Source organism: Ostrea edulis, chromosome 8 (genome assembly GCF_947568905.1).
Source record: "Ostrea edulis chromosome 8, xbOstEdul1.1, whole genome shotgun sequence".
Lineage (NCBI taxonomy): Eukaryota > Metazoa > Mollusca > Bivalvia > Ostreida > Ostreidae > Ostrea > Ostrea edulis.
In genome coordinates, this window is record NC_079171.1 from 49,074,112 (window position 1) to 49,146,200 (window position 72,089).

The following is a 72,089-nucleotide window of genomic DNA, read 5'->3' on the forward strand; positions in this document are numbered from 1 at the left end:
CATCGATTATGATCAATTGTTGGAAGTGTACTAGTGATTTTTTTTTAGCAAGACAGGCATTAAAAAAACCAATCCGAATTAATGGAATAAATCAGTTCATAAAAGTTCAAGAACCTACTATTCCTTTACATATATCCGTTTGCCTGATCAAGATATAGGGCTCATGGCGAGTGTGACCGGTTGACAGAGGATTCTTACTCCTCCTAGGCACCTGATCCAACCCCTGGTGTTTCCAGGGATCCGTGTTTGCCCAACTATCTATTTTCTATTGCTTATAGGAGGTATGAGATTGATCAATGTTCGTTATATTCGCCTTTAATGTTTACAATATTAATATCACAATAGCAATTTGTCCACTTTGTCATTATTCCATTATCAATATCACAGTGAATCAATGAACATGTTTGTCTAAATCTTTATTCTGTATTCCTTGTGGGAGTCACATGTATGAAATTATCACTGTTCGTTACCTTTACCTTTCATGCATTTGTTAATGAAGTTTTAACAGATTAAATTTGTATTCTAAACCTAATTATGTAAATATGATTTCATTTCCTTCTTACCCTTTGACTCTTTTTCTATTTTTGAGTGAGTATCTATTTCAGTGGATGTGTGCGTAAATGGTAGATCAAATACCCTGTACCCCCTAGCCTGGTGTATTTGTGAAAACCACGACTGTTATTAGAATAGATGGCGTATATCTTTAACAACAAAGTTCTGTGAAGATTTAAATCACAGAAAAGCAAGAAAAAAAAAAAGAATTTAATGCCAAACTGATTGAATGAAAAGACATTAATATTTCTTGTCTGGGTATACATTGGAATAGATAAAAAACAAAATCATGAATTGCAGGGATAAAGCGTGTTGTCCACACATGTTTCGCTTTCCACAAGAACACGCTGCAATTCATTCCAAGGTGAAGCATTTCATGTTTCAATAAGGGAACGTTTTGGACAGGTAGGATGTTAATTTTACCTCCAGTTCCTTCGGATTTCCTTAAGAAGATCTTTATTTTCTAATACATGTAATATCGGTATAGTAATAAACATTGGTGTAGGGATGCAAACAAAGTAAATTTGGTCAAAGAATGCTGATCGGCGCCAATTCGGATCCACAAAATACCTTGGTTGATATAAAAACCACCATGTGCATAGAATGATAGAGTATTATTTGACTATTATAAAATCTTACTTGTAGTAGCAAACACGGTAGCTCAATGGTACAGCGTTTGCTTCGTAATCGCATGAGTTTGAAGCCCGCTCGTACCATGGCCGCGTCAAACTAAAGACCTATACATACACGGTGATGAATCACATGACTTTGACATGACCTAATACCCGATTCTATATCGCGTAGAAGTACCATTTTAATATAGATTTGTTCCAGAGAAAGTCCTTCAAATGTTGATACAATGCATGCCATCTGACAATTCGTTATTGATAATGGTGTTATTTTCTTGTTTTCATTATTCCTTGTATTGACTTAAGTCGCCATTTTCCCGAGTAATAAATCGTGACATAGTTACGTGATTTGGCACCGTGACATAAGTAGTGATTGCTTCTTCGCCAAACGCTCGGCATTTCGAGGTGAGAGTTGTAGGTTTTTCGAATCTGACTTTAAAAACAGAGGCCCTGTGTCGCGGCAGCCGTTGACACGTCCATCAATAACGTGCTGTCATACATTACACAGAGGAGGTTGAACAATGCAAAATACTGAATATACAACATGTAAAGGAATAAATCTGTTTACTAGAATTTATAGAGTGCAAATAGATTTATTCAACAAATGAACACTCACCGCTACGGCCTTAAGCAGTAGGCATGGTGACGTTTCAATATGAGGTAAAATATTTCAACAGGATGCAAAACAATCAATCAAACATGCGCTACTTTAGCACATAATTATTATCTAGTATATATTTAGTTTAGCTTAACCTTGTCAAAATGTAATCTGTTTATCCAAAGCTGGCACACAGAATAAGAAAATTCCGAAGTTATCCGAATGCGTACGGACAACCCTCAAACATCTTGCAACACGACTTTAGATTTGTGTTTCCCTATTTATTCAAGATGTCTAATTACACTAAAATTTTATTTAATAGCTCGTTTGAAGCATGATTTCACCATTGACAAAGTGATTTAAAAAAATCTCAATTATTAGGTCTCTCCACTTTTCTGGGGAAAGTACTGTTGTTGTTCTGTTTCTTGGTATTATTTCCTTGTTGTCAAGCACTTGTGTGACCTTAATACTTATCAAAACACTTTATCATATAGTACTTCTTGAGAAACAATCACATATCACCCAACGTGATTGAACTTTCACCTTTTACGGATTTATTGGACCTTAACGTAAAAAATCCCTGTTTACTCGTCTTTAACCGTAAATCCGATGACTATTAAACATTTCCTGAACTGTAATGGTCATTTAGCAGAATTGATGGGTATCTTAAACAGAAGGATTCAATGAACTTTATCAGAGTTATTGCCCCTTGCATTTTACGATTATTACGGAAAACAATTCGAGAACAATTGTTCATACAGGCACAGAACCAACTAGAACTGGATCAGTGATCTTTGACCTTGCAAATTGAATCAAGGTCAAACTTCGAGGTCTTCAAAATATGAAACAGTAACATTTTTATATTCTCTACCCTTGAAACATAATGTGCGTAGGTATTGACATCTTCATTTATTTCAATATAATTGATTACAATTCTGAACTTTCTGTGAATGATATTAACTAGCGTCAAAAAACTTGTTAGCGCTACTCCTTCTAAACCGAAATGCATAGACACAAACCTTCCATGATGAATTCAAATTAAACATCCTTGCAGAGAAAGGTTAATCAATGGTATTCGAGTACCCTTTATTGTAGTTATTGCCCCTGAAATTCTTTAATATCATCATTTAAGCCTAAAGCTTTTGCTTTGATATAGATAAAGACATGGGACCACTTACATTAAGCCCAATGACCCATGACCTTTAAATCAAGGTCAAGATCATCAAGAAAATGAAATCTTATCAATTTTTAAAGTAATCGGTCTTTTAGAATATTTTCAAATACAATAAATATTATTTGGCCCTTCCATGACCTTTAGATCCTATTCGACACATTTTCTGCCCCTATACTGCTTTATAATGTTCAACTTTACTATATTTGATGCTATGTAAGATAATCAGGGATGGTTTCAACTTTCGCTCTTAAATCGTTGACCTCGATTTTAGGTCAAGGTCAAATGTCAAGGTAATCGGTAGTTTTCGAGGCTCTTTGTAGATTTTAAAAAAGAAATTCTGAGGTTACCAGTTTAAAAGAAATCAAGCCTCCTTAACAAAATACTACATTTCAATTTTTAGAGTTTCTTACATCACTAAAAGATTCTAATCTTTTTTTTAAACTTTAAAAGGTGAAAAGCCTTCTAATTGTTCTCGAGGAATTTCGATCAGTAGTTTGTGTATGGTTTTCTTGTGATTTCTTCCGGAATGATAAAAATGGTGTTTTGTTTTCAAATAAGATATTTTAGAGCCCAAATGTCATTGATTGTTTGATATTAAGGTTCAAAAATATGTTTTACACTTGTATCTTAGAAATGTTTCTTTTTTCAAATATCTTGTTCAGAAACGACCTTACCCAGAAGAAAAACAAATGAAAAAAATAAATCAATATGAAAAGTAGTGTACACTATATAATAACATCCAAGTTGGAAGCATGTATGTATTTGCAGTGTCGATATTTCCCATAACATAAAACTCATTTAAGGAATGAAACTTTTGATTCTTTATTTGATGCATGTATCAAACGAAAAATTGGACTAAAAACTTCATCGATGCGCGTAGCGCCTTGATGAAAAAAGTTTCCCGTCCAATTTTTCGTTTGATACATGCATCAAATAAAGAATTATTTCTTTTTTTTTAATTATATAATTAAGACAGAAAATTAAATAGTTTCATCAAAAAGCTTTAATTAATCTTTTTGAAATGACGCGTAGGAATACCTATACGTAACAATGAAAACAACAACAAAACAACAAAACTGGCTGTGCGTTCGCATTGAGTGAGGTAGTCTCTGTGCAGAATTAAACGGATCATACGCCAGAACTATTTTAGTATATTTTAAACAAAAACTGAGTTCATAACAAATCACTTGTCGCGGTAGACAAAACCTGTCAGTGGTGCATACAACATAGACTAGCAACGGAATCGAAAATCGTGCCTTTGTTCAGGAATAAGTGTTTACATGTATTCAACAAGCGATTATATAAAATAGTACGTGCATTTAGAACCTTTTTTGGCAGTGAATTCTAATTCCATCTGTTAATATCTTAATTTCTTGACATTTTAGCCAGAATTGTGAGCTTTTTGCTGCTGAAATGATATTTAGATGATAGCTATGGTGCATAGAGAACCATTTGTCAAATTTCTTTATCTAAATATATGTTGACCACAACATTCTTTTGTATATATTTTGCAAAACATTTTTTGATTACCAAGTAATACACGCCGATCAAAAAATAGAAATAAAAAAAAAAAAAACGTAATGAAGCAAATGATCGTTTCATTGTAATACTTATTTTCCATAGCATACATAAGCTGAAACGGATTTACATTGGTCGGATAACTTAGTAAGCCGGTGTGTTTTATCGCGCTAATACATCAGTGTTTCAAACATGCCAATTTGAACAAATTTTAGGTAAATTTAATGTTTGCACAGAAATAGAGATTGTCCTTTTCTGTAAGCTGAATAACGAAGTGGATATTGGTTTAACTGAATATATTAATCTTTTGTTACAAACAAGTTTTCGAAGAGTTGCATAGTTTTGTTATTGCTTTTGTTTATGCTTGATATTGATGCACAAGAAGTTGTTGGAATTATTACAAGCAGTGCTGCTTAGCAACACAAAGAATGCTAATCATATGCTTAACGTTATTAAAAAAATTAAAAAGTGTGCCTTTGACATCAAATTACTGAATGACAATAACCGTGCGAGGACCGACTTATCTGTTGACTGAGTTTTAACAAAGCTTGCTTTATGATCTATAATGAATCCCTTAATATTCCTGCTTATGAAAATACGCTATTTTTATCCTTTAAAACAGATTGGGCCTTTTAATTTAAATAATTGGTCTTAAAAGTATCAGATTTACAAAAGATTTGAATGTGGATAGGTAGAATGGACATAAATGTTTACGAATTCGTTTTATACCTGTCATTGCTATATTTACTAATGTTTCGTCATTACGAAATAAAAATCTATCAGGTGGTTTGATTCCAAATCCTATATTCATATATGAGGCAACCTGAAATATGCGTTATCCTTGTTTTTAACAGGGGACATAATGTATAAAAAAAAATAACCTTATGGTTGCTGATTATGCACGTTATGTAGACAAAGTCGTACTTCTTTTAAGCTCAGAATAGGTCCTCAGTTCCTTTGGTTTGTTGTAAGAATCGACTGAATGGGACGGTCCTTCGCATGAAACCGCAAAATCTCAAGTTCCGTGTCACAGCATATGTGACAAAATGAATATCCCTTCTGCTCAAAGGCCAGAAGTTAGGAGCATGGGCCTAATTTTGGCAGCCTTCCATCATGTATATTGACGTCTCCATGTGAATGAAAGCTTATCGAACAGAATGTTAAACAGTATACATGTACAACCAACCAGTCGTTCGCTCAGTGGTAGAGCATTCGCTTCGTGATCGAATATCAATTCTCCAAACCTAAAACGTCAAACATAGATTGTGATCTGCCTTACGTCAAACATTCGGTATGTAGATGCTCTCAGATGTGTCCTTAAGAAACCGATCGACGTGCCGTGTCGAAAAGGACATTAGTAGGTTAGTTTGGCCTCTCACTGCTACGAATGTAAGCATTAAGTATAGGTTTAGAACTGTGGTACTTCACGTACAGTTGGTGATGCTTCAATATGAGTAATAAATCAAGACGGGGCATAAAGCAAATAAAATAAAATTGAAAACGGGGACAGACACGGGTCCTTCAAATGTTGGATATGATAAGAAGTGAAATGCTTTAAACATGTATTTCACGTTGGTATATTTTAAGTACATTTGTTGAATTTTCAGTCATTCAATAGGCATTTCCTCTATACGTTTTATGGAATATGAATGATGGACAGAGAGTTTGAAACTTCGGTCCATAAACCAATTATCAGACGAAAACATATACAAGTATGATCTGTATACTTTAAAGGATTTTAATATACAAATTGGTGGATTTATATTTTTGCACTAGGACAAGACGTGAAGAGTCCTAGAGGTGAACTGTGAAGAGAAAAACAACAACCAAAAACTAAAAGGTATGTGCATACGACATATCAAGCGTTGGAATATTTGATTTTATTAGTTGTCCTATTGCAATTCGTTGTCGTCGTCCGTCGTGCGTTAACAATAGAACATTTTAAACTTCTTGATAACTACCAATGCAATTATTTTCAAATTTGGTATGGAGCATCTATGGGACAAGGAAGGCAAACATTGTAAATTACAGGACTCCGGCACCCCTGGGGCCTTAAGGGCGGGACAAAAAACTGCCTAAAATAATGTTTGCATAAATTATGCATTTAAACGTGCAATTCTTAAACGTTTTACGAACTATATGTTGCTAGCGCTGAATTTAGATCTGTTGTAAGGAAGTGATAACGTTCACATCACTTTGAGCCTAGTACCAGCATAAAGGAGTTGATAAATTACAAAAGACACGAACAAATAGACTGTCTAATTTTCGGGACGACCTGTCACGACCTGATACACGTAAAACGCAATATACCTGAAAAACGCAAAAACCGATACGATAGGATTCACAAACTATAGAACAAGAAAAAAATTGCAAGAATAACGTTACGGGTAAATGCAACGGCGTGAAGTCTCCCCCTCCACGAACATTATATCTATGTCTTCTATGCGCCTATTGTGATTGGCACATTTAAAATTTCTCTCGCTTAATATATCAACCTTGTGTTTAATCAGTGTCGCATTTTGATATTTCTGAACGAAAGGATGCAGTCAAGGCTGGATGTATGGGGGCTGCCTTGGGATCCTTGGTGAATCAAGGAAAAAACGGAGGGGTACCCTCGAATTATTGAGGTTTGGCAAAGTAAATCTTACATGCTTTTTGGACATGTCTATATCATATTGGGGAGGGAGTGGTAGTGTGTTCCTGTCGTTGGATTCGTCATTGCTAGTTACGAATAATACTGGAAGTATGTGAAAAAGTATAAGATTTTCAGTAATTTTATTGCTAAGATATATAATTTGTTTTGCAAATAAGCTTTGAGCCATGCACAATGTATTAAATGTTGTATACTAAGGAAAAAGGAGATAATGCATGAAATTATAAGATAATTCTTTATCATGCTCAATGTCACAACCTTAACTTTCTGACTTTATATTCCCTAACTGTTCTGAATCTACCCCATGAAACGAGATTGTATTTTACATAAGTAAATCACGAGTTTATATTTCATTGCATTTAATAAACGATACATTAGCTATGATTGCATGTATAGATGTCGGACGTGAGATGTTCCTGGGAGAGCATTAAGAAAAATGTTAACAGTACCCCGACCATGGTGTTTTCCGTCATTGGTGATTCAGACAGCTTTGTTCCAAGACCCTGGGCCAAAACAGTGTTCCAGACAGCATTGATTGAGGCAGCTAAAAGCGGAGGGGGTAAATAATACAATTTCGTGTAGTAAAAGTTTCATTTCATGATTAATGATGAACAATTAAGAAAATTAAGATTCTTGATTCACTGTGAAGTTATTTTAATGCGTTCTAAACAATAGGCCACATATACGTCCTTAAAGAGCACTTGAAAGTGAACGTGTTATCGGCTATTCGGTTTTTATCGGACATTCAGTTGAAAGTGGTTTCTGACTGATAAGTTAATTTGCTTAAAATCATTTTGATTGTCGTTCATTTGGGACATGGCAACCGGTTTGCGTTAAACCGTGAATATCAAAATTCAAGAAAAATGCGCGGATGTATTATATAGTGTTGATGTAGAAGAATAGGAAGTTTACAAAAGTAGAATTTACCAATTTTGTGAGGCATTTAGGTCACAGTTTTTATTGTAAGCAAATGCAACCCGACATTTTCTGCAATGCATCAACCATTACTTACTGTCAAATACATAACATATGGTCAGTGTAATTGAAAAAAAAACCTTTGTTAATCTATAAGCAACATCTTTGATTTTAATTCGTTATCAGAAACCCGTTGATTGTTGTCAATGTTATTGGAAACTCCAGTTTTGGTTGTCGGTAATTAGGTTAGTTTTAATGTAGAGGAAAGGAAGAATCACATGAATCACTCAGCATTGACCATTTAATGCAATATATATGGAATGAAAAAGGGTATAAAGACTTCTCTTCTAATAAAAAGTGCAATTAATTGCCTTTTTTGTTTTTATAAACAAGTTGTATGATCTCTTCAACGGATACAAAAATATGTGGCGTTTTTCATATTTTATCTTATAACAGAGACATAGAATACTCTGCCGGCGCGAAGCTGCCTATACGCAAATATGCAACTGCGTGCACATTATTTGAGAGAGAGAGAGAGAGAGAGAGAGAGAGAGAGAGAGAGAGAGAGAGAGAGAGAGAGAGAGAGAGAGAGAGATAGAGAGAGAGAGAGAGAGAAACTTTGTCGTTAAGATATTAGTGCCTAAACTAACTGCATTATATAATTCCGGTTTAAGATTTAATCAGCATCATACTGTCCATTCAATCATCTTCAAATCATTAACATCATGCTGTATATCATTTTAATGTACATAATATAGTGTATGTACATGTAGTATATAGATTAGGATATTATTTATTCTTGGCACACTGATTTTGACTACAGATAACTCCGTTTAACTGATTCTTTCAGAAAAATAATAAATTGTCTTGACTGTATGATATGACGAATTATACAAATATTTTGAAAAAAGGTACCTGTAAACAAATTAAAGCTGCAAAATTACATATATTTTAATTTGTAGTTACATATATGAAATTTGGAAGTTTAAATTGACCAAAATAAATTCTTAAATGTTGTGCAAATATATTAGTAATACAATTTATGTTTTAGTGAACTAAAAGAAAATAAGAAATTTAAATGCTGCTTACCTTATAAAAGGCACCCAAAACTGTCAGGAGTGTGACAAATGACATTTAAACATTTAGCATTTATTTTGATGCCTAAATAATAAACTTATTTTCCTATTTTACAAACGTTCCAGATCCAGCGGAAGAAGGAATTGTGAAATAGCTATGGTATATCAAATATCATAGCTACTGAAATCAAATTTATAAATGTCAGGAGTGTAATACTTATAACACAATCCCATCATGTTCATTCAAAATAATGTATTAGTCTGTAAAATCATACAGTGTGTTTTATTTGAACACAAACACAATGTTTGTAGTTTTTCTTAAAGCAATAGAAGCTGTAACCGATGGTATTTTTTTCAACTATTCAATTATGCACCAAATAAGTTGGATACTACGCAGCAGTCTCTATCAAGTTAATTCATTATCAAATATATATTTTTAAACGTCTATATGAAATTAAGAAGCACAATGACCATTTCCACCCTGGGAATTAAGATAAATTAGATATTATTATATGTTTGTTGAGTTTTTATTGTTGGACATTACAATTGTTCATTGTCTTGAAAATGTCAGGAGTGTGACAGATGGGTATATAAGACAACAGGGATCGAATATACTGCAGTATGTTTTACTAAAACAAAGATCAGTTGTAGCATAGTTCCCTTATTTTTTTTTTTCTAATTCTGCTTAACATAGGCTAATGTTCAGATAGTTTTCTTTTTATAAAGAACTGGTTTTTTTTTAAATATATCAACTTTGTTTATGGTTGACAATAATATTATACATGTACACTATATATGACTTTATAAAATTCAAAAGAAAATCATTAATCTTTAAGAAAATCAAATACTTAAGATTACTTAATTAGACAATGAAGTTTTTCATAATCGGGTCAGGAGTGTGACAACTTTGATTAGAAAAAGACTATTTTCAAAAGCATAAACTTGACTAGAGCACATTTCTATTCATCTGACTTTTACAACGAATAATTTGTTTTAAAGACTGATTTTGAGAGAAATGTAATTTCAGATAAAATTAGGTGTTTCTTCTAATAAAACTGACATTTATTTAGGCAGCATTGGACGAAAATTTCATAAAAATTAGACTGCAATTTTTCACATGACAACTTTTCACACAAATATCAACTTTTTTCAAAGAAATATAGCAAGTCTTAACATTTAAAAAAATGACAGCTAGAGTTTTTGTTATATTGTTGTTTATTGTTTTATATATATATGACTACCAAAACATGTCAGGGGTGTTATAAAACATAGGGGTTATTTTCAAATTGATATATATGAAAAGTAATCGTTCCCCTTATCAACTTGCTTTTTTTCTTCATTTGTAAACCAGACATACACAATTTATAATCAGGCTTTTTACTCAAATATTTTAAGATTTTAGATATGAAATAAAAAAAAAAAAAAACAATTATAACTGAAAACCTTAAAACATGTCCAAAATTTAGGGGTGTTGTAATTTTTTTTAAAACTAAACAGTTGAATTTATATGTAATGCTAGGTACCAAAATGTTTCTCAAAACAAAGACAATTTGCAAACACTGTTACTGGGGACGAAACATGGGTTCACTATTTCGAACCAGTAAGAAAAAATGGAAACAAAATATGACTAACTAAATACGGTATAAGGCCTGTGGTTGCCAAAGGGACCATAAACACAAAGAACATTCTTTATTACATATTCTTCTCATGTGATGGTATAGCCGTACAAATTCCGGTGTCAAAGGCCAAAAGTGTTACAGGTCGGTATTACCGAGATGTTATATTAAAAAACTCAAGAAACGTTATCATAAACGATGCCCGGTCTCATGATTTACGCATGTTCGTCTACTTCATGATAATGCTCCATCGCATACATCTGAGCTTGTGAAGCACATTTTGAAGTCGGAGACCAAGGTTACCGTCTTGCCACACCCATCATACTCTCCAGATCTACCCATATGCGACTTTTTCCAAAACTTAAAATGTTCTTATCTAGTCGTCGTTACAATTCTCAACAACCCTTGGCTCAACCATGAGTCAGTGCTTCAGAGGTCTACCTAAATCAACGTACCGTGACGCATTTCAGAAATGGATTCAGAGATTGAAATTATTTAGTTCAAACCTCGGATAATACTTTGAAGGGATGTAATGTTAATGTCACTATTTGAGTCGAATGCTTTTGAGATATCGTGCAATACAAATTACATATCGAACAGCCTTTGTATATGTGGTGTGAAATCCAAAGAATGCAATGAAAATGAGAAATGTGTCGAAAGAGACAAATACCAAACAATCGGGAAAGAACCAGTGCAATAGCATATTCACAAATGACCTGTGAATAAATGTGCTAAGTGGATGACAAAAAGCCTTTTCTGCATAAGTTGCAGAGTAAATTGCATCGGTACCAAATTACATGTTGTGCCTGGTCGAAAAACATGTCCTTAGTTGATAGAGAATGTTTGTACCGTCAAGTTAAGGTTTGATCACGAAGTACAAAGGGGTGTGTATTTAGCCCTGTTCATCCATCTCGTGACAAAAAACATAATCGTCATATTTTCCCAAACGAGGTCATCATATTTTTCCCATACAAAGTCTTTAACCTTTTTATTATAAATTTTCAATTTCATCTAGAAACTAACAATAATTAACATTTGTTATTGGTTTAACTGAGTAAAAGATGAAAAACACGAACAGTTTGAAAATTAACCCCGTAGTAATCTATGGGCGTGATAAAAAGAACGGTTTGTGTATGGGTTGTGACGTAATGTTTGCGGGCCGGAATGTTTCCGAGCATATATCGTGTAATAGATACCCGCAAACTTTTAAAGAAAAAAGACGAGATGCAATTGAAAGTATATAATAATGATATATTTTTTTCCGGATCTCTTAGTATTGTAGAATGTGAAAGCTTTTAAGGTGAAATAAAGGGTCTGCATATATGTTACAGAGTCTTGGATATTGTACCGAGGTCATGATGATGGAGTCTCCGATATTATACGAGATGCTTATAGTAATTATGGGGTCATGGAATTTGGTGGCAAATCTATGAAGAAGGATGGTGATAGTGCTACAAACATCAAGACATCAATCAATCATGTTGAGCGACATGTGAAACTCATCAGCATTGCGGCGAATCAGGTAATAAATACGGAAAGGTAAATTGAAAGTGAATAGGGACAAGTTTGTCTTTATACCTCACCTAAACTAAATATTTCTTCACCCAGGGCAGTTATGTTGATATAGGAGTCCCTGCCACCTTTTGATATTGTTAAACCTTCATTAAACATTTCAGACGATTAAAAATATATCGCCACTGGAATTCAATGAAGCTCAGAGGGAAGGAGATGATTTTTTGCTGAAGTTTGAAAAGTTTGTCTCTGAACAAGAAGTATCATTTTTCAGTGAAGACATGCATTTCAGTGAGTAACGTATACATTCGTTTTAAGATGTATGTTAAAAATCATCATGTGAAATAATGATATAACATCTCAATATATTACTTAAAAATTGAGAATATTATTTATTTGATTTATGAATGCATTTTCCATCAAGATAATTTATTAATTATCTCAAAATCACAATCAAGGGAGATAAATCTTTAAGTTGCATAGACTGGTATGAACATATTTTATCCCATGAATAATCATAAAAAAATATATTTTCATTGAAACTTAGATAATGTATTTACTATTCTATGGGATGAGGCTTCGATATACATGTACACTGCATATCTAGTTATTTTGATATGAATATTGCCTCTGAAATTTACATACGATAGTCTGAAATAGTATCTATTAAAGTCCAACTCAACTGCTCACTCTCAACAAATTAAGCAAGTATTCTGATTATGAAATAAAGTGTAACTTGATAAATTCACCAATTTACTCTACATATATGCAATTGACCTATGCAATCAATGAGGTTTAAGCAAAACTATCATTCTGTACCTAGCCTTTCTTTCAGGAATATTATTAAATTTGCAAATATATTTAGACTGGATATATTAATTGACATTTACGAATTATGATAATTGGTAATGAAGTACTTACGAGAAAAGAAAGAAGTCTTTGTTGAAGGTCTTAGTCCAAGTTTTCAATATCAAGTTACTATTAAGTATGTTCTCTCTCACAACCAGAAAAAGAGTGCTCAATTTTCAAGGTAAAACCCAATGACCAAAGCGATAAAAAGTAACCGAAAGCAACTTCACGGAACACAACCAATGAAGTTTATGAACATTACCTGGCCTTTGATATCTGCCTTAGGGTAATAACTACTAAACGTGTTCACCGATATGTACATATATATACATATATATATTCAGGAATGCCAGTTCCAATTGCAATCATTGTATGTGAAGGCGATATCGAAACCATTGCACACGTATCTGAAGCACTGGAACAGAAACTTCCGGTGATCATAATTAAAGGCTCAGGAAAAGCTGCAGATTTGATAGTGGACTACATGGAGAAGTACGAATATTGTTCTGCCTCGTTATTAAGAAGAACAAATTTCATATTCATGTTCCCCAAACAAAGTTTGAAAACATATTGTTTTTACTCTGTTTCTTATTATTAGGGTCTTCCGTCTTCAGCGGAAGATCCTTCTATTATTCTATTGTTGATTTTTCACTTTTCTTCTTCTTATTATTAGGATCTTCCGTCTTCAGCGGAAGACCCTTCTATTATTCTATTGTTGATTTTTCACTTTTCTTATTATTATTATGTCACCGAACACAAAGTGTCGGATACATATTGTTTTTGCTCCGTTTCTTATTATTCTTATTATGTTTCCGAACACAAAGTGTCGGAGACATATTGTTTTTGCTCCGTTTCTAATTATGTCTCCGAACACAAAGTGTCGGAGACATATTGTTTTTGCTCCGTTTCTTATTATTCTTATTAGGGTCTTCCGTCTTCAGCGGAAGACCCTTCTATTATTCTATTGTTGATTTTTCACTTTTCTTATTAGGGTCTTCCGTCTTCAGCGGAAGACCCTTCTATTATTCTATTGTTGATTTTTCACTTTTCTTTTTATTATTATTATTATTATTCTTTTTTTTTCTCCTTACCGATTTTGTGCAGAAGATTTCTCGGAGATGGCTGGATCGATTTGCTTCAAATTTTCAGGGTTGATGCGTTGCCATTAGAAGTTTATACCGCCATTTCAATTTTTGAAAAATCGCTTCCGGTTGGAAGTTATTCCCCTTTTATCGATTTTCAGATGACCATTTTGTCCAGACAAAAACTCAAAAACGACATAAGCTAGAGTGCTGAAATTTTCAGTGATGTTAGACGACATGTTGTAGTTGTGCACCTGGGTTTTCAAAATTTCCGGAAGTGTCGAGTATGGAAGCTCGGTAGGGGTCGAAAATGGAGTTTTAAAAAATGTACAAGTTTTTTCCACGTTTTAAATCATAACTTTTTACTCGTAAATATTTTGTTTAGACATATAAAACAAAAGTTGTACAGTTTATTGAGATCTTTCGTGCCATATCAAGAAATGGGTCCATGGGCCTCATGGCTCGCCTGAACCATTGAATTTCTGTTACAATGATTAACTTTTGTCTCACGAAACTTTTGATAAGACATGTAGAATAAAAGTTGTTCAATTTTGCAAGATCTATCTAATGATATTTACAAAAAGGCCTCCGGGCATCATAGCTCGCCTGAACAGTCGAATTTGTAACACAATTAATAGCATTAATAACTTTTTTCTCGAGAAACTTTTGACAAGACATGTAGAACAAAAGTTGTTCAGTTTCGCAAGCATTAACTAACGATGTTAAGAAATAGGCCTGCAGGTCTCCTGGCTCACCTGGACAGTTGGGTTATTGTTGCAATCTATAAAATTTTTGTCAAGAAACTTTTAATAAGACATCTAAAACAAAAGTTGTTCAGATTTGCAAGATCTTTCGAACAACATTATAAAAAAGGCCAACGGGCCTCATGGCTCGCCTGAAGAGTTTGCTTAGTGTCACAATCGATAACTTTTTTCTGGAGAAACTTTTTATAAGACATGTAGAACAAAAGTTGTTCAGTTTCGCAAGTGTTAACCTAACGATGTTATGAAATAGGCCTGCGAGTCTCATGGCTCACCTGAACAGTTGGGTTATTGTTGCAAGCTATAACATTTTTGTCAAGAAACTTTTAATAAGACATCTAGAACAAAAGTTGTTCAGTTTTGCAAGATCTTTCGAACAACATCATGAAAAAGGCGAACAGGCCTCATGGCTCGCCTGAACAGTTTGATTAGTGTCACAATCAATAACTTTTTTTCTCGAAAAACTTTTGATAAGACATGTAGACCAAAAGTTGTTCAGGTTTGCAAGATTTTTCAAATTATATCAAAAAAGAGGCCCACGGGCCTTATGACTCGCCTTAACAGCCTGATAAATGTCACAATAAATAACTTTTTTCTCAAGAAAATTTTAATAACACATGTAGAACAAAATTTGTTCAGTTTTGCGAGATATATCTAGAATGATATTTTTAAAAAAAATAGGCCTCCGGACGACATGACTCGCCTGATCAGTCGAATTTGTATCGCAGTAAATAACATTATTAACTTTTTTGTCGAAAAAAAAGGCTGACCCCTTTAACTAGTGGCCGAGAACCGCAGAGATTCTTTAATTTATAACACTTAAATGATCAATATTTGTAAAACATTACCGAAGCTAAATTGTACGTCTAGACAATATATTTGTATCATTATTTATGAACGAAAATCCCAGTCAAATTCTTATCTCATCACATCTAAAATTGGATGGAAGACCCACTCGTTGCTCGCAACGAGATCGCATCTAGTTTTTATTCTTTTCTTCTTATTTTTCCTCTTCTTTAGTGAGAAATTTGTCCGACCGATTATATGAAAGTGCTTCGACAGATCCACTTCAAACTTTGTGAGCTGATAGGGGGTCATTAGGAGGGATGCATTCAACTTTTCAAATTTTCAAAATGGCCGCCGTTTCAAGATGGCGGCCAAAAACGTCAAAAATTCAAGGTTGTCGGATTTCAACCAAATTCTATTTTTAGGGTAATTTAGTGACCCCAAGTTCATTTTCACCATCAAAAATTTTTTTTAAGCCGCCATTTTGAAAATGGCCGCCATATACCGAAATATTTTAAAGTGTTAAAATATCTACAAGATTTGGGTTCTGGGGTTAATGGAGGGTCCACAGTTCATTTCTAGCATCAGAATTTTCTTCCAATCAATTTTCAAATGTTTCAAAATGGCCGCCATTGAAGAAAATGGGGCAAAAAAAACAACAAGTCCGTCGGATTTCAACCAAATTTAGTTTCTGGGGTTTATGGAGGATCCTGAGTGCATATCTGGCATAAAAAACCATTTCTGACATGAGGAGGTGTTCGGAGGCATTTGTGTTGGCATCTCAACAAAGTTATAGCTCGTTATTATTATTTTTTCTCCTTACCGATTTTGTGCAGAAGATTTCTGAGATGGCTGGATCGATTTGCTTCAAATTTTCAGGGTTGATGCGTTGCCATTTGAAGTTTGTACCGCCCTTTCAATTTTTGAAAAATCACTTCCGGTTGGAAGTTATCCTCCTTTTATCGATTTTCAGATGACCATTTTGTCCGGACAAAAACTCAAAAACGACATAAGCTAGAGTGCTGAAATTTTCAGTGATGTTAGACGACATGTTGTAGTTGTGCACCTAGGTTTTCAAAATTTCCGGAAGTGCGGAGTATGGAAGCTCGGTAGGGGTCGAAAATGGAGTTTTAAAAAGTGGCCAATGTTTTTCCACGTTTTAAATCAGAACTTTTTACTCGTAAATATTTTGTTTGAATATATATAACAAAAGTTGTACAGTTTATTGAGATCATTCGTGCCATATCAAGAAATAGGGCCATGGGCCTCATGGCTCGTCTGAACCATTGAATTTCTGTTACAATGATTAACTTTTTTCTCACGAAACTTTTGATAAAACATGTAGAATGAAAGTTGTTCAATTTTGCAAGATCTATCTAATGATATCAAAAAATAGGCCTCCGGGCGTCATGGCTCGCTTGAACAGTCGAAGTTGTATCGCTATTAATAAGATGAGTAACTTTTTTCTTGAGGAACTTTTAACAAGACATGTAGAACAAAAGTTGTTCATTTTCGCTAGCGTTAACTAACGATGTTAAGAAATAGGCCTGCGGGTCTCATGGCTCACCTGAAGAGTTGCGTTATTGTTGCAATCTATAACATTTTTGTCAAGAAACTTTTAATAAGACATCTAGAACAAAAGTTGTTCAGTTTTGCAAGACCTTTCGAACAACATCATGAAAAAGGCGAACGGGCCTCATTGCTCGCCTGAAGAGTTTGATTAGTGTCACAATTACTAACTTTTTTCTGGAAAATCGTTTGATAAGACATGTAGAACAAACGTTGTTCAATTTTGCAAGATCTTTCAAACGATATCAAGAAAAAAGTCCACGGGCCGTATGACTCGCCTTAACAGTCTGATTAATGTCGTAATCAATAATTTTTTTCTCAAGAAAATTTTGATGAGACATGTAGAACAAAATTTGTTCAGTTTTGCGAGATATATGTAGAATGATATCAATAAATAGGCCTCCGGGCGACATGAGTCGCCTAATCAGTCGAATTTGTATTGCAGTAAATAACAGTATTAACCTTTTTCTTGAAAAAAGGCTGACCCCTTTAATTAGTGGCCGAGAGGGGCAGAGTGTCTTTAATTTATAACACTTAAAGACCCCAAAAAAAAAACACCGTACGGTTGCTCCACGGATGACTGAATGTGGGAGGAGCTTATCCATCGTCAATGTTATTTACCTGGAATTTACCTGGCCAAGAGATCGGTTGTTGTGTATATTTTTATGATATACACAGGAAATTTCTCAGGTTATTACAAATTATGCTTAGTGTCTTGATTTGTGCAACAACAAAAATAATTAAAATTTCTACCGACATGCATACCGCATTTTTATTTCCCGTAAACCTTCAAACTTGGTCATATTTATGTATTGCAAATGACAGGTTTAGCCCATTTCTAAACCTTTGCTTTTTAAAACTTCTAATTAAATTGTTATATATCGTATATAAATATTTTCCTATATATAATATTACCCGGCGTTTCCAGGCACTTCCTGGTGTCCTGGGAGTTCGCGGTGTCGTGGGTGTAGTAGGTAAAATATCCATGTTTCGAGAGAATGAATAAATTCAAGTAGATCTGTGTACATGTACAACCAAATGAAGAATGGTCAAGATACCCCTCAATATGGGCCGTCTGTAGGGTTTCTGTAGCTGTAGTGTTTGCGTAATGGTAGTATCCCAAACAGAAGCTGACACGAAGTCTTCCCCCCTCCTCTCTCTCTCTCTCTCTCTCTCTCTCTCTCTCTCTCTCTCTCTCTCTCTCTCTCTCTCTTTATAAACATAAAACCGTGATAAATTATAAATAGCTCAATACTCTCTCTCTTTATCTTTATAAATATAAAACCGCGATAAATTATAAATAGAAATATCTCACACACACTCTCTCTCTCTCTCTCTCTCTCTCTCTCTCTCTCTCTCTCTCTCTCTCTCTCTCTCTCAATATAAAGCCGTGATAATTTCAAACAGAAGCATTTTTTACACTACTGTAACAGTTTTACGCATGGGCAATATAACCATTATACATGTTGATGTGCTGCGTCAATAAAGAATTGTTCATGTTTTTATAATTATAAAGTCACAATAAATCATTAATAGAAAATATTCCAATAACTTATGTTTGTTTGGGTTTTTTTTTATTATTATTATTGTTTGATTTCTGATTGTTTAATCTATAATACATGTATAAAGATGGAGAGAGAAAATACGATGATAAATTGCATTGTATAGGGGACGTTAGAAATTAAAATATTCTAGGTGCGAGTCAATGCTATCAAAACTCAGGTATACTGGGGCTTTCCTCGAGATCTGAAGACTGCTGGTCATCATTAGCCATGATTGTTATCAAAACATCTTCCTTGGGTAGCTGTAGACCATGGTCTCTGCAAACGTCAATCAACCTAAGCTCTATTGTTAAAAGTTTGATTGACCAGCGGCTTATCATTGATCGCGACACAGGTAAAATTTGGGGGCGTTAACTTAAAGATGGGTCTTTAAATGATCAATATTTGTAAAACATTACCGAAACTAAACTGTACGTCTAGACAATATATTTGTATCATTATTTATGAACGAAAATCTCAGTCAAATTCTTATCTCATCACATCTAAAATTGGACGGAAGACCCACTCATTGCTCTCTACGAGATCGCATCTAGTTATTATTAGGGTCTTCTGTCTTCAGCGGAAGACCCTTCTATTATTCTATTGTTGATTTTTCAATTTTCTTCTTCTTATTATTATTCTTTTTTTTTTCTCCTTACCGATTTTGTGCAGAAGATTTCTCGGAGATGGTTGGATCGATTTGCTTCAAATTTTCAGGATTGATGCGTTGCCATTTGAAGTTTCTACCTTGCCTGAACCATTGAATTTATGTTACAATGATTAACTTTTTTCTCACGAAACTTTTAATAAAACATCTAGAATACAAGTTGTTCAGTTTTGCAAGATCTATCTAATGATATCAAAAATAGGCCTCCGGGCGTCATGGCTCGCCTGAACAGTCGAATTTGTATCGCAAGATGAAGAACTTTTTTCTCGAGAAACTTTTGATAAGACATGTAGAACAAAAGTTGTTCAGTTTCGCAAGCGTTAACTAACGATGTTAAGAAATAGTCCTGCGGGTCTCATGGCTCACCTGAACAGTTGGGTTATTGTTGCAATTCATAACATTTTTTGTCAGGAAACTTTTAATAAGACATCCAGAACAAAAGTTGTTCAGTTTTGCTAGATCTTTCGAACAACATCATGAAAAAGGCGAACGGACCTCATGGCTCGTCTGAAGAGTTTGATTAGTGTCACAATCAATAGCTTTTTTCTGGAGAAACTTTTGATAAGACATGTAGAACAAAAGTTGTTCAGTTTTGCAAGATCTTTCAAACGATATCAAGAAAAAGTCCCACGGGCCTTATGAGTCGCCTTAACAGTCTGATAAATGTCGCAATCAATATTTTTTTTCTCAAGAAAATTTTGATAAGACATGTAGAACAAAAGTTGTTCAGTTTTGGGAGATATATCTAGAATGATATCAAATTTAGGCCTCCAGGCGACATGACTCGCCTAATCAGTCGAATTTGTATCGCATTAAATAACATTATTAGCTTTTTTTTCGAAAAAAGGCTGACCCCTTTAATTAGTGGCCGAGAGGGGCAGAGAGTCTTTAATTGATAACACTTAAATGATCAATATTTGTAAAACACTACCGAAGCTAAATTGTACGTCTAGACAATATATTTGTATCATTATTTATTAACGAAAATCTCAGTCAAATTCTTATCTCATCACATCTAAAATAGGGCGGAGGACCCACCCGTTACTCGCAACGAGATCGCATCTAGTTTTTATTCTTCTTCTTATTCTTCTTCTTCAACAAAATTCTGTCCAGGTCCTAAATAGAGAACCCTTTGACTTTAAGACTTTAAACTAGGAACATAAAGAGATGGTATGGAGGAGGGGTGTCCGCCCCAACACTTTTGACCTTGAACCACTTATAAAGTCAAGGTCAATATTTTACGTCAACATATGGTCCAGGCCAATATCTGAGAACCCTTTGATATTACGATTTCAAACTTGGAACGTGGCAAGAGGACATAAATACAAGGTCTACTGCACCAAAAAATTTGAATTGACCATAACTTTAGAACGCTCTGACATTAAGACTTCAAATTTAGAATATGAGAAGGGGGAATGAGGAAAGCGGAAATTGCTCCAAAATTTTTAACCTTGATCCATCTATAAAGTTAAGATCAATTTTTTTATGTCAAAATATAGTCCAGGCCAAAAGCTGACTTCACAACATTGACATTAAAACTTTAAACTTGGAATATGGAGAGGTTATATGGAAGAGGGGTGCACACCACACACATTTTTGACCTTCATCCATTTGCAGTGTCAAGGTCACTCTTTTACATCAAGACTATAACATGAGAACTATTTGACATTAGGATTTCAAACTTACAACTTAGAAAGCAGATATTAAGACAAGATGTACTGTACAAAAGTCTTTGACCTTGATCCATTTCTTCATTCAAGGTCACTTTTTTACATCAAAGTATAGCCAAGACTATAACCTGAGAACCCTTTGACATTAGGATTTCAAACTTACAACATGGAAAGCAAACATTAAGACAAGATGTATTGTACCAAAAAATGTTGACCTTGACCCATTTCTTCATTCAATGTCATGTTTACAAAAAACTTGATGATTTCATAACTAAGATTTGTTCGGCATCAAGACTGCAAACTTGTAATATGGAAAGGCAATATTGAGGAGGGGGTGCACATCACTAACATTTTTTACCTTGACCTACTGACATTGTCAAGGTCACTCTTTTATATCAAAGTATAGTCCAGACCATAACCCGAGAACCCTTTCACATTAGGTTTTCAAACTTACAACATCGAAGGCAGATTTAAGACAAGATGTACAGTACCAACATTTTTTACTTTGTCCCATTACTTGGAAAGCAGACATTAATACGCTTCCACTCATTATTTTGCTCCGGTTATTAGACAGTCAAACTATGAAGGGGAGACATCTGGTTGTTGTTGTGGTTTTTTTTTTTTTGTAAAAAAAAAACAATGCCCAATAGTTATTAAATGAATTTTGATGCATATCTTGGACACGTTTGAGCCTATGATCATCAAAAGTTGTCAGTTGATGGATAGATGTAATGCGACCTTGAAGTGCGTCATGTGAAAAGTATGTCACCATGACCTACTTCCTGAATTTTATGACTAATCATTTATGAATACATTATAAGTTGTTATTTCAGATACCGAAATGTTTAGAATAAAAAACATTGTAAGTTGATGCGTCTAAAGGCCTCGAAGCATATTTATTAAAAAAGTAGATCACAGTGACTTACTTTTTGAATTTTGCAGACATTCAAATTTCACATGAAAGCTAGGATTATCAAACTTTGTCCATTGATGCATCTTGAGTCTTCATAGTTTGTTGACCAAAAAGTAGATCACCGTGACCTACTTTTGGAATTTGACGGCTATATTTTAATATTTCAGATACTATTTGACTTAGAATTATCAAACTTTGTTAGTTGATGCATGTTGAATCTTCAGAGTGTGTTGAATGAAAAGTAGGTCACCGTGACCTATTTTTGGATTTTGACGGCTATGTTTGAATATTTCAGATACTATTTGACTTGTAATCATCAAACTTTGTCAGTTGATCGGTCTTGAGTCTTCAGAGTGTGTCGACCAAAAAGTAAGTCACTCTGACCTGCTTTTGGAATTTGACGTTTATATCTGAATATTTCAGATACTATTTGACTTTAATTATCAGACTTTGTCAATTGATGCATCTTGAGTCTTTGGTGTGTGTCGACCAAAAAGTAGGTCACTGTGGCCTTCCTTTTGAATTTGACGGCTATATTTGAATACTATTTGACTTGTCAGTTGATGCATCTTGAGTCTTCAGAGTGTGTCGACCAAATGTAGGTCACCGTAACCTACTTTTGGACAGTTACATTTACATTTTCAGGTACTATTTGACTTAACATCACCAAACGTTGTCAGTTGAAGCATCTTGAGTCTTCGGAGTGTGCAGACTATAAATTAGGTCACATTGATCTACTTTTTTAACTTCAAAGCTATATCTAAATCAAATGCTAAGAGGCCTAGAATCATGAACCTATTTCAGTTGATGTATCTTGAGTCCTCGGAGTGTATCAATTAAAAAGTAGGTCACTGTGATGTACTTTTTCAATTTCATGGCTCTATTTAGATATTTCAGATACTAAGTGGCTTAGATCCATCAAACTTATTAAGTTGATGCATCTTGGCTAATAGTGTACTGTATGACATCCCCTTCATACACTATCATGTGATAGGTCTTTAAAATCTTGTTAATTGATGAATCTTGGTTAGTGAGAATTGTTGCCTGTTCTACAATGTATCAGAAGAACGATTTTAGGCCCATGTGCCTCTTGTTAGAACTCATTTGTTATGAAGATACAAAAAGTAATAAACAAATCGTACCACAAATCATTCATATATGACATCGTCCTTTTTCTGAAATATTTTTTTTCTTTAAAATAAACGACAAATACAATCAATGCATAAGGCTTAAAATAATACCGAGACATATGTAAAATTACTAGGAATATTACTAGATTATTAAGTCAGTGTTTCAGAAAGCATTAAAATTTAGCGAAGTCCAAAATTATAGTTATCCCTCGAGTGGATCCTCCTTGGAATGAATGCATAAAACAAATTGAACATATTCACACATCACAATTACACATATTTACAATATTTTGCTTTAGCACCACACAAAAATCATGCACAATTCTTAAATCTTGCTGGCTATTTCACTACTCTGCCTGGTCTGGTTATGACAGGGCTATCACACTGACTGTTGGAAGCTGAACACTTTTGCTGTTCTGGAACATCCTCGGTTGACTGAGCGGTAGGTGAACCTTCCTATAACATAGGGTCCAACGGTTCTGCATCATCAATTTGTGCTTTTGTGGGACGCATGTGCTTTCAAATCCTGCGGAATTTTCGTCCACTATTGTCGTCTAGGGTGTACGATCTTGGTGATGGTTTACGACAGTTGCTGGACACCATTTGTTGTTGTTCCTCATAAGGACAATGGCGCTTGTGTAAATGTCCGTTTTGTAACATGCTTGTCAAAGTTGATTTTCAATAAATTATTAAAATTAGTAAGATGGGGACACAGTAGGGGACCAAAATTTACATACAAATATATTAGGAAAATCATTAAAAGTCTTCTGAAAAATCACTGGGCCAGAAAAGTTTACTTTTACATTTACATGAAAGCTTCCTGACATAATGCAGATTCAATTTTTAAAAAAAAACATGATCCCCGGGAGTAGGTTGCAGCCAAAATAGGGATCAAAATTTTACATGCGAATATATATGAAAAATCTTTAAATATGAGACTAGGTGACTCAGGTCAGCGATGTGGTCCATGGGCCTCTTGTTATCTAATATATTATATCTGATAACTGCATATGAAATTTTAACTGTCCCAAGGAAAATATTTATATTCTGGATATTTATTAGGTACTGTCTTCACACAAGTTTTAGCTTTGAATTTAAACCACGTCAGTCTTTAAATTGGTCTAAATGTTACTATGGCAACCATGATATTTGTTTAAGAATACCAATATTGTGACTTTCATACAACTGGTCAAAAGGTACATCGTTGTATGGCTTAGTATTTGCGATTGAGTTTGATTATTTCAGAATGTTTTCAATAACCAGTCAAATTTTAAAATAGATTTATCCTTATTGTATCCATAGTAAAAGCAAATATATGAAGAAATATGATCCAATTGCTTTAATTCTCTATAGCATAATATAAATTAACATGAAATTTATTTTTTTAGAAATGCATTTTAAAAGTACACATATATCAATTTCGTTAAAATACAACTATTCATACGATGCATATTAAAAAACGATATTTTTTCTCAATTTTTGCAATTTGTCACCATGACAACCAAGACCTATAACAACAAAGAATTATTAATACATACTTCTGGTCATCTGATGTGAAATCATCAAGTTATATACGACTTAATAAGATAACAGGGATCATTCATGGCAAACATATTTAGGTGGTTACCAGAATGAACGCTAGAAAAGCAGAGGAAAATGCCCAACTTGAAGTATTAATATATTTACTATAATCGAGAGTCAAAAGACAGCTTTTTGATATATCGTAAATATACTTCTTCTCTATCAGACGAAAGTAATTTGCCAAAATCTGAAATTGTGCCAAATTTGTGACCTTTGTCCACTTAAACGGAAGTAAAATATTAGAGTCCCACTAAACAATATGAATGTGTATATCCAGTTGTTTTACAAACTGTGTCAATTTTTAAAAATCCATTTTCAATAACCTGTCAGAATTTTTAAATAGAAAGGATAAAATATACATAATTTTGCCCTTTTGTCAGAACAACAGTGCTATTTTAGTAACATGTCTGCAAATCCCTATCCAATGACTACATCCCCGAAAAAAACATCCCAAAGTATTTTATATTGATGTACTTTATTGCACTCAAAATATGTTGTTGATCTGACAACCATGCTTCCATCACATTTTGCATGGTTTTCTCGTAGACAAGCTCTTAAAAAATAAAATTACATCACGACCAATGAAATTCAATGATTTCCATCAAAATATGAATGAATTTCGTATGAATTTTCAACTCTTTACAAGACCATTCCTCACGATAAATTAAAGACTAGACTTTTTGACATTATAGACAGTTGCTTCTTCAACAAAAATGGAAAACGCAAATATTCCTATCTAGTGATCAGTCATCCAAAAAGATTACTTTGTTCAATGCCTCTCTGATTCCATGCACATGTAGTCTGAAGTAAACAATATGCTGGAGTTTCTCATTGATGATATATTTGTGGTCTTTGGTGATCACCAACGTCTTCATATGAGTGAAATATTCTCAAGAGGGACGTTAAACAATGTACAATCAATCAATCAGGTTTTCCAATAGTATGTTGTAATCCCAGTGGGCACGAATTGTGCTCCTTTGTCAGCTGACTTGTTTTTATATTCCTATGAAGCAGAATTTATTCAAAAAAAAAATCTTCAGAAGTGAAAAATCTCTTCCTCTGGCCTTCAATTCGACATTATGATAAATCGACGATGTATTATCTATTAACAATAATAACTTTCATTCTTATGTCGATTCAATATATCCCAGAGAACTCGAAATAAAATATACCACTGAGTCGTCCTCGTCTGCTTCATATTCAAATATGTTATTGAAAGTAGATATTAACGGCTAACTAACAACTCAACTTTATGACAAACGGGACGATTTCAACTTCTTCACCGTCAACTTCCCATATTTATGTAGCAATATTCAATTATCACCTGCATATGTTGTTTATATCTCTCAACTGATTCGATACGCAAGAGCTTGTTCCGCGTATAGTAAGTTTTTTTTTTAAATCGAAGCAGGCTACTGCCAAACAAGTTGATGGTGCAGGTGCTCCAACAGTCTCGTTTAAAATCAGCATTTCGCAAATTATATGGTCGTTATAAGGATTTAGTTTGCCAATACAACTTATCATTGGGTCAAATGCTATCTGAAGTGTTTCATGCCGATTGTTAGGCCATTCTTGATACACTGATTTTGACTACGTATAACTCCGTTTACCTGATCAAGATAAAGGGCTCCCGGCGGGTGTGACCGGTAAAAAGAGAATGTTTCCTCCTCCAAGGCACATTATCCCACCTCTTGTATATCCAGAGGTCCGTGTTTGTCCCTCTATCTATTTTGTATTGCTTATAGGAGTTATGAGATTGATCACTGTTCGTTATCTTCGCCATTCATTTGCATTTAGGTGAAATATCATGATACTACTTGTCACGTGTTTAGAGCGTTAAATCGTACTAAATATGTAATATTGCTGCTGCACATAAATGCATATATTTCTTTTGGTTTTAAATTGTCTTTATTGTCATAGTCATTATGGATTACAATTTGTGAGGGTTTTGTTATTCCATTGATAAAGTGGCTAACAATCAGTCGATTTTAGAACTATTCAATGACTTGTTTTATTTTGTGGCAATTTTCTCACATATATAATTAGAATATGTTGTGTAAGATATATTTTTCATTAGTCCAGAACTGCTGAAAAAGAAAGCTAGCCTGTTGTTTGGGATACGCTTTGACGACAACAACTACAACAAATTGATGAAGTATCTAGACACGATCAAAACAAAAGAAGATTTGGTTGGGTTTTTTTTAAATCTTGTTTTAAATATGAAAAGATATTCATAATGTTTTCTAATATACAATTACACGCGTACCACTGAATTTATTTATTTGACTTACTGTACATAGTACATAACAATAAAAACATTTGTAGAGTTGAGTAATACAAATGAACTTTCTTCTCCCCTTATACCGTACAGGACACGCACACTATATCAACTATTATTGAATCGAGATAAGCTACTGTCAAACAAATGGATGGTACAAGGGTTTTAACAGTCTCGATTAAAGTCAGCATTTCGCAAATTCTATGGTCATTATAACGATCTGGTTTGTCAATACAACCTATCATTGGGTCAAATGCTGTCTGGCGTGTTTCATACCGATTGTTTCAGACCGTTCTTGGTAAACATTGATTTTGACTACGGATAACTCCCTTTGTCTGATCAAGATATAGGGCTCACGGCGGGTGTGAACGGTTGACAGGGGATGTTTACTTCTCCTAGGCACCTGATCCCACTTTTGGTGTGTCCAGGGGTTCATGTTTGCCAAACTCTCTAATTTGAATTGCTTATGGGAGTTATGAATTTCATCACTATTTGTTATCTTCACTTTTCAGTGCAGAGAAAACTTAACCATTCTGAATACCCAAACATTGGGTATTAATTCATGTAACAGGGGTTTTATGCTATGTACATAAGTGATATATGCCCACATTGTCATGCAACATAATATACAAATATTATCTATCTATAGATTGGTGTTTTTGATGTGGATACCGATGATCCATTGGTGCTGTCAAACATTGTTGGTGAAGCTGTTGTCAGTTGCTGGGCCATGGAGAACATTTTGACGGGAAAATGTATATCATCCATCTTAATTTTTTTCTTCTAAATATATATCTTTTAAATATCTAATCTTTTTTGTATGTGAAAGCTTAGCTCAGAGCTGGGATGTTCTTTTTCCATACATTCAATATTTCGAAAGCATTTTGATAATGTGTATTCTAATTAGAAATGAACACATTAATGAACATTTCATCGAACTATATACACATGGTGAAAAAAGAACAAAACAGCATGCGTACTTCCAATTACCCATTATTAAGGTAAGATTATTGTAGACTCATTAGTATGCATACGATTTTATGACCGAATTCAGATAATGGAAGCTCTTCAAAAGAAAACCAACTCAAGGCAAATTTAGATCATCGTGAAACCTCTCGAAATGAGGATCGACCCAAGACAGCATTTCCAGATTCCAACATGAATGGTCTTGCAATTACTGGTTCCTCATTGGCCTGGAAACTACTAAAGAGAAATTCAGTGACACCTGAAAAAATTACAATGGATCAGCTATTGGAGGACTACAAGAAAGATTCTAGAGCCTATGTACTGAACCCTAAGTACGCTTCTCCTACGTCACTTCCGCTTTACTTTTACTTTGGATACCAGCTTCTTCAGGAATCGGGATTATTAAAGGATAGTGGTCACGTAAGTGAATGAAAGTACTGTCTTTTTATCTACATTCCTAATTTCGCTTTGGGAGATTTTAAATGACATTCGAATTACCGATGGCTACATTTAACAATTTTGAAGATAGGTGAACTTTGTTTTTATAATTTCTTTATTTTTCTTTCATACGAACAAACACACATTGAAATCAATATCAATAACATACCACTCTCAATCTGACTCTCTACACCCGAACACTTTCAAAGAGTGCATATTGGTTTTCAAATATGCACATATTGTACACATGCTGTGCACATAAAAAGAACAGATCTACTTAAGTGGTTACTTGCATCGTTTATAACAAAGTCTATACACTATATGAAAAGGGGGAAAAGAAAGTAATAACAACAGGAGTAATGAATGAAATACATGTAATAACAGCTACACATCAAAAATACTTTGAAACAATGACCACTATTTTTCAAAGCTTTTCATTCTAAAATTTTGACTTGCAGCATATTTTTCCACTTTATATTTTATCGTTAAATGACATTATAATCCACATGAATTTGGCATTTTATTTTGCAATAAACAGATGAAAATATATTGCTTAACATAGAGAATAATACAATTAATGACTTTATTATGAGAAGATAAAGGAATTTCACCAAAAATTATGTTTGATACATTGAAACCAACTCTCTCATGTGCCTTTCTGTAAATGTGAAGGCTCAACTCACTCCATAATGGTTGAGTTTTTTTCACAAGAAGTAAAAATATGCACAATTGTTTCCACATTATCCTTACAAAATCTACAACAATCTGTGGAATTAATACTAATTTTCTTTAGGCAATACCCAACATGGAGTAATCTATGTAAAATTCTAAATTGCAACACCTGTACAGATGAAATACATGTTGTTTTAAAACAAACTTCAAAAATATCTTTAAGTGAAACAGTATTTACTCCATATACAATTAATTCTTGCTTCCATTTGTTTATAGAAGCTGGATTAACATCTTTCACATTCAAAAATTTATAAATGAATATTGAAACATTTTTCTACCGTTAAAATAGGTGCAAAATATATAGGCAAACATGGACTAGGAAATCTGACAGAAGTTTTGTCGATGGACAATAGTTTCAAATATTTTCAAATTGTGATTTAACGCTATTATATTTCATGATACAGAAATAATCAAGATTATGTAAATGTTGAAATACATCACAGGATAAAAAAATTGCCATCTTCATCTAAAAAATTTTGTGCAACCTGGACTCCTTTATCATACCAAGATTTGAAAAATACAGATTTATTTGCAATTTTAACATTGGAGTTGCACCATACAGGGATATTGTGGAAATAGTTTTTAAAATTTAATTGTTTACCAAATACCTTCATAAACATAACCATGAATCTAGAACATCCTTTTAAAATGCATTGTTTCTGTTGTACAAGCATTGTAGTACAAATGTAACTCCAAAATCATATAGTTTTACAAGGATGTCCTTCCCATTAAGAGCAAAAAATATCCATCCATGGTTTATTTAAATTACATGTACCTTTGGTTAGCCTCTTGATCCAAGAGCATTTAAGTGATGTAATGAAACAATTGATATCTATAAGTGAACTTTTTATATCGTTGTAGATTCTGCTTTTTGAAGCACTGAGAGCCAACCGTTGTGATTATGTAAGAGTTTTATTGGATCATGGGGTGAAGTTTCAACTTTGTAACTTACGAGAGTTATACAATCAGGTAACATGGAAATGTCAATATCCAGGGTTATCACCCGGAGCCTCGTCCTTACCTGTCCCACTGGGGTGTAGTTTAATGTTCGGATTCTCGTCCTCACATTAGAAATAAATGCCTAAACCCAGAATCTTAAACAATAAAGCTTACATAAGGGTCTCCGCACGGGATAATTTTTAAAACAAAACAAGCATCGTGGGCCAGTATCGGGTATTTACAAAACAAGAAATCGATTGTGTCAAAGTAAAAATGATGTAGTTTAAACCGTTTTCAAAATTTCCTACATAATTAAGAAGCAATATTTCTTATATTGAATATATTCTCAAAAAATAATATGTAACGTTAGATATACTGTAAATATATTCATCAGATCGGCACAATAATCTGATTTTGAAATTTGCGTGGTTCTATTTGACCTTTTGATAAGCTTCAAACTTTTCGTTTCCAATTTTATCTTTAGACTCTGTCTTGCAAAGGCTGTGAAGAAGACGAGGATTGTCTCCACATGGAGTGGATATTAAAGGTGAATCAAAGCTTAATTTACACGCCGGTGATAATATACATGTATCTAACTCGATTGATAATGAAACTCATCGAATGTTTCGTTTCTTATTTTAGGAGATATTTGCTAATATTTTAAACTAGTTAATCGCGAAAGAAAACTCACCAGTATTCTGTGATTGTTGTATCCTATATCAACTTTGTGTCGAGTTTGCATGTCCTTATGTCAAAAAGTGAAATATCATATCCAATCATTTTTTTTTTAAATTTCATCCCTTAAAAATTTGATCTTGTAAGTTGTATTTCGTACATATTTTACAGCAAATCCAAGAGAAACACACCAAAATATTATGTCTTAAAGACGAATCAACGACGGATGAAGTCCTGAAGGCAGCAGAGGGTTTATGCGGAGGAATTTTGAGATATAAAGGTATCAGCTGGAGGAGAATTGCAATAATTGAAACTAACATATATTTCTTTCAGTTTCCCAATCCCCAGAATGTCACTTTTAATTTCAAAGTACCTTTTGTCTTATGGGTTATATTTCCGCGAATAATATGAGTTGTAAGGTTTCAAGTATCAATAAGCTGATATAACGCTTTAAGTTCCATCAAAGTCAAAATGGTGGAACCGAAATGAAAGATAAAATATCTAATACACATAGAATATATAGCATGGTGGTATGTGAAGGGAAAACACGACAATATGACCAAAATATAATACATTATGGTGGGACTACATGGTAAAACCGAAAAAATAGAGGTCCAACCCAAATCGGTGGTAAAGGTAATACATCCCTCTCTTCCTTTAGAAAACTTGGCGTCATTTAAAATGGATCCTAGTTTATCCTCACATTATTTCTGAAGGTTCCATGTCTCTACCAGTCCCGGTTCTAATGCTATAGAAGTGTTTAATGGTCAAAGGTCAAGTTCATATTAGTCACTTGACCTTGACACTAGTAAAATTTGAACTTAATCAACATTCTGAATATTTTAGAATGGAAAGAAGGGGATGAAAGTAAATTGATACATATATTGATACATGCCTTAAATTGTTTTTAAAGAAGAGTTCAGTCTGTACGTGTATTTTTAGTAAACTTAAAATCAATTGCTCATACTTATACAAATGCACATTACAGTGCATATAGAGCGTTAAACCGTTTGAAAGGTTATCATATGCATACTCTATTCAGTTAAGCTTAAATAAATCAATACCTGTACATGCCATTTAACAAAAAAATATGATTAAGAGTTTTAATTTGAGAATAGTTAATGATAATGAATTTTAAATAAAATTAATATTGTTTACGTTTGAAATAGACTAGGAAATATCCGCATTTTTCATTGATCAAGGTGACAACCGTGTTGATTGATGGTTCGCGTAATGATACTAATATACCTATCCAATATCATATTGACGAGTAATCTCCCGTGCGTTATGATCGACGCGCCACGGTTAAATATAACTTCCGTTATAGACACAGCATAATAGTAATAATAATAAATTATTTTATTTAGACAGGATACCACAATTAGTACAATTGACTAGTTTACATTGTGGTCCTGTATAAAACATATTCACAGACAGATAAATGAGAGAATAGAAAAATAGATAACATAATATAAAATATATACATAAAATACACACATGATATCACTGGGGAAAAAATAAACATACATGTATACATCATATCTATTTATCACTTATTTAAGAAATAATGCTGCAAATATGCTGATTTAAAAGATGTAATAGAACCACAGCTTCTGACAGACTCGGGCAACTGATTCCATAAAATTGTGGAGGATACCTTAAAAGACCGTTTATAATATTCAGTTCGAACTTTTGGCAAATATAAAATGCCACTATCGCTACTTCTTGTTACTCTGGAACTAACTTGGCTGACAAAAGTAAAAACGTTCATATAATCTGGTGTCATGTTATTAAGAACCTTAAAAGCAAGCACTAGTTTTCTATATACAAAATAATCATGAACAGGCATTCATTTAGGAACACTAAAAATATCAGCTGTAGAAGTCTGAGTTACTTTCACCTTCAATATAATTCTGGCTGCCCTTTTCTGTAACTTAAAAAGTCTGTCAATAAAAACCCTGTTTTTGACTGAGAACCAAACTGTGCAGCAATAGTTAAAATGAGGAAATATAACAGTGTTATAAATTTTCAATAATGCTGCATTTGACATAAAAGTTTGCAGACGACGTAAAATGCCTATTTTCTGTGAAAGTTTCTTGCATAAAGAATCAATGTGTACAAATCAGGTTAGACATTCATCTATTTGTACACCAAGAAGTTTGACCGTTTTAACAGTATCTAAAACAATATCTCCTACTTTGATACACACTTTTCTACACTTTGAGAGTTTTTTTGCAGTGCCAATCAACATACATTGTGTTTTCTCTAAATTCATCATAAGTTTATTACTTTCCATCAATTTCATAGAGTTTAAAATATCATCATGTAACCTTTGCTCAATAACATCAATAGATTGATGTGAAACATCCTGAGATGTATCATCTGCATATATAGAGACATTTGAGTGCTTTAGGCATTTAGGATAATCGTTAACAAATAAAATGAAGAACAATGGACCCAATATGGACCCCTGAGGCACTCCTATTGTAACATCTTTTTTCATCTGACAAAACACCTTTCCATCTAACACATTGTGATCTTCCGCTAAGATAAGACTGAACCCATTTAAAAGAATTTTGACAGTAAGCATCGTAGGAAACATACTGTACAATCTCCATTTTCGCTCTATATCGTTAGAATTATGTACTTTTCGGGGCTCTTTTTGTATGGTGTTCTGTTTGTGTAGTTTTTAGATATTTTTACAACACTTTTGTACCGATTTATGTTATTCAATAAAAAAAAAACGTATTAAATCTTTTGACATCGATGTCCCTATTTCTTTAAAGTCAGATTTTGTCTTCTAACTTAAAAAGTTGATGCACTTCGTTTTTCATAAAGAGAGATGAATTGGAGAGATATATTACTTCACAAAGTTTAAATATATTGACAAGCACAGATAATTTTAAACATGAACTACAAATATTTACACCCCACCAAAACCAACAAACAAACCAAACTTCCCCAGTTTCGTCGTTCCATTCACATTCTTTGGATACAGAGTTTGTCATTCCTAGAAAAAAAAAGTACTAACGAGTTAAATTTCTGCCATAATGTATTTTTTTTTCGTAATACCTAGATGTATCAGTCGACACAAATTCTTCGACAAAAAATGTTTTCTTCATTATTAACAGTATAGGATTTTCATTGATAGCTAAAAATTTCAATCAAACCATTTCTGAGAAGTCTGAAAAATAGACAGGGGACGACTACTCCTACCCCATCTTTCGTATCTCCAAAGGTCCATGTTTGCACAAATCTCTATTTTGAATTGATATTAGGGGCTATGGGATTGATCATTGTTCGTTATCGGCGCTTTTCATTAACTAGTTCTTTGCCAAAATTGTAGATTTCATGATCTCAGGAGGTAATAGTTTGGTTTCGAAATGGAGCCAACATCATCATTAGTATTACCCACGATAAATTAAAGACTATACTCTTTGATATCATAGACAGTTGCTTCTTCAACAAAAAATGGAAATCGCAAATATTCATATTTATTGATCAGTCGTCCAAAGAAAATCACTTTATTAAACACCACCCTTATTCCACGCACAAGTACTCTAAAGCTGAAATAAAAATATGCTGGAGCTCCTCATTGACAAAATCGTCGTGGTTTTTGGTGAGCAGGTCTTCCAACAGTCTGTTGTAATTTCCATGAGCACGGATTGTGCTGCTTTGTTAGCTGACCTGTTTTTATATTCCTATGAAGCAGAATTTATTCAAAAAATTCTACGTAAGAAAAAGACAATATATTGCTGTGGCCGTCAATTCGACATTTAGATGCATCGATATTTTATTCATGAACAATAATATTTTTTATTTATACGTCAATTCGATATATCCCCGTGAACTCAAAAGAACCGCAGAGTTGTCCACTTCTGCTTCATACTTAGATATTTTATTGAAATTAGATATTGACGGCTAAATAACAACTCAACTGTATGACAAATTGCAGCTTCTCCATCGTCAAATTCCACTATTTATCTAGCAATATTCCTTTATCACCTACAGCTCTAAACCGATTCGATACGCAAGAGCTTCTTCTGCTTATGTGGTTGTTATAGTGATCTAGTTTGACAATACAACCCATGATTTGGGTCAAATGCTGTCTGACGTGTTTCGTACCGATTGTTAGGCCGTTCTGTGCGCACTGAATTTGACTACAGGTAACTCCATTTACCTGATCAAGATATAGGTGAATTTCGCAACCCCAGGGTTTTGACTCTAGGATGGGTTCAAAGTAGTCATATATTTTAGTATTTTAATGTTAATACACCTATTATATTATTTAAAGCCTTCCATCAGTGTATGTACTTTTGAGGGCATTGCCATTTTAAGAACATATCATGTTTCATACAGACCTGAATATTAGTATTCAGCTTAGATATTCAGAAAAGGATTTTTTGTAGATTTTATAGCACTTGGGATTAGTGATTCTTTGGACCTCTTGTTTTCAATTACTTTTACTATTGATTTAAGGCAAGGAAGACGAGGAAAACAAATCAAAATATAAAGACATTTTCCATCTCTTGCTTTGGGCGATATTTGCGAACAGAAAAGAAATAGCCGAGATTTGCTGGCTTCGAAGCGAAAATCATCTATGTGAGTTTTTAATGGGCATAGAATTAATATCTTCCCAGCGGTTTATATATATATATATATATATATTCTTTAATACAAATAAACCTTTATTGATTTAGTGACAGGTTTAGTATGTTCAGCAGTGCTACAGAAGTTAGCTAACAAGGCAGATAATGTGAAAGAACCAATTCTATCAAACGAGTTGAAGGAACATTCAAAGTTAGTATTTTATTTTAACGACTGAAAGCTAGGGTACTGTTTTATATTTACACGTATGCATACACAAATATTTCATATAATGTAATTATCCAATCTCCATGTACATAAAAAGCAAACAAAATATGCTTGGTATTACTATTCTGCATTTCTACAATGGTTGGAATAATGTTATATACTGGTATAAGGACTAACTTGAGAAATATACTTGTCAAAGCAAATTATAAAGATTTAGCAATGAAAGTTTATGAAATAAAAGTTTTTTCTTTACAATGTTACGGCTCATAATGGAAATCCTTAAATGAGCAAACCCTTGATATTATTATTCTGCACTTTTACTTTTTTTGTTACTTTTTACTCTTTATGAGTAGATATCGTATGATAAGAAAGTGAAAATCACTCCCTCACTATCCATCGAAGCTTATATCTATAAATTTACAGAGACTTGCCAGAAACCAAATAAAAATATATTACTGATCTTTGACACCATCAACATGCATTGAAATCATGATTGAATCTTATCAACTGTACTCGATTTATGTTGATAGATTATTTGAACAACGCTGTCTTGCAATCATGGACCGCATGTACGAAGAGAACACAAAACACGCCATTGATCTGATGGATGACGAGGCTATGGTATGGGGAATGGAATCCAGTCCTTTGACCTTTGCTTATGAAAACTTCATGTATGACGTAGTGGCGCACACATGTTCTCAGAAGAATATGAATAAACAGTGGTACAACAATCAAGCCCCGGACCTAGTGCCATTCTTAAAAGTAAAAATCTGAGTAAAGTTTATCATACTTTTGAAATTCAAACATTATTGTCATCAACATGAATTAAATTACCACAATCATGATTATATTTTAGTCCGCGTTTCGAAAACCTAAGGAGTTCTTTACAGCACCACTGACGAAATACGTTTACAATTACGTACGTAACACACCGTGCTTATTGCCGATTTAATCTCTTTACTGCATATACAAAAATAAAATAGATTCGATTACTTAGTTTAATCTCATCTGGCATTACCTTATTTTTTTTATCTTCAGGACCGTACTGTTGAAATCAATTGTATGTTAACTTCATGGTCTCTTTTCGCAGATAATGTTCTTTTGTATGTTGGTGATGTACAGTTCCGTTGTACTGACCAGTGTCAGTACTGAGTACTTCGACCAGGACATCGCCAGGGTCTTTGAATTTTATGTGTATTTCTGGGGTGTGGGCGATTTCATTGAGGAACTCATCAGTTGTTTTGTAAGAATAATTTTACAATAAAAATACACCTTACAAAATATAAATAAGTAAAACTATGACTTTATAATTAAACGCACCCTCTGGAAATATCTAAATTTGTGGAGTTCAGTTTCTGTGGGTTGTCGATGAGAAAATAAAGATAACAAAACAGTGATCATCTCATTAGACACATAAAGAATACGAAATTGAGAGTAGGACAAAGACATATTATTAGACATACTAGATGTGGAAGCAAGTGTGGAGAAGTGAGCATGGAGGGCGAAGATAACGAACGGTGATCAATATCATAACTCCTATCAGCAATACAAGACAAAGAGTTGGGCAAACACGGACCTCTGGATATACCGGAGGTGGGATCAGGTGCCTAGTGGGAGTAAGCATCCCCTGTCTACCGTCCACATCCGCCGTGGGCCCTATATCTTCATCGTGTAAACGAAGTTATCCGTAGTCTAAATCAATGTGTCAAGAACGGCCTAACAATCGGCATGAAACTTGCCAGACAGCATTTTACCGAATGATAAGTTGTATTGGTAAACTAGATTGTTATAACGACAACAGATTTTGCGAAATGTTGATTTTAAACGAGACTGTTGGAACCCCTCCACCAGGATCCTCTATTACCCACTCATATCCACATTGAGTCTTACATGTAAAACTTATACGGTACCCATTTTGATGCACCAGATGCGCATTTCGACAAATAATGTCTTCAGTGATGCTCAACCGAAATGTCTAAAATCCGAAATAACTATGAAGTTTTAGATCTAAATATAGCCCAAAACAGCGTGTCAAACAAGTGGAGCCAAATTCGTCCAAGGATAAGAGCTATGCATGAGGGAGATAATCCTTAATTTTGAAATGAATTTCTAAATTTTATAACAGCAATTAAATATACATCCGTATTTTCTAGCTAGTAACGAAGTACTTAGCTACTGGGCTATAGAGACCCTCGGGGACTAACAGTCTACCAGCAGAGGCCTCGACCCAGGGGTCATACTGTAAAACTTATACGGTACCCATTTTGATGCACCAGATGCGTATTTTGACAAATAATGTCTCTTCAGTGATGCTCAACCGAAATGTTTGAAATCCGAAATAACTATGAAGTTTTAGATCTAAATATAGCCCAAAACAGCGTGCCAAACAAGTGGAGCCAAATTCGTCCAAGGATAAGAGCTATGCATGAGGGAGATAATCCTTAATTTTGAAATGAATACATCTTTATCAGGTAAACATAGTAATTCATAGTCAAATCATAATTCAAATAACGGTCTAAGTATTGTCATGAAATGTGACATGCAGTAGTTGACCCAACGACATGCTATATTGGTGAATGAGATAGTTGAAACGTCCATATAAATTTAGCAAAATTCTGACTTGAAACTTAAGCTTTTGTATATTTACCTGCCTTGGTCTATAAATTGATCACATGCAGAATATCTTCTTGCGTTTGGAAGTGATTGAAAGGTTACAATGGAATATTGCTACAAAAACATGGTAAGTTTACAACTGAGAAGCTAAAGTCAATTTGTTTTTCTTGATGATGATTTTCTTAATTTGTGCATTAGCATCTACATATGATGGCATCTCACCATCGCGATAACGCAGTAGGAAGTGGTGAGTTCAAGCTCCACTTGTACCATGAACGCGCTATACAGGTAGTATGAGATTGTTATGAGATCGATCACTATTCGTTATTTTCACCTTTCCTCATTTGTCAAACGCTCGTATTTACCAGTGAGTTTCCGATATCAAAACAAATACGGGTGCCGTGTGTCATGAAGCGTCAAGCATAGGTCAAAATATGTGGTACTACAGATACAGCTGGTGGTTTTCAATGTCAAGAAAAAAATCGTTTTATTGAATATAATTTCGTAGATATGTTTTTGTATATTTAACTATCATATTCATATAGTGATTCCATAAACTTGTCATAGTGAGAGGTTTCACACATTCAGTCACGTTTACCTGATCAAGGTATAGGGGTCACGGCGGGTGTGATATGTCGTCAGGGGATGCTGAATCTCCCTAGGCACCTGGCCCCACCCCTGGTATATCCAGGGATCCGTATTTGCGCCCAGCTCTCTGTTTTGTATTACTTATAGAACTTGTAAGATATATCACTGTTCGTTATCGTTACCTTTCCTACCACATATTACCGTGTTGCAGGTAAACACCTTCCTCATTCTACGGACAAAATTATATAAAAAGATGGTCCTTATAGAAAATATTTACGTGGTTTTTGGAGATCAAATCTTCCAGAGGTCTCTTGAAATTCCCATTGGAACGGCATGTGCTCCTCTATTAGCTACACTGTTGTTATTCTGCGTACGAGGTAGAAGTTTTTCAGAAGCTTTTACATGAGAAGCACAAATCTTTTGTTGTGACCTTCAATTCGACATTTAGATATATCGTAGACGTTTTATATATTATGAATAATAGTTTTTATCCGTATGTTGATTTGATACATCCCAGTGAACTCGGAACAACAAACACCACATAATCGTCCACATCTGCTTCATTTCAAAGTACTTTTTATTGAATATGAATGTCAACGGCAAACCAACAACTAAAATTTATTACAAAGAGATGACTTCAGATTCTCTATCGTCAACTTTTCATATTAATGTAAGAATATCCCATGAACACATGCATATGGTGTTTATATGATGCTTACGTTTCTTAACTGATTATATATGTTAGAGCACGTTCTATGTATAATCAATATTAGGATAGCGACAAGCTTCTGATAAACAAATTGATGTCACAAGGCCTCATTTGAAATCAGCATGATTGATACAATGATCAAATACAACATGTTGTTGGGTCGAATGATGTCCAAGATGCTCTATGCCAGTTTACCAGATCATGGTATAGAGCTTGCGATGCATATGAGCGGTCGACAAAGGATGCTTACTCCTCCTAGGGACACAATCCAATATATGTTATGTCCAGTTGTCCGTGTTAGTCACACTCTTAATTTTTAAATTTGTATTCCGTATTTGAAATATGAGAATGATGACTGTATGTTATTATTATTTTTTTTCCATGTTCCTATTTCCAACTATAGTGATATCGGATTTGTGATTTAAGGTCTCATCCGAAAGCCCTAAATATAACCAATTGTTTCATATGCCTCGGCAAAATTACAGATATGTCTAAGAGATGTTAATCGGCTTCAATTCGATCACAGGAAATCGGGGCACATTTGCACATATGAAAGAACACAAAATAAGAAATGAAATATAAAATAAAAGATTTGTTTTCTAAAACTGACAAAAATGTTTAAATATCATCTAGGGATGCCTAGAAGCAAAGGGTCGTTCACATCGCAGTTACTACTCCCGAATGAAGAGATACCTGTATGACTTCTGGAATGTGGTGGATCTTTTGTCGTACGCCTTACTAATTACAGCGTTGTCAGTGCGTCACCTGTACCCCTCCGATAATTTTACCATCGCCAGAAGAATGTTTCCTTATCCCTTCTTGTCATGTATTTGAGGTTTCTTGAAGTATTTCTCATCCACAGACGGTTGGGACCTACTCTGATTATGATCAAGGAAATGGTACGTTGTTTTTTTTTTCAAATATGATATGATACACATCTATGTTTTGTATTAAATTCCCAATTTTTATAAAAGTTGTAGTGAAAAAAATGGAATTACCTTAACTGTTGTAGCTTGCTAGCACCTCTCTCAATGTCGAAATTACAAGATTCTACTAAATCGCTTTGTAAACTTTTACACATACATGTCAGTTACTGAAATTAGTTACTTCAATTGATTACTGAAATTTATATTGCAGAGTTTTAAGATAAAATTGTATTACCGCTTGTAAAGAAATTCCTAATTTTTAATGTTCCTTAAAATAATATTCCCGATTTTTTGTTGCCTTAGCTCTATCAATCGCTCTTAATTTTGAGTTCCGTTCCGCAATTAGCAATAACCTGTTATATAAGGCTGAAGAACAAGAAGTCGTGAGTGCCAGTAGTCGTGCGCCATTTTGTTTGTTGTTATAATCGAGCCGCGTGCTCAAGTATTACGTCACGAGCTGCTGATTTTCGAAGATAATAGAAGAGAGCGTACGCATTTTTACTCATAGTGAAATATGCGAAACAAACAGGTAGGGATGACAATAATACAACTATACACGATAAATACCCGCCATTTTGTTCATGATTTTTCCTCTGTTTGTGACGGCAGATATTGATCATACTGAACCGCACCCTGTGAACATACCAAGCACATGGCTAATTAGCATGACCCAAGGTGAAGGTTCCCATTTAGTTTGAATTGTTTACATTTTAATTGTTGGTGTATCGAAAAGTTGTTATGTTTTTGAAAGGTTGTTTAAGATGTTGGGAATTAGTGTGTAGTAATTGTGATTAAAGAATAGTACTTTAATTCATAAATTTCATCGATTTAATCTAATAATATGATCTAATAATGTACATCAATCTACCAAAACCTTGATCAAGTTTAACCAATGGTTAAATCTCTTATCCAATGGTTAAGTTTTAGTCACTGGTTAAATTATGTTGCTCAATAGTTAACCACCGGTTAAATTGCCTAACCAGTTGTTAAGTTTTGTCCAAAGCTAGCCATTCTGTAGATATGGGTTTAGTCTTTAAACCAGTGGCTAAACATGGCTGTTTGATGTCAGCCTTGGCAGACGACACAAGAAAACAAGAGTTTACAGACATTTTAATCATGATTTCAATGACAGTGACTACAAAGAAAATTACAGGTTTAGTAAATAGTCAGTTCATTTCATCACTTGTCCAAGATTGCGCTCATATTCCCTGTCAGCTCTCAGTCATGTCGAGATGGCTCTATGATATTACGCTACATGTGATAACATGAAAACTATAGGCGATACATGGGTTTCCACAAGTCAAGTGTTTCTCGCATCCGCAATGTATCCCAAGCCCTGACTGATTTGGCCTTACGTTTTGTAAAGTGGCCATCCACAGAAGGAGAGAAATCCAACATCAGGAGGGACTTTTATGCCATAGCCAATTTTCTTGGTGTGGTTGGTGCTATTGATGGTACCCACGTCCGTATCATGGCGCCCATTGAGCACGAGCCCGTGTATGTGAACTGGGAAGGCTTCTATTCATTAAACACACAGACCATATGTAATAATGAAAGTGATTATACTATATCCAAGGTGTTTGTCTTTAATATGTTGTATTTAGTACTCCTAAATGAATAATTAAATGATCATGAGATGATAAAGACAGTGCATACACTTCATGAAATTGAATGACTGTTAATTACGTCATTCATAATAACTTTTGAAGTTAATATATATCACAATTAAACATTGATATAAAAAGTCGTATTCACCAACATACATGTGATATACAAAAATGCACAATGACTCAAATAAACTTATAGCAGATGGACCATCCACGGTGACAACTTGCAGGCCTAAGTAAGATATAGTTGTGTCTCCAATACATACTTTGACATACGTGTACTGTATTTGACGATGATAGGATCACTGGATAATTACTTGTATTGTTGGCACTTAATAGCATCGTAGGAGGGATGTTGACGTGCCTGAAAAAGGTCTTGATATGACCTCCAAAATCTTAAATTATAAGGGTGTTTGGGGAGTGTTGAATACCTCATTAACTTATAATGTCGATTGTTTTTTGATGCCAGTCTTCTCAGTAAACTCAGGTGACCTATTGCAATTGGTTGTCCTTGTGCGTCGTCCGTCGTGTGTTAACAAATGAACACTTTTAACTTCTTCATAACTACCAGTCCAATTCTTTTCAAATTTAGCATGAAGCATCTTTAGGACAGGGGAGACATAAATCGTAAATTTCAGGACTCCAGCACCCCTGGGGCCTTAGGGGCAGGACAAAATTTGCCTAACATTTACAAATTTTCAAAAATCTTCTCAAGAACCGCACACGTGTAAGAAAAACTAAATATCTGGTGATGTAGATCAGGAAGGCTTCTACCAAAATTGTAAATTTCATGATCACTAGAGTAGGGGTTCCGACCCAAGGCCGGCGCCAAACCTGTTATATAATTTTATGTGTAAAACACTTATATAATATCTTCTTGAGTGCTGTTGGTACTTAATTGAAACTAAATATATAATTAGAAAGAACAGGTAGTCCTTTACCAAAATTGTAAATTTGATAATCCCTGGGGTAGGAGTTCTGGTATCAGAGTGGGGCCAAAATGGTCAGTTATTAAATGTGTAAATAATAGACATTTTTAACTACTTCATAACTGTCATTCCAATTCTTTTGAAATTTGGTATGCAGCATGTTTGGGACAATGGGGACATAAATTGTAAATTTCATGATTCCTGCATCCCAGGGGCCTTAGGGTTGGGGCAGAAACTGCCCAAAATTGACCAACTTTTAAAAATCGTATTCTCAAGAATCACACAAGTGTAAGGAAAACTATATGCATGGTGATGTAGAGCAGGAAGATTTCTATGAAAATTGTAAATTTCATTATTCCTGAGGTATAGGTTCTGATCCCAGGGTGGGGCCAAATTTGATATATAGTGTTTATGTGTAAAACATTTAGATATAACATTTTCTTTAGTGTTATTGATACTAAATTAAAACTAAATGGATATTTAGAAAGAAACGGCAGTCTTTTACCAAAATTGTAAATTTGATGATCCCAGGGGTAGGGGTTTTGATATCAGGGTGGGGCCAAAATGGTCAGTTATTAAATGTGTAAACAATATACATTTTTAAGTTCTTCTTAACTACCATTCCAAATCTTTTGAAATTTGGTATGAAGAATCTTTGGGACAAAGGGGACGGACATGGTAAATTTCAGGATTCCTGCATTCCTGGGGCCTTAGGGTCAGGGCAAAAACTGCCCAAAATTGACCAACTTTCAAAAATCGTATTATCAAGAACCACACATGTGTAACAAAACTTAGATGCATGGTGATGTAGAGCAGGAAGGCCCACCAAAATTGTAAATTTCATGCTTTCCGGGGTGGTGGTTCTGATCCCAGGGTGGGGCCAAATTTGATATATAGTATTTATGTGTAAAACATTTAGATATAACATCTTCTTTAGTGTTGTTGATACTAAATTGAAAGTAAATGAATATTTAGAAGGAACAGGTAGTCCTTTACCAAAATTGTAAATTTGATGATCCCAGGGGTAGGAGTTCTGGTATCAGGGTGGGGCCAAAATGGTAAGTTATCAAATGTATGAGCAATAGCCATTTTTAAGTTCTTCTTGATAACTATCATTCAAAGTTCTTTTGACATTCCGTATGAAGCACCTTTTGTGACAAAAAGGACATAAACTTTAAATTTCAGGATTCATGTAGCACTGGGGCCTTGGGGTCGGGGTAAAAACTGCCCAAAATTGACCAAATTTCAAAAATCTTCCTCTCAAGAACAGCACATCTTGAGTAAAACTAAATGCATACTGAGGTAGAGAAGGAAGGCTTCTACCAAATTTGTAGATTTCATGATCCCCGGGGTAGGTGTTCTGACCCCAGGACGAGACCATACTTATGTAGTGTTTATGTGTAAAACACTTAAATTACATTTTCTTTAGTACTGTTGATATCAAATTGAAACTAAATGAATATTTAGAAAGATCAGATAGTTCTTTACCAAAATTGTAAATTTGATGACCACAGGGGTTGGGGTTTTAGTATAAGGGTTTGTCCACAATGGGCAGTTATTAAACGTGTGAAGAATGGTCATTTTTAACTTCTTGATAACCACTATACCAATTCTTTTCAAATTTGACATGAAGCATATTTGTGACAAGGGGGACAGAAATATCAAATTTCAGGATTCCTGCACCCCTGGGACCTTAAAAGCGGGCAAACACTGCCCAAAATTTACTAATTTTCGAAAAGCTTATTCTCTATAACCGCACATGTTTAAGGAAAACTAAATGAATTAAGATGTAAATTGTAAATTTTTTGATCCCCGGGGTAGGGAGTTTGACCCCAGGGTGGTTCAAAACTTAGTATAGAGTGTTTATGTGTAAAACACTTCCATAACATCTTCTTTAGTACTATTGATACTAAATTGAAAGTAAATAGATATTCATGTATAAAATGTAAAACTTATACGGTACCAATTTTGATGCAACAGATGCGCATTTCGACAAATAATGTCTCTTCAGTGATGCTCAACCGAAATGTTTGAAATCCGAAACAACTAAAAATATCTCAAATCAAAAATCTCAAAACAAAAATCTAAATGCATACTAAGGAATAGCAGAAAAGATGTACAGAGAATGGTGAATTTCACAACCTATGGTTTTGACTCTAGGACGGGTCCAAATTGGTCATATCTTTTAATGTTTAATGTTAATACACTTATTACATATGTATATTATGTGAAGCATTTCAATAGTGTATGCACCCATGAGGGCATTGAAGTTTTAAGAACACATCTTGTTTTAAATACTTTTGCTGAAGGTTAAAATTTAACTTAGATATCCAGGATATTTTGGGACACCGGATCAATCGTCCTTCGGTTCTAACACCGTAAGCCTTCTGGGGGTGTTTCTCTCCTTTTGCCTTCGAGCAGGCCTTCCTATATTTCCCCTTCACCTGCTCTACCGATCGTACTGCCCCCGACCCCCTGGAATTGACAGCCTCCGTAATATATCGCCACACAGCAGCTTTTTAGCATTAGTCACCTGGTTGGTTTGTTTAGACTTGGCAAGACTTAAATGTTCTTCAACCTGTTCGACTAGAAACAATGTCTCCTCAGGTGAGAAACGTTTCTTGTTTACCTTAGTCATTATTGTTTACATATATGCATACGACATATATTGCATTGTGGGGTACTAACCATTGGTTAAATGTACTTAAACATTAGTTAGTAAACCTTAGGGCTCAACTCACTTTGAGCAACATAATTTTGACCAGTGGTTAGTTACCCAGTGGATAATAAATTTAACCATTGGTTAGATTCACCACTGATTAAGCTTAACCAAGGTTTTGCGCAATTCAGTCCTGGTTGTCAAGTACATGTATATGGGTATTAGTGTCCATAAGGAAGCGAAGAAATATAGTGTCCCCGTCCAAACTATTCATGACCGTGTGAAAGGGAAAGTTGGTTGATATGGAGAAGGCCGCTATGGGACCAGCATGTTAATTAGAACAGGAAGAAGAAGCCATGCTAGTGCCCCCTTGAAGGAAATGGCAGCACTGGGGTATGAATACACACGTCAAGACGTGACTAACATTGCATCAGATTATGCTATTCAACCTGGTAAAAAGATTAAACAACAGAAACCCCTCACGGGTAAACGGTTTATACGATTAATGAAGGTTTGGCCAGATTTGAAGGTTGAACAGACAAGAGACTTAGAGTACCAACGAGCAAAATCAGCAAATTCGGGAAATGTGAAAAAAGTACTTTGACGAACTTCCGTCTATTCTTAAGAAATACAGCTTATTGGACAAACCACATATAATATTCAACATTGATGAGAAAGGAATTACCCTTAATCATGTGTCTCCTCATGTAGTATCTGGCACCGGACAAACTCCACAGGCAGTTACAACAGGAAACTCCGCTACAGTCACTATATTGGGATGTGACAGTTCTTCGGGGTTGACATTCCACCATATTTTGTATTTACTGGAATGTGCACGAGGACAGAGTTGATGGAAAGCGCAACACCTGGAGCAACTGGTGATGTATCAGAGAGTGGTTGGTATAACTTAGTTTCCTGCAATATCTACAGAATCACTCCCATCAAAATGTTCCCGGTGAGCTTAATGAACCAGTTTTGTTGCTGTTGGATGGACACAAATCCCATGTTTCTGTTGCTACAGTGGATTGGGCCAAGGAACACAATACCAGACTGCATGTATTGCCAACACACACAAATCATATTCTCAAACCCATGGATGTTGGTTGTTATGGTCCCCTCCAGAAAATCTATATCAATTTGTGGCATAAACAGATGAGATAAACATCAACATTTATATTGAAGCAGAATATTTGTTCACTGGTGTGTCGTGGAACTACGAAAGTTTTCTCAGCAGAAAATCTTCAGTCTCCCTTTCGCAAGTTTGGGATATACCCAGGTAATGCTTATGTATTCCTAGCTGAATCCATGGCACCTTCATATGCAATCTTGACGGTCGCCCATGAAGAAAATCAAGAAATGGAAGAGGCAGATGAGGATGATAATGAGATTATAGATGAGAACATTTTTACTGAACGCACGAGGGAGCTTGCCATGTAAAATCTGAAGGATCGAGAAACAAAAAAAACACGCAATACTATTGGTAAGATAACACCAGGCAGAGCAATAATTGAGCCTGAGGTGTCCGATAAAACCAAAGAACATGTTTCATCTAAGAAATCTACATGAAAAAACTCCGCAAATGCAAAGAATAAGAAAAGTTCATGCCGGACTAACAATGACTCTCAGGAACCTTGACCTTCCCATTTGGGCCCAAAGAGTAGTAAGAAGATCAATACTTCTCATCATACCAAGGATCATTCTCAGGAATCTGGGCCTACAAACCGATATCTTTTATGCAAAGATTCTGAAGATGTTTCCATTTCCGAGGAAGAACTGTGCTGTATTTGTAAAAAGTACACACCTGAAGCCGTTCGACAAAGTGCAGCCCTCATTTTGTGAAGTGGTAGCAATGTGGTATGTGCAGACATTGGGTTCACTTTTTGTGAAGTGGTAGCAATGTGGTATGTGCAGACCTTGGGTTCACTTAAACTACTGCACAGATACCAGAGTGGTTCGTATTGGTGATCAATATAAATGTCCCCACTGTAAATAGAGTAAACACATGTACTTTTAATGTATGTTTATTACCAAATTTTGAACAGTTTCATTATTCAGAATAAAGTTGACTGTGATGTTATATTGATGCCTATCATATTTATTCTGTTGTGAAATTCATGACAATTTGATTTTCATATTGAAATTCATCAAACCGAAATACATTCAGTTTAATGAAATATTTCATTTCCATTACCTGTTTATAAGTGTAAATGCATAAAACGAATGTGATAATTAAGAAATGAATGAAACAAGTTACCACACACTAAAAATGTGTTTTTCTTAGCCTCATTTTACTGGTGCATCCGGGTGCACTACTATTGATCCTAAACAAATATGGCTGACGTTGAACTTCACTTGCTTTGTGTCTCAATAATAAATATATTAAACCGCTTTGAAATATTCTGAAAAAGAGAAAGTAAGAATATAACACGATAAGTTAAAATATCATGTGAAATAAGGTAATAATTCATACAATGTTTCTTGAAACGGATACTTCTTAAGTGTACGACTACTGGGCAATGGAAGGTACCATAAAACATATCTTAGCATTTGTGTTTGCAAATCGTCGATGATAAGCTTAAAACCTTTAGGAGTAATATTTTGGGATTGAACTAACACAATGCTCTTTTCTTAGAAAAACAAATAGTTAGATGCATGGCGTATTCACATTCATGTTTGTTTTGTACTTGCGAATAAATGTTGCTTTGTATTAACATCTTGTAGTTGAAGGATTTGTTTGGTTTCCTGTTCCTGGCGGTCTTCATTGTGATAGGATTTGGGATTTACTACCATGCAAACCTTTGGAAGGATTATCGGGGCATGTGGGATGGAGATTGGAAGAATTGGAGAATTTGGAAAATTATCTATTTTCCCTACTTTCAACTCTATGGGGAGCTATTCAATGATTTTTTGGAGGGTAACAATGTTATTGTACAATGCGCACTTGATTGATTCACTATAGTGATAATTGAAAAGTTGTTCAACTGACGATACTTTGTTCATGGTTTTCAAGAAACACTTTAGAGAAGGATTATGAAATAACATTTCGATACGATAGCTGAATTTCTGTGGGGCTTTGCTATCGTAGTTGTTGAAGACTATTTTCTTGAATTTCATGCTTGTGGGATCTAGTGTCGTGGTTTATTGCATAAAAAATCCCCGGGTTTATTCATTCATTGCAATCAATAAATCATATACATGTATCAACAAGCATCTATAATTTCACATCGATCAACTCTTATGGAAGAAGTATAATTGATATTATATTTTTTTTTAATTTCCACATTTCAAAATAAGAAAAAAGAAAATGATGTTATCACATTTTTGACAATTCTAGGCAAAGACCTATCAGACTGTTCTAACATTACTTCGGTGTGGCAGTCCAACCCTTCCATTGAACGTTGCCCTCAAGAAGACTGGACAGTGTTGGCCATTTCAGCATTGTACATGCTATTCTCTAATCTTCTATTGGTCAACCTCGTTATTGCAATGTTCAGGTATATCAAGTAATCGTATCATTTGCTCTATCTTGATGAGCCAATTCTTTTATTATGCATTTGAAGTTTTTTACCTAAATTATGAAAAATGAAAGGTATAGATAACGAACAGTGATCATTCTCATAACTCCTATAAACGATACAAAATAGATAATTGGGCAAACACGGACCCCTGGACACACAAGAGGTGGGATCAAGGTGCCTAGGGGGAGTAAGCATCCCCTGTTGACCGGTCACACCCGCCGTGAGCCCTGTATCCTGATCAGATAAACGGAGTTATCCGCAGTCAAAATCAGTGTGCCAAGAACGGCTTAACAATCGGTATGCAACACGTCAGACAGCATTTGACTCAATGATAGGTTGTATTGACGAACTAGATCGTTATAACGACCATTGAATTTGTGAAATGCTGACTTCAATTGAGACTCTTGGAACTCTTGTACAATCAACTTGTTTGTCAGTGGCTTGCCTCGATTTAAAAACTGACCATGCGCAGAACAAACTCTTGTGTATCGAATCAGTTAAGAAATATTAACACCATACGCAGGTGATCATGGAATATTGCTACATAAATATGGGAAGTGGACGATGGAAAAACTGAAATCATCCCGTTTGTCATACAGTTGAGTTGTCAGTTAGCCGTTAATGTCTACTTTCAATGAGATATCTAGGTATGAAGCAGATGTGGACGACTCTGTGGTGTCTTTTATTTCGAGATGACAGGGATATATGGAATTGACATATATGTATACATTTAAACTATTATCACTGTTGATAGACAAGTGATCGTCGATATATTTAAATATCCAAGTTGAAGGTCACAGCAAGATATTTTTTTCTTATCACTTAGAAGTTTTTGAATACATTCTGCTTCATAGGAATATAAAAACAGTTCAGCTAACAAAGGAGCACAAATCGTGTCCATGAGGATTCTAACAATGTTAATCATTATCGTTAGAGTGACATTTTAGTAGGATGATAAATGTTTGCCTATTGAAAGTACGTTCAAAATTACCTGGATATTTGAACTTTTTATATTCATATAAAGCATATTTATCAAACATGTTTGATAGTCCAGTCTTAGGGCGCTCGTTTTGAAACCGGGTGGCTCATGTTTAATTATCTATTACGGTGCCACATTAATCCTAGAACTTTCAATGCAATTGGATGTAATTTCCTCTTCGAGCGTTTGTCATTAACATTGAAAGTCATGAATCTTGGAGATGCGACTGTAAAGGCAAGAGTGGGTAAGATAAACAACCCCCACTGCGACGGTCTTTGGGTATATGCAAATATTAACATGTCTGACACTTCATTGAAATTTGACGTCTTTACACGAGCGCATGGTTTACAAATGGAACGTAAAATAATACGCAAGAAATAACTATCGACAATATGCTTATTTTACATCATTTTTGACACGCTGTTTTTGGCTATAATAGCTCTAAAACTTGATTGTTATTTCGGATTTCAAACATTTCGGTTGAGCATCACTGAAGAGACATTATTTGTCGAAATGCGTATCTGGTGCATTAAAATCGGTACCATATAAGTTTTACATTATGACCCCTGGGTCGAGGCCTCTGCTGGTGGACTGTTAGTCCCCGAGGGTCTCTACAGCCCAGTAGCTAAGTACTTCGTTACTATCTTGAAAATACGGATGTATATTTAATTGCTGTTATAAAATTTAGAAATTCATTTCAAAATTAAGGATTATCTCCCTCATGCATAGCTCTTATCCTTACACGAATTTGACTCCACTTTTTTGGCACGCTGTTTTTACCTATAATAGCTCTAAAACTGCATTGTTATTTCAAATTTCAAACATTTCGGTTGAACATCACTGAAGATACATTATTTGTCGAAATGCGCATCTGGTGCATCAAAATGGGTACCGTATAAGTTTTACATCTTCCAATATCCTGATATATAGGATTTTAAATATTTTGTTTCAGTTACACATTTGAAAGGGTTCAAGAAAATTCCGAAAAATTGTGGAGATTTGAGAGGTACACCGTCATCAATGATTACGAATGGAGGATTCCTTCTCCTATCAACCTTGTATTCCTTCCGTATCGTTTTTGTTGCTGCCCAGGTCGGAAAGGATGCTGCCTTGACAGGTGTAAAAGTAAGATCTGAATATAAAATGAAAACGTTATCTACACCTACTAATTAGCAAAATTGTGAAACGAATGACGTGGTACACTTTTACGTTCGATGTAAATTAAATTTATTGTATCTTCTTAATCCAAATTATATACAATCCGACATATATTGAAATCCATATAGTCATTTTCATTCATACTGTTACCCACGTAAGGGCTGAAAGTAGGTCAATCAGTTTTCCATTTTTGGTTTCGTCATGGATACATCATATCATATCACAATCATATTCGTACACAACTTTACTCTTTCCCATTGAGAGTTTTACACACGTTATTTGAAAAAGCTATGGCTAGTCTATACTTGGATTTTTCAACACATAAATATAGACTGAACTCTATGATTATGGATGTTGTCTATCACAGGCTCTTTAAACCAGCACGGGTCATGTATGATATTCCTTCCAAATCATGCCGCCAGTTCCTTAAGCTAAAATTTACAAACAAAGGAATAAATGCCGTCAACATCAGCAACATTCTTCGTCATAAGAGGGTTCAGTCGTGTATTCCAACTTATTTCAAGTTGAAGTCTACACCCTGTATTTCCTACACCAATACTTCTACTACTGCATCCAAACTTTTTAATCATAAACAAATTTTGCAGTGCCTAGATATGGACCATCTTATACGTAATCCACCAACATGTTCTTGTTCTTCATCTTCCTTCAACTATTGTCCAGCTGGACATGTCATTACTGGTGATGTTGATATAGTTGAAAATGAGGACCTCAAATCACTTATTCTAAAAGGTCCTAAATACAGAGAACCTCGATCTTTTAATTGGCGACAGAACTTATGGATTATGTCGAAGATTATGCCATACGATGGGCTAAATATGAAAAATAACTTGATACATTGTCAGAATGGGTTAAAAGCATGAGAGGAGTATTAAAATCCCGCATTAGACATATGAAAACAAAAATACGTACCATCTATCTTTTTGTGTTTAGTAAACCAGAAGTGAAAAAAGAATTATATAGGTTACATGAGGAATATGTTTTGGTTCCAGCTGACCAAGCTAGTAACAACATTGTCTCTGTTTGTAAGGCTCATTATTACAACTATATTTTCAACAAACTTGGCATTAATTCCACTTTTGGCAATCGTACTTATACTCCAACTGCCCTTTCAAAAGATGAAATTCTTCAAAACCATGTTTCAGTTTTAGATACATTTAATATCCCAATCAATGGGTCGAATGAATATGAGTTACCGTACCTATACTGGATTCCTAAACTCATAAAAACCCTTACAAACAAAGATACATTACTGGATCCAGTAACTACTCTACCAAGCCCGTATCTTTGCTCCTCACGAAAATATTAACAGTTATGAATGAGAAACTTCAAACTTACTGTGTTAGCCTCTTAGAATGAGTCCAGTTAAAATGATGCCTACAGAAAAAAAACTTACAGACAGATATGGTGTTCAAATATACCCTCTTCAACTTCATTTGCTTGGGAATGACAAAATATTATACAAATTATTACATACAGATACCTTACTTTATTTTCTTCCTGGTTTCGTTGATAAAAGGTAACTGAACTTTAAGCAGGTACTATACTCACATTGAATCAAACACATACACACGATACTGTCTCATTATGTCTCCCCTTCAAAGGGGAGACATGTTGTTTTTGTCGTTTTTCTTCTTCTTCTTCTTCTTCTTCTTCTTCTTCTTATTATTATTATTCAACCAAATTTTTTCCAGAACCTAACTAGAGAATCCTTTGACTTTAAGACTTCAAACTTGGAACATAAGGATAAGGTATGGGGAATGGTTGTCAGCCCCCAAAACTTTTGACCTCGACCTACTTATAAAGTAAATGTCAATCTTTTACGTCAACATATAGTCCAGGCCAATAGCTGAGAACCCTTTGACATTACGATTTCAAACTTGGAACGTGGCAAGAGGACATAACTACAAGGTGCACTGCACCAAAACTTTTAACCTTGACCCCTTTCTTCATTCAAGGTCAAATTAAGAAAAAACATGAATATACCATAACTTTAGAACCCTTTGACATTAAGACTTCAAATATAGAACATGAGAACGGGGAATGGGGAAAGGGGGAATTCCACCAAAAAAATTTGATCTTGACTCATTTATAAAGTCAAGGTCGTTTCTTACGTCAAAATATAGTCCAGACCAAAAGCTGAATTGACAACCGTTTGACATTTAAACTTCAAACTTGGAATATGGAGATATGATTTGGAAGAGTGCACCAAACTTTTTGACCTTGACCCCTTTCCTCATTCAAGGTCAAATTAAGAAAAATATGAATTGACCATACCTTTAGAACGCTTTGACATTAAGATTTCAAACTTATAATATGGAAAGGGGGAATGAAAACAGGGGAAATTCCACTAAAACTTTTGGCCTTGACTCATTTATAAAGTCAAGGTCACTTTTTATGTCAAAATATAGTCCAGACCAAAAGCTGACTTGACAACCGTTTGACATCAAAACTTCATACTTGGAATATGGAGAAATGATATGGAAGAGTGCACCAAAATGTTTAACCTTGACCCCTTTCTTCATTCAAGGTCAAATTAAGAAAAACATGAATTGACCATAACTTTAACATAACATTAAGACTTCAAACTTAGAATGTGAGAAAGAAAGATGAGGAAAGGGGGAATTCCATCAAAATGTTTGACCTTGACCCATTTCTAAAAGCAAGGTCAATTTTTATGTCAAAATATAGTCCAGGCCAAAAGCTGACTTGACAACCGTTTGACATTAAAACTTTTAAACTTGAAATAGGGAGAGGTTATATGGAAGAGGGGTGCACACCACAAACATATTTGACCTTCATCCACTTACAGTGTCAAGGTCACTCTTTTACATCAAGACTATAACCTGAGAATTATTTGACATTAGGATTTCAAACTGACAACTTAGAAAACTGATATTAAGACAAGATGTACTGTACAAAATCTTTGACCGTGATTCATTTCTTCATTCAAGGTCACTCTTCTACATCAAAGTATAGTCAAGACTATTACCTGAGAACCCTTTGACATTAGGACTTCAAACTTACAACATGGAAAGCAGACATTAAAACAAGATGTACTGTACCAACATTTTTTAGGACAGGTGGATGAAATATTTTTTTTTAAAAATCGTTCCCATGAAATAAAATATTGTCCTAAACCAACCAATTTAGATAAAAGAAATAATTTCAAATAGATTAAACGTAAAAAAAAAATAACCGTAATACTTATATTTTAGATGTATTTAACAATATCGTGGTTCCATCAATACGTAGGTTTAAATTGCCATACCAGTCGCAGACTGTGAAAGTCAGCCCTTGACAAAAATCACAAACATTAGGATATTTATATTTCATTTGCCCTAACATTTGCCCTAACATGTAACAAAACGGAAGGAACAATCACCCATCTCGTGACCTAGCTAATAGGTTATAGATCGTAAAAATTATTATCTTTGTGGGAAACGTTTACCAACATATATTTGTACCGCTGTCGGAGGAAGCATTTATTTGCATACAAGTTTTTAAAATGTTTCTCCCTAGAAGCGATTTTTCGAACCTAATTATTCATTGTTGCCTTCAAACAGTTTTGATAAGATTATGTTATCAATATCATGCATAATCATATTTTTTCTGTGTAAAAAGAAATAATTAATCCGTTGAATAAACATACAACAATTAACGAATTTTGACCAAAATTTGAAATTGTGTATATTAGGTGTTTGTCAGATTAAATCCCAATAGTTTAAAAAATATTCATCAATTGTAATGATAAATAGAACAGAAACGACCCGTTTATTCAATAACTTAATTTAAAGTCAATACAGTCAAGTTATCATTGGCTATCTTGTATAGAGTGATGAATAAACATATACTAACCTGTATGAAATAAGGATTGCTTCATTAAGATAACAAGCAGTGATCATCTGAAAACAACATTGTCGCATTATTTTATTTCTAACATTACATTTACGACAATAGTGGGCTCTCAATTATGAAATGACGGTGGATACATATCATTTTGTTCTTTTTTTCCCATATCTTTATAGAGGGTTGCTACCCAGAGCAATCAGGAGAGGAAAACAAGGAAAACCAAGAAGCCAAGGAATTTCGGAGGGACTTTCAAAGGATTACAGCATTCAGAATACGCAACAAACTGTAGTGAGGAAGTGGATCGTCATGCAGTGATAAGAAGACAATGCGTTTTGCGAATTTGAAATGTTTGAAATTTATGGTTAAAGACGTTTGGTTTAACATTTGAAGTAGGACATGTATCTTGGGTGTGTATATTTTCATCCCATTCACGATACAATATGTGGGTATGTAAAGGACGGTTATATTCAATTTATGCACGTTATAACACAGTATTTAATCTCTGTCATACACAAAAGGGGGAGGTGCTAAACTTTTAAAGCTAGTTTGGGTGTTTACATGATAACATTGCGCAGCATGACAGCAAATATCCACTCCGGTATGACGTAATTTCATGGGTTTTATAAATAGATCACACATGTACTTCGATAGAAACACTACCCCGGGTTTTAACATTGATCTTGTTGGCGATGATAACGGTAAAATATCCTGTATTTATTAAAAGGTGCTACAAGAATCCTACCGCTTTCAGTAAGGAATGGTTATCAAACATTTAAATACACCTCAAAATTTTACACATACGTTCTAAAGTTTTCTTTGAAAGTTTTCTTAACAGACAATGCTGACAGCAATTGTCATGTAGGTTATTTAACTACCATTCACCTAGGGTATAAAATGCCCTAAAAATATGTGGTGTAGTGTTATGCTTTTGCATTTGTTATTTCAGTGTATGACAGAGGGAATTCTATTTTCAAATGCTAAATGATTTTCTTTTGATTTTGAACAAAAATTGTCATGAATAAAATCAATGAAATCTTTTATAATATCAATTTATTCTCAATGTTTTACATTTATATTCCACAGAATGTATTTCAAATACTTCGATGTTGTCTATATTTCTATAGCACAGTTAACATATATTTTACATGCATAGTTATAATGTCATCAGTCATACAAATACGAGGGTCATTCAAACAATATGTAGACTGGTCATAACTTTTTTTACATCTAAAATTGGTAGACATAATTAGACAATAAATGGTTCTAATTATTTGACAAAATCAGATGTTACGATGTGTTTAAAATACTCCAAAAATAAATACGAAAAATGAGTTCACGGCGCATGGTGGAATTTTGTTATTCACAAAAATGCATCATATGATGTTAATGGTCAAAACTCTCAAAAATGGTACAGTGTACTAAAACAGAATTTTTTTAACCACATCTTGTAGAGAATTATTACATCATTTTATAAGCAAAGTTTTAACGTAATACGTCAAGGCGTTTAATGGAAATCGATTACAGAGAGCAGGTAGTTCTCTTTTGTGATGGTGAAAAAATAACGTGACGGGAAATCATGGAGCAGTGAATGGTCCTAAAATCTAGATATCTAGGCGATAAAGCAAGGAAGCGCTACAGGTTGTGTGTGAAATGTAGAGAAGAATATTTTGAGAAACTGTAGAACGTGGCTCTGTGATGTTGTGTTTTTGATGTAACGGTGCAACGTGGCGAAATGACATACTGGTGTTTTTTTAGAGAAATATTATGTACATAATTTTTTAATGACCCTCGTACGCAGTACATGGCAACAGTGTAGTACCTTGCACTTCTTCCGATCTTAGTACCTGCATAGCTTATTGCATGTATGAATAAAATTTATATGAACACAAAGTTGGATGTGAATATATATATATATATATATATATATATATATATATATATAGTGTTATATTGAAGTCAATTATGGCATCACATTGTTTAGTGTCAAGATCTAAGGTACCAGCGTAGGTTGTTAACTTCGTGCTACTGACAAAGCACTATGAGCAATGCTAAAAATCTAGAGCTCTATAATGTTATATAATTTCCAATTTATTGAGTGATTTATGTTGTTTTTAATTATCAACGAATCTGTTTTACTGATATATTTTTAATAGTATTGTTTTCCCACATTTTACTTACTGTTGTACTGTCTGGTGTAACGTACAAAATCAACTATATTTAGAAAAAAAATCAAGCTGCAAAAGAGGGCGGCAAGAATACTTTTAAATATTCGAGATATCAGGACCTCTAATGGCTTTTTATTTTCTTGTTTGAACTAGATGCGAATTGGGGATTATTTTATGTTTAGAAAGGTTGTTTTTTCCGTTCAAAGTTTTAGATAATCAAATACCAAATTACCTAAACGTGTTTAAATATACAAGAGATGTGAGTTGCCGCCCAACCAGGTCGAATGGTTATATGTCTAATTTATTATATTTACCAAGATCTGAAACTCAAAATTTTAAACGTTCATACAGCTACTCTTTTGCATTCCTTTGGAACAAACTGTCTCAAAATGTTCGAAACTCTGGTTCGGTTGTCATTTTTAAAGCTATCTATTTTATGGAATATTTTCATAGAAGTAGCACTTAAACATTGTGCTTTCCTCTTTTTGTTCAGGTGTACCAAATGTAGTTGTGAAATGGCACTGTGTGTGCATGTGTCTTATGCTATTTTTTTCTACTTTCTTTTTATGTCATGTATTCATATTTAGGTAATAATTCTATCACTAATTAAGTATGATGCTATATTTTTTCTCCTTTTCCTTTTTTGTCGTATTCATGTTTAGCTACTAATTTTAGATCTTAATTTTATGTTTGTGTATATGTTTTAATGCAGTACCACAATGGAAATTAGCTATATGCTAATTTATGTTAGCCTGGATAAATAAAGGCTATTACATGTATTACTATTGCATATTGTGGTAAAATTCGTCCACTTCTTTTCCATTTCATGAGGTCCAATGTATATATATATAATGAAACATGCTTTGAAGTTTGAACTCATAACCAAGGAGAGTGCTTAATAAAAAATACATCTCTATAATTTGTGTATTTTCTTTTTAGATTTCCTTTTAAAGCTGTTTTGCAACAACAACAAAAGGGAACAGAAAACCAATTAAAAAGGGAAACAAAAACTACACAGATAACCATATAAACTAATAGATGAATAAAAATCACAGTTTAGAATAATTAGAATACAATGCTTTGAATTACATGTATATTGTTCAGTAAATCGTTTTGGTTAATAAATAAATCTTAATGAAAGTGTATGGTGAAATTCTGATTACCACAAATAACCGTATAAGAAATACATACCTGATTACCATACGTCTTCTCCTATACCCTTCAATGTTTGATTTTTGATACTATGGATTTTACAGAGTTTGATCCGGTTTTCCGGATCACCACATTGTAGTTTTGTGATTCCGTATCAGTATCCTCGTAAAATGACGACGTCACAATACATCCACGCAACGTTTTTGTGGCAAATGTCGTCGCGTCGCAAAGAAAACTGCGTGCACAAAATACAATTTCATTATATGTCTGTGTTATATATCAATTGGATTGTATTAACCATCTTTATATACTTACATTTTCAGCTGTGTTAACCTATACAACACCATTGCAATACATATGTATCACTGTATAAATCCACTACGGGTTCAACAGAGGTCACAGCTGTGCGTATGAACATTTGTTAAAAGTAGGTTTGTTTAGGGGTTTTTTTGTTGCTGTTTTCCTCCACACTCAACAATTTTTCAGTAATCTGGTGGCATTCCGTTTTTATTGGTGGAAGAGAGAACCTAGATACACTGCACCTGGGAAGAGACCACCAACCGTCAGAAAGTAAACTGATAAACTTTCTCACTTATCAGCGCGATCATGATTCGAACCCACACCGATCATAGGTGAAATGCAGTGTGATTTTGAGCGCGATGTTCTAACCACTCTGCCACTGAGGCCGGGTACTACTTTTAGCCTTACACATCTAGCAATCGTTCTCGCTTACCACAGAAGTCTGTCGATAAATGAAATCAGCATCACAAAATGTATTTATGATTTTATTTGTATTCCAAGCAGTGGACTTCCATCAATACATTGATAAAAGCATTTCTGTAAAAGGAGGTCTTCCTAATGTAGGCTCATGTCTAAAATTTGGTCTGCTACAACTTCACCCTAGTCATTGGTAATGCGGAATTGAGCGCGCAAACATAGTTGGTGTCTATGTTATTATTGATGAGTTTTGACGTATTTTCAATTTGACTTGTGGACTGTTCCTTACTGGCCATTATTAATCCTTTGGAAAAAAAACCTTGAATTTTCAGGAGAAAACACGGTTTGGATACTGAACACTTACTCGGAAGATTGTCAATGTGACTGATACTGACCACATTTCCCTGGTCCACTCTCCGCGTCGCTGTCGTTTGACTTGGAACTGATATAGCACATTGGTTTCCTACTTCTGAACGGTCATTATATTTTCCGTCCGCAACCCTCGCTGCGCCCCAGTCAACATCGGAAGATTTATCAGGCCAGATATGTTGTTGCCATGCTGGTCTTCTGAATGCCAAGTTTTCTACAATGGATCCCTGTTGATCAATATAATTTAGCATACCATAAATTTGTTAAGGTTGCATTAGCATAATTTACGCAATTCATACTTTAGCAAATAGTAAAATGAGCATACAAACACATATATGCATTGTATAGGTACCTTTTTGTATTATGAATTAATATCGTGTGAATAATATTTGAAAAATATCAAAATTATGACGACAATTCCATTATACACACCGTAATAGCTACATAGTTTGTTTGTTGTTGAAAAAAACCCCGATCACTTACATTATTTTCTCGGACACCATTATGTTAGATTTACAAAATATTTGACATTAAATATACAGTGGATATAAAATACTCCAGTCAATAGTTCTATATTTCAATATATATCTTAGAGTGAAAAATCTATAGATATATTAGTGTAAATTTGAGAGAGAGAGAGAGAGAGAGAGAGAGAGAGAGAGAGAGAGAGAGAGAGAGAGCATTTTACCATAAGTCTCCGTGTGTATCACAAAAAACAACATACAGAGGGATACGGTGGATATCATTGTGACATTTCTACAATCGGGAAAATGTTAGAGTGCATATACATGCTAGTATAAGAAGGTGAAGATAACGAACAGTGATCAATTTCATAAGACGTTTAGATAAAAAATGTTAAATATTGACAAACACTCGCAAATCTCTCTCATATCTGCCAATATTTACCACTGAATGTTCAATAAATATGACTAACAGGACTAACAATACAAGGTTGTCAAATTTCAGGGACGGGCTGTCCTTTTTGCTGGACGATATGATATTTACATAAAAAAAGAAATCTAAAAAGAAAATGAATATAAAAGATAAGCAGTGAAACACTATACAGGTTGAGGAAAAAGAAATTTTTCACATATTGGAATCATAAATTCTTACACGGAGCAATACTTGTTATTGGCTGTATGACGCCAATAATATCTTCTTCATTTTAACAGTGCGTACATATTTAAGGTAGAGACGGATAGCAGCCACGCAATTAGTATAATTGTGCATTTGCACGTGAATTTATTTCTCGGAATTCCTTACATCGTCGAAGAATAACGGGAAAACAAAAAGGGTCTCTGAAAGTGTTGAGATTGACGCAACGGTAGCTAGAGAAAATTAGTTTACATCAGGAATAGTATACGTCAATATAGACGTAATAGTAGATCAGATGTTTCGTCAGTGTGGTACTTTTTATCAATCCAAATGTAAACCACCATCATACCATGCGCTACGTAAAAGAAGGTATCAATACATCGTAAAATTAGAGTACTGGGAGATTAAATACGGTTTAAATAGTCATTGAAAATCTGAACCAAACTTCTTCTGAGAAGAGGAATTCGGCGGATGCATTGAACTTAGATAATGAAATCATAATTTTGTGTGGTAAGTGAAAAAATAAATATATGCACCCAAGGGTTCATGAGCCGAGTTGCAAGAGATATATTGTAAAGTCAGGAATGATGTGACATATTCATAATTCTGAAGAACTAATTGTTGGAAATAATGTAATAAATTCTCATGAATACTTTTTTAAAAGGAGTTTGGGAATGGGCATCCTTCATTGTTGTATATTACCTCTTCTAATACTTGTGTTTAGCATGTTTAAAAAGAGATGCTTAGTTTAACTTTTATTCTATTTATGTATACTCTCCTGTGTGATATCTGTATATACCATATTTGTTATTCTGTTTCTGATTAGCCGTTTGGCTCAAGGATAATAAAGAACTTGAACTAGAACTCTAATACTCTTATATGAATGCCAATTAAGTCATCAATGAATTTCAAACACAGGTAAATGAATTGGTGTTGTATCTCCAGGAGTTTAAAATCCTCTTGATTAGAAAACAATAGGAACTGTTTCGGATGAAAATTGTTTAACCCTTAATTAAAGCTGAAAACTCATATACCTTGCTTAGAATACAATAGGAATTGTTTGAAGTTCTATTTAAGAACACAAGCTTTCAGTTTTAATCAGTGGTGTTGGAATGTCCTTTGAAGCATTTCCTATTTATTTGATTATCAAAAGGATTTAAATCTCCTGGAGAGTCAACATCAAATCATTTACCTATTTACAAAATTCATTGATGGATTCATATTATGATAGTGTAGTAATTAGGGCTACACGGACCGTGGATATCGGCCTGGGTAGCTCAGTGGTTAGCGCACCTGACTAGTAATCCCGGGTTCGATTCCTGGTCCAGCCAAAGATTTTCTCCTCTCTCCTTTAAATATAACATTTGGTGTCGTGACCACCCATGGATTTGCAGGTTGTCCTGCCAGAGGCGAAAAGAACCTGGGTTGTGTGTGTCTTCGAGGGCGAAGACTATTTAAAGGAGGGAGGAATGTACTAATTAGGGTTATACGGACCGTAGATATCGGCCTGGATAACTCAGTGGTTAGAGCACCTGACTAGTAATACAGGGGTCCCGGGTTCGATTCCCGGTCCAGATAAAGACTTTCTCCTCTCTCCTATACTACAGTAATAAAAAAGATAATGCACAATAATTATTTCCTGATTTTATTTCATTGATTTCCTGTGAAACAGCAAAGTGATTTTTGAATTGTAGTAGTAGAAGGGAGATAGTAGTAATAGAGAGGGGGGGTCAAATTTTAAAGGAGGCACACATAAAAGAAGATAAAGAAAAATTATGTCATATAATAATTAGATTGTATTGTGTATGTTTCAATGAAAGCAAATTGCGCACTTAGTGTGGTCAATGCGGGTACATACTTACACAGAAACATTATTGTTGAAATGTTGCCCAAACCAGTTTATGAACAGACCAATATGATACTTGAATTCCACACTTTATCCTAGTATTATCAAAATTACAAGGGTGTCTTGAAGAGCGTCTATATTGATATTTCCAATTAGCACTAGTTTGTAGAAAATATTGGGATCCTGAGTATTTGCAAGGTTTTGTAGTTCAGAAAGAAGAGTTCTGATATGCACTTTAGGAGGTTTATATACAGACAGAATGGACAATGTTGATGTTTGTCCAAGGAGCATTTCAATGCCATTATTTGAAGAAGAGAACAGTTCTTGATAGTTGAAATTCACTGGCTTAAAAATTGCTGACCCACCAAGACGTTTGGTGGTTGAAGATTGGTCAATTCTATGACAGATTGATAGATAATTGATTTTGTAATCTGATGTTTGATCTGGAGGCATTACAAATGTTTCTTGAATAACCAACAAATCTGCTTTCCTGATTAAATGTCTAGCTTTCAATGATTCATTATAGTTGTGAAGTCTTCTGCTGTTGTTCAGGATAAGAAGGAATGATGAATCATCATGAGACGGTAATGGAGGCAGAAGTGGTAATGGGTTTTGTCTGAGTATATGCATTTCTTGAACTACTTCTGGATCTACTTTAATTTGTGATTCCTTAAAATCTAAAATGGAGAGACCATGGATGTCAGTAGATCTACTCATTGCCACATAAACTGTATGTGGAAAAAAGCAATATTTAAAGGAGATGACAACTGCAGGAAGGGTTGCATCTTGACCTTTGTGTATTGTCATCTCAAAACATGGTTTAAGAGGAAATTGTTCTCTAAAAACAGAGATATTTTGGCATCTCCTTATGTCAAATTGTTTGGTAATTTTCGTGATAGGAATCCAAGATTTGTTTATGCCTCTTATGTAAAGATGTCTCATTTTTTCTCTTAGCTTTTGTCCAATTATTTTATCCTCAAATTTAACCCAAACCAGGTAAGGTTCTCCAGTTGGGTGGCACTCAAACGATTTCAGTATACAAGGAACGCGATTTGTAAAACCGTCTGATGTATCAACATTGTGAATGATCATGTATTGAGTACTAGCTTTTAGCATGAGGAAGTATAGTAAATTTTGTGCTAACTGTGTTGGGTATTCTTTTACTTCGACTTGAAGAGCAGCCCATTGTGGTTTTGTAACTTGTCCTTGGACGTTATCTTTAGCATTAGATATAATTGTAGGTGTTGTGATATTACCTAGTACTGTTTGGTTTTACTCATCAACTAAGTGATTCTGTGTGAAAAGCTGTGGATAAGTTGGATGAATATGGATATTCTGCACAATTCTTTCTTCTAGTTGTTTGATATCATCTTGAGTTTGTTTTGCTTCCCTAATTCGGTTTAAAATTTGAGCATATTCTACATTTTTCTGTCGCATTATACGAGTTAATTCAAACATTTGTATGTGTTCAATCCATACAGAAGGTGCTAATGGTCCATATGAGGTTGATGGAATATGGAAAATCCACTTGTCTGCTATTGGTCTTAGTTGAAATAAATCACCAACAAAAAATACTGATATATTTCCAAATGGCTGACTTGTGTCAAAAATTTCTTGTAGACGTTGATCTAAATTGTGTAACATATTGGATCCGACCATTGAAACCTCATCTATTATCAATATGCACATTTTTGATAAATTTGTCCTCAGTGTGTTAAGTTGGCTGTATGATAATTTCTGATATTGTTTAAGGGATCGATTTGGTCTATCCCAAACAAGGAGTGAATTGTGTTGCCTTGGACTTTGTAAGCTGCTCTTCCGGTGGGTGCAGCAATGAATATCTTCTGGTGATCTGGCTTATTTCCAGGAGTTGAATCATAACATTTTGATAATGACTGATATATGACTTTGATTGTGTGTGATTTTCCCACGCCTGCACCACCTGAGAGGAATATATGGAATGGAAGGTTATTTGTTTTGACTAAAAAGGTGACATGCTGTACACACATTTGTTGCTGGTCATTTAGTGAATCCATCAGACAGTAGTACTCCTGGTCTGACAACCTGTTAGGGATGAATGTCTGTGTGCTAGAGGATCCTGCGTTTTCTGTGAATTCGAATGCACTATGTTCTTGCAAGTTTTCAGGCATAAGTAAGGCAGGGAAATCATATGAGAAGTGTGTAGTAGCATTAGCTTCTTCATATTCTTGTCGATCATTACCTCTTCACCTAATTCTTCACTGATGGATTCCATGATTTCCTAAAGTCCATTTCCAATTTTATCAAATGATTGCTTTATCTCTGAAATTTTTGTTTGATGTTTAAGGAATTCTTGCTTAAAAGTTTATCTTCTGACAAAATGTTGAATCGATTTATCAAATTATCCATCCAAACTGAACAAATCCTACATGTGCAACAACTGTTTTCCATTATATAGGTTTTACAAGGATTGTTGGTGACATTAATAAATGCATACACAAACTAATATCCGCAGTGTCAATGAATCTGTAAGTAGACATCATTTTCATAACATTAAAGTCAAGTTCTGTAGATCACTATACTGGGATACCCACTTCCGCTCTTATTCGGGGTTGAACTCACGACCTGCGGAACTAAATATCCTAGCAACGTGTAACCATCCCGCTAGGCCAAACAGGTGCTTCGGTGCTTAATTTTACCCTTTGAGGTCAGATCCTATTAGGGGGTCAATGTCCTAAAATGCCTTGTGGTCACCTAAGTGCCACATGTCCTAGTTTAGACGCTAAGCGTCGTACCTAGACCCCTATCGCATATAATTAAATAGGGTATTTTTGGTGTCCCCGTGCCCAAATTGGCCCTATATTTACCCTTTTGAGGCCCTAAAATGCCCTGTGGTTATTTAAGAGGCACAAATTCTAGTTGAGGCGCTAGGCGCCGTACAAATACCCCTACCGCATATAGTTAAATAGGCTATATTTTGCGCCCCCGTGCCCCAAAACGGTGATTAAACTTACCCTTTTGAGGTCAGATCCTATTGGAGGGAGGTCAATGCCCTAAAATGCCCTATGGTCATCTGAGTGGCACAAGTCTTAGTTTAGACGCTAAGCGCCGTACGTAGACCTCTATCGCATATGGTCATATAGTGAAAATAGGGTATATTTGGCGCCTCCGTGCACCAAATCAGTGTCTATACTTACCCCTTTGGGGTCAGATCCTATTAGGGGGGGCAATTTTCTAAAATGCCCTGTGGTCAACTAAGTGGCACAAGTCCTAGTTTATGCGCTAGGCGCCGTACCTAGACCCATATCGCATATAGTTAAATAGGGTATATTTGGCGCCCCCGGGCCCCAAAACGGTGCCTAAACTCACCCTTTTGAGGTCAAATCATATAAGGGGGATCAATGCCCTAAATTGCCCTGTGGTCACCTAAGTGGCACAAGTCCTAGTTTAGGCGCTAGACGCCGTACCTATACCCCTATTGCATATAGTTAAATAGGGTATATTTTGTGCCCCCGTGTCCTAAATTGGTTCCTATACTTACCCTTTTGAGGTAAGATCTTATTAGGGGGGTCAATGACCTAAAATCCCCTATGGTCAAATAGTGAAAATAGGGTATATTTGGCGCGTCTGTGTTCCAAATCGGTGCCTATACTTACCCTTTTGGAGTCAGATCCTATTAGGGCGGCCAATGCCCTAACATACCCTGTGGTCACCTACGTGACAAAAGTCCTAGTTTAAGTGCTATTTTTCATAATATTTATCGCTTAGAAATTGTACGTATCACGAACCCGACAAAAAAGTGCTCAACGTATACGGCACCGAATATACCCTATTTTCACTAAAAATACCCAGAACAACTTGTAGACGATGGAATAATGAAGGCTAAGGAGTGCGATAGGATACAGCTACTTTCAAACACATGATGTGCTAATGACGGAGAAATAATACCATTTGTACATACTTATAATCCGAGAAATCAAAACATCAATTCAATTGTTTATGAATTAAATAAGCTACTTAGGGAAGATGAACAAACAAAAGTCATATACAAGAACTTTTGTTATAATAGCAGTATACGCCAGCCCAAAAATCTTAAGAGAATACTTTGTTCCTCCCAATTAGATGACCGTACTTATACAGTGTCAAATTGTACGGACCCTCGATGCGGTACATGTGACTACATTACAGAAGGGACCAGTTATAATTTTAACGGACGACAATTTAAAGTTAATGCTAACATGTCATGCGATGCAAAGGATGTAATATACGCCATCACATGTCCTGGATGCAAGGAATATTACATTGGTGAAACTGGCAACACTTCCCGTGCCCGTGTACGTGTACATAAGCAGCACATCAGTACACCTGAATACAGACAAATCCAGTTAAGTGCACACCTGGAAACGTGTGGTAAAAAACGATTTAACATTTTCCCATTTTATAAACTCAGATGTGTCAGTGCTATTCAGAGACGGGAAAAAGAAAAACATTTCATTGGTATTCTAAAGCCAAAACTTAATAGTCTTTTATAATTGCCTATGATTTTCCAGTACTTTTTCCAGATCATTGTTGTACATTATCCATGACGTCACAATATAGACATTTAACGTTCCGCTTACTTTGACGTCATAATCACTGTTACTATGATACTGCTAAGTATACATTTTTGTAAAGCTTCTGAAGATGTAATGAAAGCGCTAAAGCTTTACGGAGGATTTCTGTGTTTTCTTTTCATATTTTTTAAATATTAGTATCCAATTACTGAGACTCTATTTCAATTTTGGATATATATATATATATACATATATATATATATATATATATATATATATATATATATATAAACCAATGAAATATATATATATATATATATATATATATATATATATATATATATATATATATATATATATATATAATATGTCCATCTTCAAAATTTGATCACATGAGTATTTTACATGATTACACGCATTAGTGTATTTTTACTTGATTGTCATATGATTGTATTATACCAATGATTGATTGTATATTGTTAAACGTCCCTCTGAAGAATATTTCACTCATACGGAGACGTCACCACTGCCGGTGAAGGGCTCCAACGTTTTTACCTATACTCGGCACTTACGGCCTTTGAGCAGGGAATAGCGATATTTGCTCATTGAAGTGGTGAATATAACGGAAACCCTTGGTCAATGGATGGCCTGATGAGTAATCAAATTCAATCTGTTTTCTTAATCATTATTCGAAATTCGATGCCGGTGTTGTAGAGTGAGTCTTCCCCCATGATGAGACTTCCCCCGGAAGCCTGGGTCTAGAGTGAGCCTCCCCCCAGAAGCCTGGCTCTAGAGTAAGCCTTCCCCAGGAAGCCTGACTCTAGAGTGAGCCTTCCCCCGGAAGCCTGGCTCTAGAGTGAGCATCCCCCCTTCGGTTCACTCTAAAGCAAGAGAACCCCCGGGGAAGTCTCACTCTAGAGCCAGACCTGCCCTAGGGAAGACCTACCCTATCACAAGTTGTAGAGTCAGACTCACCCCCCTAGCAAAACTTCCCCCTTCATTTATTCCTGGTAGACTAATATCACTTTATGGAGATTGTTTAGATACCAAGACCTTTTTTTCAGTGGGCATTAAATGATTTTGCTGAAGTCGTTCATTAAACTCAAAAGAAGAATATGGTGAATAAAGCACATTGAAATCAAGAAATAATTTTGTTTGACCCATTGACCTTGAACTTTGTCCCACACGTTATCTATGCCTTGGTTAGTTTCAGAAGGTTGAAAAATGAAATGAGGAAATTTCGAATTTATGTTTTATTCTCATCTGCGCACAAATATCGGTTATGCTTTTAAACTTGTACAACTTCAGGTAGGTAGGTAGGTAGGTAGGTAGGTAGGTAGGTAGCTAAGTAGGTAGGTAGGTAGGTATGTAAGTAGGTAGGTAGGTAGGTAAACTAAAATGTATTTCATAGTTTGCGCAGGAGGGGATCAAAGCGGGGGTGTCCCTCTATAATCTCAGCGAGATTCGTCGAGGCTGAATATTTGGACTGACGCCTCTTCCGAATCTCAGACCAGTGTCACATAAAGTGATTAGGGAAATCTTGCCTGAACTTCGGCCGCTTGTTGTGATTAAAATCGATTAAATTAAACTTCTTGTCCGCTTCAACTTTTCGCCTTAGACATCCTATTAACTCCCTATCACAATAAAACATGCATTTCTTACCTTTACAAGGTGTAAATCCCACAGTAATTCAAGTTGGCTATTTTCGAAGCCATTGCAAACGGCCACCATTTCATATTTTACCTTCTCAACACTGGAGAGTTCCGATATACTACTTCATGACAATTTGTACTATGATTGAAAATACAGAACTTACCGGTTGACAATTACTTTGTACAAAGCATTTAAGCATAAAAATTAAAAGTAATAAAAAGAAAACTGTGTAATATTTAATCAATCTATTTGAAGGCGTTCTAAACTATCGAAACTCTTCAGTGTTGAGAAGGTAAAATATGAAATGGTGGCCGTTTGCAATGGCTTCGAAAATAGCCAACTTGAATTACTGTGGTATTTGCACCTTGTAAAGGTAAGAAATGCATGTTCCATTGTGATAGGGAGTTAATAGGATGTCTAAGGCGAAAAGTTGAAGCGGACAAGAAATTCAATTTAACCCATTTTAATCGCAACAAGCGGCCGAAGTTCAGGCAAGATTTCCCGAATCACTTTATGTGACACTGGTCTGAGATTTGGAAGAGGCGTCAGTCCAAATATCCTGCCTCGACGAATCTCGCTGAGATTAGTCCCTCTACAGCGAGACTTTAAGAGGGTTCTATGGCTGTAGAGTGAGTCTTCTCCCTGAGGGTAAGGTTTATTCTAAAGTAAGTATGCTGGGGGGTCACTCTAGAGCCAAACTTCCACAGGGGGAAGGCCCACTCTAGAGCCAGACTTATGGGGGAAAAGTCTGACTCTATAACACCGGTATAGCGATAACTTGGTCCCTAGTTGTCTTTTCACTGTGACAGTTCAGGTGGTATTTAAGTTTTAAAATAATTTTCTTGAAACGAAGAATGATGTGAAAAAAGACTTGATTGTGCTAAAAATAATGAGACCAAAGGACCAAAAAAAAAAAAAAATCCAAGAGAATTAGAAAAAAAATGATATTTCTCTAGAGCATGTACAACTGCTAACATTCACCATGGTTTCTATATTTTTGTGAAGGTAGCGAATGTAGAAATTGTGAAACAAATCCTCTTATTTGTATTCCTCATAAAGAGATTAATGAAAACTCACCCGGATAATGGATTGCTCCAATAAGATGATTTGTGGTACAGATATTTCAGTTTAATGTATAGTCATTCATATCTTCATTTACATAATTTGCCTAATCATTCTACCTTTGATCAAGATCATTTAACACATGTATCAATATAGAATATCTGCACGGTTGATACGGTTGCTGATTTTTAAGACAATTGTCATGTCCTTTCTCTTGTTTATACCTCAAATATCTGTTTTGCTAAAGATCAGTGCAGTTGCTATATTTACCGTGGATTTAAAATTATATGTACTTGATCCTCAATCGTTTGACAGTAAAGTTAAATGCTAATCTAAATAATGACAGCAAGTGGATTTCCAAACATAGATTTAGATCTGAATCCTAGCTGGGTTTCTTCTCTCTTCCTTTTCACCTTTAAGGCATCCATTCTTGTCAAGCAGCATAGGTTGATTGTTTGGGATTTAACGTAGTATTGGAAATATTTAGCCATTTTACGGTGGTTGACTAAATAAAATATGATCGGTTTTGAAGAGTGATGGAGCAGCATAGGAATCATATGGAATATATATATTCAGTATAAATAGCATTTGTATTTTTGTCACAATTTGAATCTTTTGTCACCTTGTTTCAGAACTTTCAGTACTTTGATTGAAAATAAGGGTGACCCGAATCGGCTAGAAAACTATAGACCTACAAGTATTACATTGCTTACATGTAGCGGCCTTGGTAAACTGTTAACATGTATTTTGAGTAAGCGCTTAGAGGCATGGGCATCCGAAATTACTCTTATTAATAAAAGTCAAGGTTTTAGAAAAAAAATATTCTATTCTATATCATATTTTAACTCTGAAATTTTCATCGCCTGCTCTATTCAATAGGAAGAAAAAATATGTTGTGCTTTTGTAGATTTCAAGCAAGCCCTTGATACAATTTAGAGAAATGGTCGTTCGTATTAGCTATTAGAAAATAGAATTAAGGGAAAATGTTCTACTTTTATACGAAATATGTACAGAAGAATGAAATCTAAGATAAATATGAACAGTGTGTCATCTGATTATTTTTCTGTTTTAATGCCCGAGTTTGCTAAAGTGAAAGTTTATTCCCTTTTCTATTCTCTATTTATAGTAATGAGCTAGAAAAATGTTTGAAAGAAAAAACATATTGGTGGTTTACAAAGTATTAGTACTTCTATGGAAGATGAGTTGTTTTTGTACCTAAAGTTTTCTATATATTATGTTATTCTGATGAAGCTGTTATTATGGCTGATACCGCTGACGACCTTCAAAACGCATTAAATGAGTTTCATGTGCACTGTTCTAAATGGAAACTGAATGTAAACGTTGAGAAAACAAAGGTATTAGTGTTCTCAAAAGGCCCTATGCAAAGAAAAATCATTATCACAACAATTTGATAATGCTGTTGAAAATGTGGATGAATTCAATAATTTAGGTAGTGTATTTTCTAGAAGTGGATCTAAAACACATCTAGTCGATCAAGCACAGAAACCAATGTACAGTATTAATAGAAAAATAAGACAATTTAATTGACCATTAGAATACCAGATTAATTTGCTTGATAAAGTAGTAATGTCAGTTCTACTGTATGGTCGTGAAATTTAAGGGTACAACATATGGATTTTATCGAAGAAATGCATTCAAAATTTCTGAAATATGTTTTGTTGAAAAGTAGTACGCCAGCATATATGGTATATTGTGAATCGGGTCATTTTCCTTTGTCTGTTAATATACATTCAAGAATGATCTCGTATTGGGCAATTGTGTCAAGGTCAAGAAAAGAAAACTGTGTGGTCTGTACACATATATTCATTCAGTCGATGTACGTATAATAATGAGAGTGTGAACTCGTGGATTAATTTTCTAAGAAATATTGGAGATTCATGTGTTTTTTCTAATAGTTGAACATCGTAGTAATCTGTAATCTTTGATCTCGAATGGATTACTATTGTGATTAAATAAAGACTAAAAGGCCAGTTTACACAGAAGTGGACAAATGACATGAATAATTCGTCAAAGGGGCAAATCTTTATAAGAAAAATAAGTTCAAAAAATATTTGAGCATTCTTTCGATTTTTGGGGGAAAACTTTTTTTCAAATTCAGAACAACAAACCACCATTAGCCTATAGAGGTAGGAAGGTGGTATGGAATTCCCGCATATGATAGGAATTGCAGACTTGGTAATACTGGTAAAGGACAAGGGACGTTATTGGCTATATACCGCCGAGATTTTTTTCATTTTTTTAACTTTCATACTATGCTTAATTATTCTTTTTATCATTTACACAACT

The 72,089-nt window shown here is 34.6% G+C and overlaps 1 pseudogene; it reads left to right on the plus strand.

Annotated features, from left to right (window-relative positions):
• The first annotated feature begins 4,113 nt into the window (after positions 1 to 4,113).
• On the plus strand, positions 4,114 to 58,462 carry LOC130049155 (transient receptor potential cation channel subfamily M member 2-like; annotated as a pseudogene).
• Positions 58,463 to 72,089: the final 13,627 nt, after the last annotated feature.